The sequence below is a fragment of the Perca flavescens genome, chromosome 13 (genome assembly GCF_004354835.1).
Source record: "Perca flavescens isolate YP-PL-M2 chromosome 13, PFLA_1.0, whole genome shotgun sequence".
Taxonomy (NCBI): Eukaryota; Metazoa; Chordata; class Actinopteri; order Perciformes; family Percidae; genus Perca; species Perca flavescens.
Genome location: NC_041343.1, coordinates 34,654,659 through 34,726,747, shown reverse-complemented (window position 1 = coordinate 34,726,747; position 72,089 = coordinate 34,654,659). Strand labels below are relative to the sequence as shown.

The 72,089-nt window shown below is 40.9% G+C and overlaps 1 protein-coding gene across 1 annotated transcript; it reads left to right on the top strand.

Moving 5' to 3' along the window:
* The first annotated feature begins 19,622 nt into the window (after nucleotides 1–19,622).
* Nucleotides 19,623–34,878, top strand: LOC114566302 (complement C1q-like protein 4). Its single transcript, XM_028594627.1, has 3 exons — nucleotides 19,623–19,707; nucleotides 32,572–32,706; nucleotides 34,592–34,878. Exons 1-3 carry the CDS (start codon nucleotides 19,623–19,625, stop codon nucleotides 34,876–34,878), a joined length of 507 nt encoding a protein of 168 aa, XP_028450428.1.
* The last annotated feature ends 37,211 nt before the right edge of the window (nucleotides 34,879–72,089 follow it).

The window sequence follows — 72,089 nt, the reverse complement described above, 5'->3', positions numbered from 1 at the left end:
TGACCACTGACTGTATATATGTATATATGTATATTGAAGTGATACTAGCCACTGACTGTATATATGTATATATGTATATTGAAGTAATACTGACCACTGACTGTATATATGTATATTGAAGTGATACTGACCACTGACTGTATATATGTATATTGTAGTGATACTGACCACTGACTGTATATATGTAAATTGAAGTGATACTGACCACTGACTGTATATATGTATATTGAAGCGATACTGACCACTGACTGTATATATGTATATTGAAGCGATACTGACCACTGACTGTATATATGTATATTGAAGTGATACTGACCACTGACTGTATATATGTATATTGAAGTGATACTGACCACTGACTGTATATATGTATATTGTAGTGATACTGACCACTGACTGTATATATGTATATTGAAGTGATACTGACCACTGACTGTATATATGTATATTGAAGTAATACTGATCACTGACTGTATATATGTATATTGAAGTGATCCTGGCGTTAAAGACCAGCTGATCGCTGCCTGATTCTTTGAAATGAATGGCCGCATTGCATTGTGGGATAGGCCTATCGGCTTTGAATGCTTCCTGCTCGGATCATATCGTAATGTTCTGTATTACAGCATATACTGTAATATTTCACCGGTAATAAGACCGAAATAATATTATTAAAGTAAAGAAATGAATACCATGATAACATCTAAATAAATGTTGATAGATGTAGCATTATAGTTTAAAAAATATAAATCAACAAAAAAGCAATCCAGCTTCCCTGGCCAAAATATACCAAAATAATAACATAAAAAGAAATACATATAAACCATGATACTATCTCGTGGATAATGTTGATTAAAACAGCGATTATTGGGCTAAAAATACCAATAATAACTGTCACAGATTTCGAAAGTTAAGGGGCGGGGGCGTTTTTTTTTTCTTCGTCGATATCCGACGGTGAGGGAATAACATGAATGTCTATCTGACGGACCCCCTCGTCGAAAAATAACGTCAAGGGTACCCCTATTTGGTTGAAACTTGACGCCAGGGTCCTTGACCATGCGTCATACATTTGACGAGTAGGGAATGAGACTGTGTTCTGAGATAGATCAAAATAAAGATAAAGCCTCCGCTCTAACAGAGGTATTTAAAGCTGCTTCTCCATTCCTCCTGGCCCTGTCTCTCCCACACTCATAAAAGAGCAGGTAACTTCCTCTTCGATGTCGAAGAGAGTAAATACATTTTCCCCACAACGCAGCGAAGACAGCGTCTGGGTAAAAACTAAGAGAGTGGAGCACTTTTTGGCCTCTGTATAACAGAGGTATTCAAAGCCGCTTCTCAGAGATAGTCTTTTTTTTCTTTTTCTTTTCCTCCCTTACACTCGCAAGGGAACCCCTCTACAGCTGGGAGAGGCATAATGAATCTTCCCCAAAACAACAGAAAGTGCAAGGGTAGATGGAGAAGGCTTCATGGTATCCCGATGCCACGTAAAGCACTCGGTAAAAGAGCCCGAAAGAAGCCCAAAAGGGACCCAAAAGGGTAAAAGGGCCCAAAAGGCACCCAAAAAGGGGCTGCTACTCACCAAAAACACTCATATTTATACACGAAAAACATTTCACTCCTCCCAAAGTTATCAAAAGGGATGTACTATATGTACTTCCCTATCCTTGTAAGGTAATGTAGGAAACACTTCACAAATAACATTACAGTAATGAACTTCATGAACTCTACAGCTCGTGTGCTGTGTATGGCCACACATGTGCCTTCAATACACACACACACACACAGCTGCATGCACCCATCAAGGCTGCAGCTCCTGCCTGTGCTCCTCTTATCTGTCTAGGTGCTTTCCTACACCTTACAGTTTCTCAAAGAAAGCTCTTTCTGTCCTAAAATGCAAAAACAGATCAGTATGTAAGCAAAAGACAGATTAATATATGAGCAAGACATATGTTATTTTTTGGGGATTTTCAACACACACACTCTAAGCAATGATATAGTTTGCTTTTCAAAACACATCTATCTAAGTGATTGTATGGTTATCTTGTTAATACTGACAACGCTATATATGTTGTAAAGCAAGAAATGACATGGATTCTGATATTTCTTCGTTTTTGAGTTTTCATCTGGCCTTGCGGACAACAAGTGTAAGGATATCGTTTAGGCAAAGGATGACTTATTATCACTGAAAGATTTCTTTGATTTGAAGTAAACAAAAGTCTCAATAAATGTAGTTACACTGTAAAACATTTCCTGTATATTTACAGGAAGATGAAGAACTGGATAAAGTAGAAAGTACAATATTTCTCTCTGAAACGTAACTGAGTAGAAGTACAAGGTAGCATGGAAAGAGAAGACTAAAGTAAAGTACAAGTACCTCAAAATCTTTAATCACTCTCACACACACGCACACAAACAACACACACACACACACACACACGCACACGCACACACACACGCACACACATACGCACACACACACATACACACACGCACACACACACACACGCACACACACACGCACACACACACACACACACACACACACACACACACACACACACACACATAAACAAAAGAAGTATGTTTTATTACTTTAGTAGCTAAATTTGATGATTTATGGTTGTATTTTTCTTTATTTCTGTAAGAATGTTTGTTTCCTGTAAAAACTGTTGTCTGATTACTGCAGAAATTCTACTTTAGAGTTTTCCAGAAGACTGAGTCTGAGAAAATGACAATAATAAAAGTAGAACCACAAAGACTGCAGTGTTTTCCCAGATGCTACGTTCGAGAGAAGCTGTAAATCATACAATGTCACAGAAAGACTTATAACCATAATACTGTTTTCTGCCACACGGCATCATTTTGTGAATTATTACATGTCACTTTATAACACAGTAATACAGCAAAGACCTTGTTTATTGATACATTTCAATACTGATTGATCAAGCTTAACGTTACTGCAATGTGCTGGTTGACAAGTAGCTAATGCTAATGTTTGGTGGGTAACATAAGGTACGCAAACAGACACACACACACACACACTTACACGCACACACGTACACACACACACACACACACACACACACACACACACAAACAAAGTAGAGTAGATATATGTGAATATTGTAGTTAAGTAGAGTACCAAAGTGTTTGTACTGTGTTCCACCACTGGTAGTTTCCTGTATATCTGAGTGTGTGTACAAGTTTGATCCTTTAGCTCACATTCATCTCATCTTCACTGAAATCACACTGACCACTAACTCACATTAAGACTAAGAGTTTGAAGATTGTTGGAAACATTTGGGATAGTGTAAGTACACAACTCAACAAAGTACAGGTATAGTCGTGTTTAGACATTTTAATGAAGAAATGTTACATGTTACTTTTAAATGACGCCAAATGGCTCGGGACCCAGAGTGACTTTACAACCAAGTGGTGTAAAGCCTAATTTAACCATTAATACGACAAAAACCAAAGACAGGGAAGAGATTTAGCTCAGGAGAAATGAAGAAACATTTTGAGTGCATTAAAAAGCTTGAAACTAGTTAGACTTGTTGGGAGGAGGACCCCGCCTCTTCATGTCATGTTTACTTGTTCTACCCTGCTGGCCTGAATCCATCTTGGCAGCTAATGGCTATCAATCAATCAGGGACGGATGATCTGTTTCTTCATACTTCTGACTCTGTGCCTGCTTCCCTGTACAGACACTTAATACACAGTTCTTTTGTGTTCTTAGGAATGAGGGGGAAAAAAACTGTTGACTGTTGCCAATTTATGGTTCTGTAGGAAATCAACACCGTGGGTACGTACGTAGATATGTGGAGATACCGACCCTACACCGTAGCCTGATGTCACCTCTCAAAACATGTAAGTACATGTCGCAGAGACGCACGTTGCTCGTCCTTGGCTTGGTAGGGTTTCCCACCGTGGTCAGAAAGAACAGGAGAGACACACACACACACACACACACACACACACACACCTATTGTCCTAAAGAAATTGATGCAGACACCAACAAACAAATATAAACTTCAGGCCTGCTTTGAAAAACCTGAATCCTTCCCATGGGGAACACCAATGTCTTTACAAAATGTTCTGACAACATTCAGTCTGGACCAAAAGGGCTTCACCAACACTGACAGTTAGGTTGACTACTCGTAACATACATAAAGACTGAAAGGGTTAATATTCTGACTTGTAGTCATCTTTATTAAAAGACTTTGTTAAATGTTTCTTAACTAAAGTGTAACTTTTCTCCTTAACTTCTTCCGGGACATGAACAGCCTCTCTTCAGGTGTCAGGAGAGAAACTGAGTCATCCTCAACATGTGTTGGGTTCTGGTTTCAGAACTCGCTAATAGCCAATAACCCCCCCTCGTGGTTAATAAAAAGTACTGAATGGAATAATATTCATTGTTACATTTCACCTACAGCCTTGACTTCCACACTTCTGCTCTGTCCGTGTGAGTGTGTGTGTGTGTGTGTGTGTGTGTGTTAATATGTGTGAAGTGTAGTTACATTTTTTGAGAGGTGACGTCAGGCTACGGCGTAGTCGGTGTCTCCAGTGGTGTAGTCTACGTGATACGCAGGTATACGCAATATACCCACTAAGAAAGCTCTAGGATTTCCATATACCCACTTAAAATGCCCAATGACACGCTTACTTTCTATTATGTTTTTGATATATTTTGAAATGTTATATGTGTTTTTCTTCTTCACATAGGCTATATAAAGGTATTTCCACCGTAAATACAGGAAATTAAGTTGTTGATGCTTAAAACTTCCCTGGGGGAGGACACCCAGACCCCCCCACTATGATATACCCCTCCCCCCCCAAAAAAAGGCAGATTCTGGCCAAAATATATATATACAGTACAGTACACCCACTACAATACAGTAGACTACACCACTGGGTATCTCCATGTATTTTAGTACATACCTACGGTGTTGATTTAACACATAAAATATAAACTGGCAACCGTCAACAGTTTTTTTTACCCTCATTCCTAACAACACAAAAGAACTGTGTATTAAGTGTCTGTACAGGGAAGCAGGCCCAGAGTCAGAAATATGAGGAAACAGATCATCAGTCCCTGACCTGCTGGCTGCCAAGATGGACAAGTTTCAGGCCAGCAGGGTGGAACAAGTAAACATGACATGAAGAGGTGGGGTCCTGTAGTGGAAGTTTCCTTTGCAGCAGGGGGAGAGTTTTCAGAGTTTAGTATAATGAAACAAATAAGACAGTCTGAGACTAGAACCAAGTTGGGTTTTTGTATTTTATTAAAAACATATATATATTTGCAGATATAGGAGCAACATGATTTCACAAAAGGCCGCAGCCCAGTGTGGAGTCAGTTTCTCAAATGAGTGAACAGAACCACCAGGCTTTTATGCATCTTCAGAGTGACAGCACACACGCACTTGGATTATTATGACGCTACAATTCTTACAGGCAATCTGATACACATGCAGACATCTCGGAGCCATTTTGCCTCCTCCTCCCTGTACGACTTTCACCCCCCCGAAGTTACATCTTAACTGGCATGAGAAAACTAGAGATAGTTTTAGGGTGACCTTGTAGCCCCTTTCTGTTCAGACAAACAGTGCTCACATTTTGTTCCAGACTGGACACCTCAGCAGTTTTAGCAGAAACTGAGATAAACTGTCTTTCAATAATGTGAGAGAATTAAAGTAGAAATAAAACATAAAAATATAAGGCGTTATGCTTAAATGTAATTTTTCCCATTACAGTCCTCTTCCCAACTATTCTATTTTCAAGCTTTTATATGCACTCAAAATGTTTGGTCAATTCTCCTGAGCTAAATCTATTTCCATCTCTTTGGTTTTTGTCGTATTAATGGTTAAAAATGAGGCTTTAAACCACTTGGTTGTAAAGTCCCTCTGGGTCCCGAGCCATTTGGCGTCAATTAAAGGTACAATATGTAACATTTCGTCATTGAAATGTCTAAAAACGACTATACCTATACTTTGTTGAGTTGTGTACATACCTTATCCCAAATGTTTCCAACAATTTTCAAACCCAGAGAAATTTCTAAATTTATTTCTATTACACGGGACGTTTAGTCAAGTCGCCTGTCAGTTGCTTCATATAACCTTTGACCCTTCTAGTTACTCTAACTTCCATCACAACATGGGAACCAAGATGATATATTCAAGAGTAATTGTAAACTAGACAGTGTGTCTACTACTTGGTGCACATCCACATAACACACTGCCCAAAGAAGAGAGGAAATCACGGCCTACAGTAAAGAGTCTCCATGATAGGAGAAGTTTGTGTTTGGTTATTCAGAATTGTTCGAGAAACTCTATTCAAACTTTAAAATGTTAGTGTAGTATTCAACTTTCAAATCACATTAATACTTTTGGAAATTTGGATAGAATGTTCAGACTCAGAGTTGGGGATCCAACTGACTGAGTGAGGAGCAGCAGATGCAAATTTATTTTTACTTTACTATACCATCCACAGTTTTAACTCTCAAACATTTATTTTAAATCAAAATGTAGGGAATGTTGTGTCCTTTCTAACGATACAAACAGAGCCAAAAATGTAAGTCCTGTCTGTGACCAGCACAACAGTTCCTACATTTTGGTCAAGAAAATGTAGGGAGACAAATTTACATTGTGGTGCCCTTTCTTACAATTGGCCTCATTCACCAATATCTTCCTAAGTTTTCGCTTAAATATGTTCTTAAGAAAGTCCCTAAGAAAAGTCTACGTCTGATTCATGACGTGTTCTTAAACAGCAAGTTGTTCGCAGGTGTGTTCTTAGAATGATGAATCCCAGTGTCTTCGTAAATTGAAAGCTTGTGCCCGTTGCTCCTATTTAGCATAGGTAAGCGCCCCGTTAATTCCCATAAAAGGGCATGAGATGTCCAAATGTCCAAAACACGTGGCAAAGACGGTCGAGGCCTTAACTCCAAAAGAAAGATAAACTTTAGTATTTCTGAAGTGGAGGTACTGCTGCAAGAAGTTAATGAAAAACGAGACATCTTATTTAGTAGCGTCAGCAGTGGATACAAAGCAGCAAATAAAACCGATGCATGGAATGCAGTTACTCATGCAGTGAACGCTGTATCCGGAGAAGGGAGCAGAACCGATGAAGTAGAAAAGAAATGGTTTGATCTGAAATCTGAGGCAAAAAACTATTTCAAAACATGGACGATACTCTTGGTGTATAAATAGCATGATCAATCACTTGTTATTGGATGGCAGGGTTCCCCGTTAACATAACTGATATAAATCAAAGTTTATTCATGTTTATGTTTGTTTATTTATATTGGCTTAGCACAATTCATACACAATGGCAATTCAAAATGCCTTACAAATGAGCAGTAGTGTGTATTTATTAAAGGGTAGCTATGCAGTTTCTTTAGCTTAATTTACCTTAACTGAACAGCTTCGGAGTCATTGGAATGGTTTTATGACTTTTGTTTCGTTGAATGGTGGTCGTCTCACTTCCCCCGCCTGTGAGCGGAAAAAAAAACCTTGCAACTTTCAGCCGGCGAGCCGCTGGCCTCAGCGTCAGGAAGTATCGCGTGATATCAGGTCTTGCGATGTAACAAATTGCTTCACAGCACTACACTTTCACATGAGGCACAATGAGCTTCCAAGTGAAGCCATGTCCACCAACTGCAACTACGCTACACCAATAAGTGGCATTTGAATACCTCAATATGGCACAATATACATGTACTGTCTGATAACAAACCATTTGCTTGTAAGCAGTGGAATGACAGAGGTATTTACATTTTAGACCAGCGATTCAATGAGAAAGGTATGTTGAGTTTTGAAGACCTGAGAGCTAGTTTTGAGGTCCCCAGGACTTCCTTCTACTTTTATCTGCACTTAAGATCAGCACTAAAATGTTATGGAGGCCATGGGGAAACAGTCTTGAGGTGCACCCAATCAATAAATGGTTTGTAGATTTTCCTGTGAGAGGATTAGTGTCCACTGATGCAAATATGCATAGGAGAACTCCCAATAGTAAATAAATGGGAACAAGAGCTGTGCCCTGAGGGGAACACAATTACTTGGGAGACAGTTTAGGACATTTTCCACTGTTCCAAGAACCCAAATTACCAGTATATCCACTTCAACATATGCCATAGGACATACTGGACTCGCCAAAAGAGATACCTCTCGAAAGCCATTCCCACTCTCTACTGCACGTTCTGTCAACCTGAACAAATTGGAACTTTCCTGCACATGGACTGGGAGTGTGAACAGGTTCATGAGTTCTGGAATAAAACAACATCAATACTATCTGATTTGATAGGATATCTAATCCCTACTGACATGATTGTTTTGTTACTTGATGACTCTAAATTACACCTGCTTGGGAGCAGCCAGGTCTCACGGCAGGTCGTTATATAGTTACGTTATTTTAATCTATTAAGTCGTGGACAGGTTACGTAAAAGCCTTTTTTTTCGTGTGCCGATTACGAAATAGAAAGCAATGCATTTTAATGGGAAGCATATTTCGTGATCGCAGAACGCTGACGGTAGCGAATAATATTGATAAGGCGAAAGTCCGCGTAGGGAGGTTGGTCGGGGTGGTGGATGGGTCAGAAAACACAGGACTTTCACCCCGGAGACCGGGGATCGCGTCCCGCGTGTGACGGTTCCTTTCCCCATTCTTTTTTTTTCCTAACCATAACCGTCCAGTTATTGTGGCGTTTGATTTCCCAGTTGTGGCGTTTGATTTGCCCGTTGTTGTGTGCCCCTGCGCCCGCGAGTGGCGGCCCGTTCCGTTGTTATGGCTGGCGTGTGGCGCCTCATTTCCCCGTTGTCACGTCGGCCCGCGAGTGGCGGCGCGTCCCGTTGTTTTGGCCGGCGTGTGGCGCTTCATTTCCCCGTTGTTGCGTCCCCCAGAGCAGGTTTGAAAGTCGTTGCATATACACGAAAAAAACGTCAAAATCGTAACCTGTACACAAATTTAAGAATCAAAATAACGTGACTATTACACGACCTGGCGTGAGACCGGGTTGTTGGGAGACAGTGGGGTATTTGGCGAGCTGGCTCAACCCAGAAAATGATAGCTCAACGCTTGCTCCCCCCCCCCCTCACTCGCTTTGTATAAAACAGTGGTTGGCGTATTTACTAGACATAGTTATGTTTGAGCTTCCAACAGCAAGGATTAACAAGTAGCAGCACAAATATCAGACATAATGACCTCAACGCCACAACAACTAGAGGAGAGCGACTAGGCAAGGTGTGATTTCTGTTTGTTTCTTTTGTTTTCCTTGAGACCACAGAGGGTGGGGGGTGGGAGAGGGTTTTTGTTCTTGTTCAATTTGTGTTTATCTGTTCTATGCACCACTTGACATTACCTGGCACGTATTCTGTATGCCTGTATGATAAATAGTGCTAAAAAATAATTAAAAATGTATCCCCAAAAAAAAAAGAAGCCCTTCTGACATTTTTACATTAGTGTGTTTTGTATAGAATGTACAGACTCAGAGTGGGGTATCCAACGCAGCAGATGCAAATTTATTTTACTTTGCTATACCATCCACACTTTTAACTTGCATACATTCATTTTAAATCAAAATGTAGGCAATGTTGTGTCCTTTCTAGATACGAGCAGATCCAAAAGTTTAAGACCAGTGAAATCCATGATTACATGTCTGCGACCGATTACAAATATTCCTACATTTTGGTCAAAAAAATGTAGGGAGAATGTACAATGTTGTGTTCTTTCTAACAATGTACTTAGGGAGGCAAACAGACTTTCACATCCAGCTTCTTTTGTGTGCATGTGTTGGCAACGATACGTGACTAGTGGGACAAAAATGTGGCAGAATAATAGGTATGGGGGATAATGGTCATTGTGCTTATTGCTGGCTTCGGCATACTGAATAAACAGTAAATACAAGAAAAACAAATAAATACATACAAATTAACAGTTGCATTAGAAAAAAGGTTGAATGGATTGAGGCCACATTCCATTCAATAACTTTAACAAATAAGGTCATCACCCTCCCAAACCGGTCGTCCCCTCATTTCCTGAAATCGAACAGCCTGACTCAATAACAGGAAAGACTTTCGACATAATAAGATTATATAAAGCTGCATCCTGACGGGAAAAAAAGTCATAATACAACAGAATGAAGATCTCTATGAGTTTTTTGTTGTTGCTGCTGCTCGGCTCTGTCTCCGCTAAAGAAAGTGTTGAATGCCAGCAGACTTTTCCGCAAGACATCTACGCTGCGCTGAGAGAGATGACTGCCTCGTTGGTTCAACTGAAGGCTGACATGAGATTACTGCAGACTCAAGGTACAATAAAGTTGTCTCTATGAAATACTGTTGTTTTACATTGTGTCACAACAGTTCAAAGATATGCAAAAGGAGAGAAATATGTATTTTCTATGTATTGGAGCAAAGTAGTGTGATGGAAGTTTTCCTATGAAGCAGCAGCGTTTAGAAATATCAATGATCAAATGAAAACGAATAACGACTGTTTGAGAATTAAACCAAAGTTTGGTCTTTGAGTATTTATTTACATTTGCAAATGGAGAAAACACAGTTTCAAAGGTACACGCAGCACAACTGAAAATGTCTTTCCTAACTAGAAACCTAAAAATCAAAACATCTTATAGTGAAGAAACTCTCGTTAAGCCACCCCTCTTCAAATATCTTTAGCATGTTGCCACTTTTCTAAAATATACCATAGACAGTCAGATGATTTTACAACCTTCCATTCTGCTCCTGTGTCTCCTACATTAGACTAAACACCTGCTTATCTCAGGAGACAGAAAGAGATACGGTTCACACAGTCTTATAGCCTTCTTCACTTTATCTGAGAGAAATAAACAAATGAGGAGCTGCAATTCTTTAGCGAAAATAACTTCTGCTATTGCTCACAGTCTACAAGGCCAGCTCTCTCACTGGTGCCTTTAAGTCTACAGGAAGGAACAGGATTATGTGGAGGTTTAAAACAATCTTTAGATAAATGGTCAATATCATTAAACAAATGGTTAAAATAAAATTTGCCACCACAGTTCACTCTTTTGAAATAATGACAAAAATAAATTTTTCTTTTAAAGATTCAACCCTTATTATAGAATTAATCACATAACCAAACTTTACTTCTTAATAGTCAACCTTATTATAGAATTAATCACATAACCAAACTTTACTTCTTAATATTCAACCTTATGGATATTCATGTTTGTTTCTTACATGTTAAATGGAAAGGTGCAAAAAAACCTCTTTTAACTAGTAGCAAGCATTCACGTCAAAGAATAAAACAAAATGAATCAATCTCCCACAGTATCAGAGACGGTGTCCAAACATTATTATCATATTCAGAAAGACGGAATATGTCAGAAGGCTCAATTGTATTTACCATAAGAATGAAGAACTCTTTTTCTTGTTTAGGGTAACGACATAGCAAACAAAACAAAAACAAATCCGAAGACCAAACATAATCTGCTAAAAACCCTCCTATTTGTCACTGGTTAATGTCACATCAGACTACTGCCTTATAATTTGTGTAAAGAATGTGTTATGTATTTAACCATTAAAATAACCTGGTGTGAAGTTTGAACATTTACTAATTTCATATCTACCCATGCGTATGTCCATTGACAACCCATGGTTAAACCCCAAGTACTCCAAACCCATACGGTGAAGTCAAATTTTCCATAAAGCTGATAATTTAATTATCCAATGCCATCAAATGCTTCCCTCCTTTGGTTATTTTAATATAAATCAATTGAAACACGCTCAGCGCAATTTACAAAGCTCTCACAGAGTGAAAGTTGAGAAGAATCAGAATAAGACTGACCCCTCCTTGTCTCTAACATCATTAAGTGCTATCAGAGCACAAATAAAATTCAGTTATTCTATGTGTGTGGTTTCACTGGAAATAGCTTATTTCTGTGAGCAAAGAAATAGTGAACAAAAATTATTATAACCTACATCACGCATACATTTCCTAACTAAAATCCAAGTATTCCTTAGTGGAAAATATATCTATTAGATAATATTTCAAAAGTCTTAGTCCAATGTGGTGTTTATATGTGTCGTCAAAATGTGGAAGGTGAAATTACTTCAATGTAATAAAAGATCCACGAGGAACTTTTCCTAAGTTCTAAAGCACACAACAAAATGGCCTAGATCTTTATACTTTGCTTTGTTCAATATTAACAATATTGCTGTTTAGGAATAATTTACTTTCTTTATCAATAATCTATCAGTTGAGTTTGTGTGGTCATGAGGAACCACATAAAATACAAAACCCCAATTAGCCCCAATTTAGTAGCATTCGTATACCAACCATCCTAATGCCTGTTATTGGAACATAAGAGTGGACGTGAGTTAATCATTACAGTAATATTAGCTCTGTACTAGTACTTATTTTATTCCAACCACCATTTTCTCATTGATATGGAAAGCAGTGAACGCATCAATCGTCATTCTTTCCATGTTCTTCACTAGTGTTCCTTGAGTGTTTTTGTATGCAAATGTTGGGAGGAATGGTTACACCTGATTTATCATATTTTTCTCTGATCAAAAATAAAATGCAAAAACCATAAATGCAATAGAAAATCATAACAATCACACTACAAATGTGGAAAACCCCCCATGTTCTTCTTGAAGGGTCCCTTTTCCAGTCCTTTCTGTCCACTCTGCACTCTGCTCTGAAAGTGTGTGTCTTTATCTCAGAGGAATGTCAACAGTTATTCAAAAGAATGTGCAGTGAGTGTGTGTGTGTTCAGAGAGAGAGAGGTGGTGTGTCCTCTACAATTGTGAAGTATATTCTGCTGTCACTGTCAGAGAATGTGCTGTGGTTGTCAGAGAAGAGATCAGTATCACTGCTGTCTTCTGAAATGATTTGAAACAGCAGCTACAATACCAATATGTAGCTTCTGGTTTTTCCTCCTTGGAAAAACTTCTCGTTTTTCTCCTCTCTCAATGTGTTGCAAACAGTGAGAAAAACTCCAGTTTTCCCCGATTGATTTCAGAGATAGCACAGAAACGCCGTCTGTCAGGCTGATCTCTGAATCGATTTCCCTCGTAGGTGACTCAGCAGAAGATCTGCTCGTCACTTGTTGCAGGTTGTAGAAAACCCTGTCCTCCTCTTCTCCTCCGGAACCTTTTGTAGTGATGCGTGTATCCAGGTGACTCTCCCTGGAACCTTTCACTGCCCTGTGTCACTGGAACGATCGCGATGGTCTCTTTCACCGTCTATCTGCCAATCCTTCCTCCTGAAGTTGTTATCACCACAGAATCCCCAGGCTTGACACCTGGATTCTCATGGCCAAAAGAGCAGAAGAAAATTCTCACGCAATAACCTAACCTATCCTATCATTTCCCTTATACTGCTGTGGAAGAAATAGGTGTTTTTGTTTATGGGCCTCTCCCTACCTATGTATAAATAAAGAAAAAAATTCTTTAGAGCAAAATTCTTTGGAGCAAATCGGAACCAATAAAACAAAAACAATTACTATTGCAACCCCTTACACTACTGTGTCAATCAGGGGGTAGCTGAGCCTTTTGTTTACAGTTGAACTGTCAATTTTGTCAATTTTGTTCTCAGCTAAGCAGATTTTTTCTTTAAATGTACAATTGTTAACTATTCTATCACTTTGGTTATTCAAGGTATTTTAAACTGGAGGTACAGTGATGTCACAACAAGTGTTTCAAACGTCTTTAGAAAAATTATTTAACACTATTTATTTCCCTTGCTACTTTATTAAACCCCTTATTTATCATTACTACTATATCCCTCCTTTTTGAGATATGACAAAGCTCATGACTCAAAAGCAATATAAATAATATTTTTAATATTCTAATCCTTAACATTGTTCTAGGTTTTAGAGCAAATCCTGTTTATCAGTAACCAAAGTTCAATGAATAATTTCTTTAGGGGAATTTTCACCTCAGTAAAGTTTTCAACGTCAACATCAACTAATTTAGTTAAAACAATTTGGGATATAGCAACTCAAAAACTCATTAGAGTACGACATGAAACGTACCGCTTTTAGGATTAAATCTCATTTAAACCTTCATTTATTCAATATCACCATTAAACTAAGACGAATTACCCAAAATACATTGTTTATGTCATTTTTTATCTCCAGTTTACAAACCAAAGTAACACTAATTACTATCTGCTAGTTCCAAGAATCATTACAAATTAAAATTTTTAGCCTTCTAAAGCACACCTAATCACGTTTACTTTGAACATCTATTTATCCAAATCGTTACCTGTTACGGGAAACATATCACATATTTTTTCATTAAACCAAAATTTCACTTGTACTACTCATGTTTGGTTTTAGCTTGTGCCTTATCTGTGTGGTGTGTGTGTGTGTGTGTGTGTGTGTGTGTCTCCTCCTCTGGCTGTCCTCTGTCAAAGAAAGAAGGATCTCTCCAGGGTACATATAAACACACTGTTATTCTTTCTGTAATTTATGGCATCATTAATTAACAACTCAATGTATTCCTGAAAGGTGTGTCAAGGTGTACAGCTTACCATCACCCAGAACTATAAAACGATATTTACTGTCTTTTCTACTGGAACACTGAGGAAAGAAAAACGTTATACAAAACAACAGAGAATCAAAACCTTTAACATTCCCTGCAGAATGTTATGTTTAGCTGTGGGAGACATTAGGTGCTCGAGTATAGACCCACTGCATTTACTGCTCGAAGGTCCTGAATGAAACAAACTTTAACATTTGTAATAAAAATGGTTCTTCTTATTTATGTTACTTGAGAGAATAAGTGTACGTGTTGGAGAATCTAAACATGGAACTATAAACCCCATCCGTCAATAAAGAGTTAAAAACATGGTCGAATTTCTGTCGATTACTTCCTGTTTTAGCGTGTACTGATGTTTCTGGGGCCTGTAGTCCGAACGCAGCTTGATGACTACAGGTTGACAATTTGTCTATCAATCCACGTCACATTTGTGTGTTTTGCCCAGAGATAACGCTGTACCTGAGACAAAAGGTGGTGAAACATCAGTAGATATTATGTCGTTTTTACCGTGTGAATATGCATCTATTGTAGTCACAGGTTCAATGAATATGTAAAACACTGTGAATACAAGGCCTACGCTGTCGTATAGGTTTTCTATAGTCTCCTGTCGATGGAGACAAATAAAAACATTATCAGTAATGTCAGTCCAGTCAGTCAATTTTACAAATAGTCACAAGCTGTCCTGGGTCTGTCTCCTCTTCTGTTGGAGACAAAGAAACATGAATGTGAGCTTTTGAGTTAGAATTTCTGAAAAACTTCTGTAGTTTATCAGTCAAGGTGACAGCCACTGGACATGCGTATATGGCCATGGACAAAAGAAAACTCGTCCTTTGATTTGTTAAAAAAACTTTTCAACGTAGTCTTCATCAGGGTCAAAAGGTGACAAAAGGAATGCATGTCATATTTGTGATTCCTTAAACTTAACTACAGGTGTCCCAATTTGTTACCGTAATCAGGAGATTAACAGACTGACATGGTACGTGTTACATTAAAATTTGTAAACAAATGTGTACTTTTAGGCTGCAACAAAAATATGTCAGCCAAAGAGTGATTTTTATCAAACCGCACAACTTTAAAGCCAATGGCTTCAATCTCAAATAGACATTTTCAAATGTCTGCCTGCCAAATTTACAGGACACTCAGATGAAAGTGAGAAAGAAACAATATACATTTTCCTTTCTTATCTAGTTCAGGATCCTAAGGATCTGAATACAACCAAATCATAAGAATGGTGAACTTTTCTGGGATCACCATTCTATTAATCACTTTTCTAAAGAAAAACTAGTTTACCAGAGAGCTTCTGATTGAAGAACAAAGATCTTTACTAAACCCAAATTGTTGCTCCTGAATCAACTAAAGATTAAATTGTCTTCCCTTATATAATTAACACCATGCTAGGCAATTTGTATACACACCAGACAAACTACTTGAATACTTGGACATATTTTCTAAAAGTTATTTCTGTTTGTCGTGCTGTTTTTGAGTCTAATTTGATCTGTCTATCGTGTGGGGAGTGTTTGTAGCGTGCAAAAAGCATGTCTTCATTGCAAGCATGTGTATGTACGTGTATGTCTGTATGAACTGTTTTTAGGGATCTGGCAGTCCCAGCATCGGGGAAGACTGCAGAGCCAGTTTCATATTCACGAACGCTTCAATAGCTTTGGCAGCAAAAGTCTTACAGTGACATCAGGAACGTGTACAGACATTCTAGGTGACCGGCTCAAGTAAAAATCTAATTGTTAACACTAAACTGAACAAGCTGCTATTCTGTTCATTTTACATGAACACAGCACTGCACCAAAAAACTTTTCATGAGGGATAAAAAGCAGATGCAGCCTTGAGTGATGTATTGGTTGTCAGGTTTCATGCAGTCAGAGGCAGGGCTGATTACAGACGCCGCCTCAGTGAGGTCATTTTAGCCACACTGTGATTAACGTGGTTACGTCAGTTGAACATTAGGAGAAATTCTTAATCCGTCAGGTGTGGAGGTTAAACCAATGTTAAAAGTGCACATTAAATCACTACCTAAACCAAATAAGTGGAACCTTCATACACCAAGAATTGTTTTCCCATGTACAGGAGAGAGGAACAGAGAATTGTTACTGTTTGATCTGCAGCCCCAATTGACCAAATAGAATGACCAAATAATCTTCAGTGTCAAATCTTTAGCTCTGATAATCAAGTTATGTGAGTGGAACCTCTTTAACTTTACATTCAGTAGTAGGCATCTTCTTCTAGGTTTCAGAAGATAACATACTATAATGGTTTAACTGAATAGATTATTTTTCAGAACTTTCTAACCTATCAATTGTCCCTAATAGCAAAAACAAAAACAGTGTATCAGTGCAAAGCATTTCTTCATTGCATGAAGCGAGTGTGTGTGTGTCAGCACTACCTTCTTCATCAGCTGTTGGACTCAGTCAAACAGAGGGACAAGTGTTGTTCTCTGTCGGAGGTGTTATTTGCTTTTTCTTCGGGCAGTTACATACCCAATGTCCAAAGTCCTTGCAGTACAAACACTGGTCTCGGTTGTAGGGCTCACCATTTTGCCCACGGTACCCGCCTCGGCCTCTCTCTGGCTCAACCACATCCTTTGTGGGAGCAGCCTTTTTTTCTTCGGGTCCGCGCTCCATATGTTGCCCACCAGCCTGTTGTAACATGCAGACAAACGCTTCAAACATGGTTTTCTCACGTACTCGTTGGTCTTTCCACCCGATGCAGGTGTGACTGATGCTGTTGGTCCTGTCCGATTGTTGAGTCCGTGTCCTCTTCGTCCCTCCGTTTCTCCAGCTTGTCTTCCTGATTTTTAGAGAAAGCTCAGAAATAAGCTTTGGTTAGAACGGATGAGGTTATTGGTGCATGTGTGTTTGCATTTTTTCCCTAGATCACTGTTTTCTTAAAAGATTCTTTGTTTTTCCTGTAGGCTACTCAGTAGCTTTAAATCCTGTGTCTTAATTATTAATTTTCCCATTAATTTTCTTTCTACTTCTTCTAAAATCTTGCTTTAACATTCTCAGTGTCTTTGTACACAAAGATCCGTTTCTCGGAAAGCCAAAGCTTTATGACCAGTTATGACAGACATCGCAAACAATCCGGTCCATATTTATGAGTCATTTCTCCCACTATGGGTCCAGTTGCATCACTGGAACGGGAAATTTCATTTCCCATAATTGATTCTTGGACTTTATAGTATACTATGTCTTGGTCGATGTGATCGTCACCACACTGCGAGGTTATTTGTTCGGGAAACTTACGTGAAAACCCGTGTACAGCCCTGCGGACGAAATCAACTTAATAGTCAAATAACTCGACCTATTTAGTATGTTTTGCCTTGTTGCAGTCTGTCTCTAAATAATCAAGAGGCTCTCTTAGAGTAATGTTACAACCCAGACCATCCTGCAGGTTGTCCTTAAAGGGTCCAGAACTCGTTTTGAGTTTAGACTATTTGTTTTTTGTTCGGGAAACTTGTATGAAAAACCCGGTGCGACCCTGCAGTCAAAAATCTCTTAAATAGTTAACTATTTTTTGTTTTGTTTTACTCTGCAGTCCGCCTTTTAATCAAGAAACGTGCTATCAGTTTCGTAGATTAATTCTTTAGGCCTTGCCTACTGTTCTGCCAGTTCTCTTACTGGTCTTGTCCGTCAATCAATTGTCTTATCACCATATGAGAATTCAATCATAAATATGTCCGACGTTGTCCGTGTTTGCCAAAAGATGTCATTCATAACCTCAGTTATCTTTGTCCTATCTAATGACCCAAAAAAATACCCAGTTACTCACTTCCCAAAAGTCAGAATTAGTTTAATTTATTCTCTTTAGTTAAGAGAATGATTTCGCTAATTATTCATTACTTAATTCGTTTAGCAACGGTTGCTTGTTTAGAATGTTTTTAACAAACCTTGAATTCCCAATCCAATTGTAATTAATCAATTTGATCTTACCGTGCTGCTTGAAATCTCTTCCTGTTCGTTTTTAACGGAGTGGAAAACAGTCAAGAGCTCTCCGCGGTCCTAACCCTCTTCTCTCTGAAAAACCTTTTTAAGGTTAGAGGTATGAGGCAGGTGATTCTTGATCCCTGGATAGCCAGTCATCAGCGACCCAACGGAGCTCTTTTCTCTGTTAACTCAACCATCCTGCCGACAACGCCAAATTGTGATGGAAGTTTTCCTATGAAGCAGCAGCGTTTAGAAATATCAATGATCAAATGAAAATGAATAACGACTGTTTGAGAATTAAACCAAAGTTTGGTCTTTGAGTATTTATTTACATTTGCAAATGGAGAAAACACAGTTTCAAAGGTACACGCAGCACAACTGAAAATGTCTTTCCTAACTAGAAACCTAAAAATCAAAACATCTTATAGTGAAGAAACTCTCGTTAAGCCACCCCTCTTCAAATATCTTTAGCATGCTGCCACTTTTCTAAAAAATACCATAGACAGTCAGATGATTTTACAACCTTCCATTCTGCTCCTGTGTCTCCTACATTAGACTAAACACCTGCTTATCTCAGGAGACAGAAAGAGATACGCTTCACACAGTGTTATAGCCTTCTTCACTTTATCTGAGAGAAATAAACAAATGAGGAGCTGCAATTCTTTAGCGAAAATAACTTATGCTATTGCTCACAGTCTACAAGGCCAGCTCTCTCACTGGTGCCTTTAAGTCTACAGGAAGGAACAGGATTATGTGGAGGTTTAAAACAATCTTTAGATAAATGGTCAATATCATTAAACAAATGGTTAAAATAAAATTTGCCACCACAGTAGGGCTGCACATAGCTACCGGTTATTTTCATTGTGGATTGTGTGGATTATCATCTAGATAAAAGTATTATTTGTTTAGTCTCTAAAAGGGGAAAAATGTGGATCAGAGTTTCCCAAAAAGCCCAAGATGATGTCCTCAAATGTCTTGTTTTGTTCACAACTCAAAGATATTCAGTTTCCTGTCAGAGGAGAGAAGAAACTAGAAAATATTCATATTTAACAAGCTGACATCACACGAGTTTCACTGTTTTTACATAAAAAAATGACTCAAACCATTTTCATCAATTATCAAAATAGTTGGAGGTTAATTTTATAATAACTAATCCATTAATCTTTGCAGCTCTATAGCAATGTCTAAAGAAACTGTCTCTGATTTTGCAGAACAAGCAGCACACCTGAAGACTGAAGTGGACATTCTGAAGCAACAACTTCAAGGTATTGTTCTCTGATCATTTTTCTTGCTGCTGGCTGCTTCTGCAGCTGAGAGATTGACAGCGAGACATTTAATTTTTACTAAATAAAATCATGGTGGCCAAACACTTTCAACTTCTGGTAAATTTAGAAGAAATCTACACACACAAATAGAAGTTTAATGAAACTACAGGTGGTCTTCTCCTACTCATCTCTGGGTCTGGTTGACCATTCTCCCATGTTCTGTGGCAGTTTTTGTATCGGCTGGGACGCCAACAGGCACTACTAACCACTCTGAATGAAACAATAACTTCAAAATACACCTTTCTTGCAGGAATTAATCCACTTCTTTTTCAAACTGCCAGAGACAACATACATTGGACTGCGGACACGGCCAAGATGTTGTTCAAGTACTTTAAACAACAATTAAACAACTAGGGGGACAAACTTTCATAATACAACCTCCATTCACTCAAACATAACCAATCTCTCTGCTGTTTTCTCCCTTACACCCACACAGCTGGAGATACTGGAAAAGGGACTCACTTTCATCCCAACACCAAAACCTCCCAACTGGTCGGAGCTCAGGGGGGACCTACATACCTTTCACAGGAGGCTTAAACTTTTGGACCATTTTCAGGGTGGCCTGTGGTCTTTACCGGACCGTCCTACTGGGAACCACACACAGACACATTAACACCACAAATTGCACAATTAATCAATAAAAAAAACCAAGCACTCACACATTGGCGCCCCTTTCCACACAGAATACCCAACATTAGTCAGGAACACAAAGACATTATTAAATCATTAGGTAATAACAAATACATAGTCATAAAACCAGCAGACAAAGGGGGCCAAATAGTCATACAGGATAAAAACAATTACATGTTAGAAGCCAACAGACAATTAAATAACAACACATATTACAGACCACTCACCCATTACCATTAGAAACACAAACACTTATCAGGGACATTGCAGACAACCTTTATCAAAACAAATACATTAACTTAAAACAGAAAAAATACCTGGACAGTCCAGATGAGTCCAGGCCTCGCCTCTTCTATCTCCTCCCAAAGATCCACAAGCCTCCTGTGACTTGGATGGTCCCCTTTGTTGTTCCGGCCGGCAGACCAATAGTAAGTGACTGCAGATCAGAATCATACAACATCACAGAATACATAGACCATTTCATTAACCCACTTTCTAAACTTCACCCTAGCTATATCCAAGACACATGAATTTGTTAATAAAATAAAAAAAACCTTCAGTTACCCGGTCACACACTCCTTTTTTCAATATAGACTCATTACACACAAATATAGAAACACCACTTGGCCTCTCTGCAATAAAACACATTTTTGATAAACACCCAGACCCATCCAGACCTGACAGACAGACCTGACCAATTTTACAGTTATTCCATATCACACTCACCAGAAATGACTTCACTTTTAACAATAAACATTATGTCCAGCTTTGTGGGTGTCCAATGGGCTGGAAGTATTCCCCATCATACGCAGACATCTACCTGGCCCATTGGGAGGAAACAGCTTTCCATAAACTCACCGTCAAACCTCTTATTTCCGGTACTTGGACGACATCTTCGGCCTCTGGGACAACGCCGAACAGACTTTTTTGACCTTTCAGCTTACAGCCCGTTACAGTGGAGTTCCTGGACACACGGGTCTTCTTCCGCACCTCCGGCGACCAGACAAGAACACTAGCCACCATAGTGTACAGAGGCCTCATTACGCTTCCACAGGATTTGCACCTTCCCAGAGCATGTGGTGGAGGCCACTAGTACACTTTTTAGTGCGATGAGGTTGAGGGGTTACTCGAGGCGCTTCCTTAGAGGTATAAAGGCGGAGGTCATCTGCAAGTTTAAAAACAAAGAAGAAACCATCATCCAGCTGTCCAATTCTGCCCTCTTTCCCCTGGTTATTACCTACTCAGAAAATCTTAGGAATTTTATACCTACCATAAAAAGGAATAAAAAGGGGCTGATTGTGACGTGCTAAGGGACTGCCGTATGATCTCCGCCTACAGGAGGAATAAAAATCTAAAAGATATTTTAATTCACACAAACTTAAATAAGAATACTGACACTAGGGAAGCACTTCGAGGCTCGGATGATGGTTTTATGAGTCTCCCCCACACTTTTTTAACCTCCACAGCAGAGTTGGTTTTAACCCAGGGCAGGTCCTGCAGCACACAACCATCAATGAGGTTTATGCAATTAGGTGCAGGGCCTGCCACGAATTGTATGTGGGGGAGACAAGAAATGCACTATATTTAAGAATCAAGCAACACCAGTATATTTTAAATAAGGGCGAAGGCACAACTATTTTATATGCACATTTTAAAAATTCCAGGGCTCTCAAAATGTTCAGAGCATGGGCCTGGAGAACCACAGAGCCTGGACCACGGCTCTGCGTTGGGCAGCGGTGAGGAAGTGGGTCCATCTTTTAAAAACCATAGACCCTACGGGTCTAAATGAAAAATACTAAAATGGATCCACTTCTCTTTTTAATCTAAGTTTTACAGGGTATTTTTAGAAAAAACTTCCTCCCACTGCTCTGGTCTCCTCTCTCCTTAGGTTTTATCTGGACCTCCTCTGCAGTGCATCATACCCAACCTTTTAACCCCCCTGCATGCTTACTTTTCTTTTCCTTGTTTTTTCCTTCTTTTTTATTTTAAATTACTTTTTATTGTTTTAATCTATATTTATGAATAATAATTATACTTATTGTAATATTTCTATATTTACGTCTTTTATAGCATGTTTCTCCGATTTTACTATTCCTCTCGGGAGTTAATCTCTACCTGCAGAGGAGGTCCTACCTAATATTTTAATGTTTTTATCTTTAATAAATATTTTAAAGATGCCTTCGTTGTCCTTTATAACTTTTATTCTGCCTTACCTATATTTTAATAAATTGATTGTGCTTTTGTTTTTATTGCTAATATTTATTATTATTATTATTATTATTATTATTATTATTACAAATTGAATTATTTGCCTCAAGATTTTGACATAATGATACACATGCCATTGGTTTCATGCATTTTTACTAACAGTGTGGTTTTATTCTATGGTGTAATTTAAATTATTTATGGTTATTTATTGCGTGGCACTTTATACCTCTTAAATCACTTTTAAACATAGCACTTATTACTAACTTTTAATGGTATGTTTATATATTTTTTTAACCTCAAGGGCAAGTAACTCAGACAGTATTCATGACCCCTTTAAAATGTTTTAATTTTTGAGTTTGAATAAGATGTTTTTAATATTGGGATGGAATTTATTTTGTATTGGGACGCCGGGCTATTCATTTATTTATTACATAACTCTCTCTCTCTCTCTCTCTCTCTCTCTCTTTATATATATATATATATATATATATATATACACAGTACAGGCCAAAAGTTTGGACACATCTTCTCATTCAATGCGTTTTCTTTATTTTCATGACTATTTACATTGTAGATTCTCACTGAAGGCATCAAGACTATGAATGAACACATATGGAATTATGTACTTAACAAAAAAGTGTGAAATAACTGAAAACATGTCTTATATTTTAGATTCCTCAAAGTAGCCACCCTTTTGCTTTTTTGATAGCTCTGCAAACCCTTGGTGTTCTCTCAATGAGCTTTATGAGGTAGTCCCCTGGAATGGTTTTCACTTCACAGGTGTGGCTTGTCAGGGTTAATTAGTGGAATTATTTCCCTTATTAATGGGGTCGGGACCATCAGTAATGTTGTGTAGAAGTCAAGTTGATACACAGCCGCCAGCCCTATTGGACAACTGTTAGAATTCATATTATGGCAAGAACCAATCAGCTAAGTAAAGAGAAACGAGTGGCCATCATTACTTTAACAAATGAAGGTCAGTCAGTCCGGAAAATTGCAGTCGCAAAAACCATCAAGCGCTACAATGAAACTGGCTCACATGAGGACCGCCCCAGGAAAGGAAGACCAAGAGTCATCTCTGCTGCTGAGGATAAGTTCATCCGAGTCACCAGCCTCAGAAATCGCAAGTTATAATATCGCAAGTTATAATATCACGAGCGCTATAGGAGACGGCCGGATTTTAGCTGTTTTAACTTATTTTATCCTCTTTCTTTCTACTTTTTTTTTACTCTTCTTGCGAAGAGATTGTTTGTTTCATATATATCCTATGGATATTTCAAACTTTAAAATGCAACCAAGAGCCAGCTTTCTCACTTACTTAAGAGAGGAATTGCTGACTCTGCGCACAAAGGGATGAGCCGGGATACGGCACCCTTTCCCGGCGGAGCTGAGGAGGAGACCCAGGGGCTGCAAGGCTGGGGCTAAACTGAAGGACAACCTAGCGGAGAATCGGAGGCGCTACAAGCCATCGATTCCATCCGTAATAATGGGGAATGTGAACTCGCTGCCGAACAAGATCGATGAGTTGTTGGCGCTAAACAACCAGCGGCTCTACCGTGAGAGCAGCTTGTTTATCTTTATGGAGACATGGCTAAACCACCTTGTACCGGATGCTAACGTGGACCTGCTGGGATTCACTGCCGTGAGAGCTGACTGAGACACAAAAGCAAGCGGAAAAAGCAAAGGTGGGGGACTCATCATGTATGTCAACAACCGCTGGTGTAACCCAGGACATATCTCCGTAAAGACAGCCTCATGTTGCCAGGACCTCGAGCTGTTAGCTGTTAGCCTGCGGCCATAATATCTGCCGAGGGAGTTCAGTCACGTAATTGCCGTTTGTGTTTACATCCCTACGAGAGCGGACGCAGCCACTGCCTGTGAGAAGATTCACTCCATCACAGCAAGGATCCAGACACAGCACCCGGAGGCTTTTATGATCATTTCTGGGGACTTTAATCATGCAACTTTGGATTCTACTTTGGCTGTTTTTCACCAGGTTGTAGACTGTCCTACGAGAAACAACAGGACTGGAATTGATCTCCTGTATGCTAATGTGAAGGATGCATACAGAGCGACTCCCCTTTGTTGGATCACAACCTGGTTCACCTACAGCCACTGTACACTCCCCTGGTCAAAAAACAGCCAGTGACAACTCGCACCATCAGGAGGTGGTCCCCTGACATGGAAAGTGCCATGAGAGACTGTTACAACACCACAGTCTGGGATGTGCTGCTCAACCCGCATGGTGAGGACATAGAGGGGATGACACATTGTCTGACGGACTACCTGAACTTCTGCGCAGACGTGGTCTCCCCCATCAAGACTGTCCGTTGTTACCCTAATAACAAGCCATGGGTAACGCGGGTAGTCAAGGCTGTCCTCAACAAGAAGAAGGCTGCCTTCAGGAGCAGAGACAGGGAGGCCATGAAGGCAGCACAGCAGGAGGTGAAACACTGTGTGAGGGAAGCTAAGGACAGCTACAGGAGAAAGGTGGAGCAGAAGTTGAGGGAGAACAACATGAGGGAGGTCTGGGAAGGTGTGAGGACCATCACAGGTCACAACACAAAGACCAGAGCTACAGAAGGGACAATGGAGAGGGCGAATGAGCTGAATGACTTCTTCAACAGGTTTAACCAGCCCTCGTCCTTGTCCCCCCCCCCCCACCCTCACCGCAGCCATCTCTCCTTCTTCCCTCTACACACCTCCCCCCTGACACCACAATCCCCCCCTCCTCCCCCCCCCCACCTCAACACAATCCCTGCCTCACATCACCACAGACCAGGTCAGAGGACAGCCGAAGAAGCTTCAGCCCAGGAAAGCAGCAGGCCCGGATAAAGTGTGTCTGAGACTACTAAAGACCTGCGCTGCAGAACTGGCTGAACCACTACAACAGATCTTCAACCTTAGCCTACAGCTAGGGAGAGTGCCCACCCTCTGGTAGACATCCTGCATCATTCCGGACAGAGAGGAGTATCGGAGTCTGGTGGGGGATTTTGCTCTCTGGTGTCACACTAACTGCCTACAGCTCAACACTTCTAAGATGAAGGAGCTGGTCATTGACTTTGGGAGGTCCAGACCAAGACAGTGACCAGTCCTGCTAGAGGGAGCTGAGGTGGAGGCTATGCTATCCTACAAATACCTCGGGCTGTGGATGGATAATAAACTGGACTGAACAACACACACCAGCCACCTGTACAGAAAGACACAAAGCAGGTTGTACTTCCTGAGGAGACTGCGGTCTTTCAACATCTGCAGCAAACTGCTGTTGATATTTTACCAATCTGTGGTTACACTACACAGTGGTGTGCTGGGGGGGGGGCAGTATATCCAAGAAGGACACCTCCAGACTGGATAAACTGATCAGGCGGGCCGGCTCTGTGGTCGGCATGAAGCTGGACTCACTGGTGACGGTGGCAGAGAGGAGGACACTGGACAAACTGCTGGACATTACTGACGATGCCAGCCACCCCCCCCTGCACACCGTCATCACCAACCAGAGGAGCCTGTTCAGTGGAAGGCTGCTCCTTCCCAAGTGGAGGACCAACAGACTCAAGAACTCCTTTGTCCCTCATGCCATCATACTCTACAACTCCTCACTCAGGGGGAGGAGGAAATAGGGTAAAGAGGACAGAACAGAACACTGTGCAATACATTATTAATAATCTACTCACATACATACCTGGACACTCAAACTGCTCTTAACTGCTAATTTATGCTAAATGTCATTTATTTATTAACTATATAATAACACAATACCATACACAGTCCTATATATCTATATAGCTATCTTTATGTATCTGTAGTTTATTGTTGTTTGTTTATTTTTTGTACAGATGTTTAGCTAAATGTTTATTGTTATTCTCATATCTTTTTTCTATTTAAAGAGTGTTTTGTAAGATGCTAAAATCTGCTGCTGGAAATCTAATTTCCTTGCGGTAGTCATCCCAAAAGGATCAATAAAGAGAAGTCTAAGTCTAAGTCCAAGTTAACAGCAGCTCAGATTAGAGACCAGATGAATGTCACACAGAGTTCTAGCAGCAGACACATCTCTAGAACAACTGTTAAGAGATTGGCCTTCATGGTCAAGTAGAGGCAACAAGCAGAAGAGATTTGTTTGGGCCAAGAAACACAAGGAATGGATATTAGACCAGTGGAAATCTGTGCTTTGATCTGATGAGTCCAAATTTGAGATCTTTGGTTCCAACTGCCGTGTCTTTGTGCGACACAGAAAAGGTGAACGGATGGATTCTACATGCCTGGTTCCCACCGTGAAGCACGGAGGAGGAGGTGTGATGGTGTGGGGGTGCTTTGCTGGTGACACTGTTGGGGATTTATTCAACATTGAAGGCATACTGAACCAGCATGGCTACCACAGCATCCTGCAGCGACATGCCATCCCATCCGGTTTGTGTTTAGTTGGACCAACATTTATTTTTCAATGACCCCAAACACACCTCCAGGCTGTGTACGGGCTATTTGACCAAGAAGGAGAGTGATGGAGTGCTGCGCCAGATGACCTGGCCTCCACAGTCACCGGACCTGAACCCAATCGAGATGGTTTGGGGTGAGCTGGACCTCAGAGTGAAGGCAAAAGGGCCGACAAGTGCTAACATCTCTGGGAACTCCTTCAACACTGTTGGAAAACCATTTCAGGTGACTACCTCTTGAAGCTCATCAAGAGAATGCCAAGAGTGTGCAAAGCAGCAATCAGAGCAAAGGGTGGCTACTTTGAAGAAACTAGAATATAAGACATGTTTTCAGTTATTTCACACTTTTTTGTTAAGTACATAATTCCACGTGTTCATTCATAGTTTTGATGCCTTCAGTCTGAATCTACAATGTAAATAGTCATGAAAATAAAGGAAACACATTGAATGAGAAGGTGTGTCCAAACTTTTGGCCTGTACTGTATGCATATATATATATATTATTTATTTTTTGTATTTATTTTGTTATGTCTCTAGGAGAGACACCGGGGTAGTTGTGGAGGTGACCTTTTATTTAAAGTTTTAAATTTCCCGCTGTCCGTCCTGTCCAGTGGTTCTTTTAACCTTCTTTTAATATCTGGCCGTCTTTTAAACAGCCCCCTCTTTTTTATATAACCAAACACGTTTTTTTAAGGAGTTCTTTAAAGTGTTTTATTCACACCAGTGGTCCCCTTGTGCCCGTGCCCCTCGCAGCACCCATCCTGCGTTTTAACCCAAACCTAACCCTGAATGAACAGAGGCACTGAAGGACAAAACACAACATTTCACAAATATTGTGTTTTGTAAAATGTTGTTTTGTCCTTAAGGGCCTCCATAGAAAGAAGACATTTTAGGGAAGATAAAAAACTATAAACTGAAAAATGTTTCTGCCTGTAGTGTCTCCTCTTAATTTAAATGTTTGCAACCCGTGCTGTTTTCAGCTTCTGTAACAATGAAATGCTTTTAACTATCAAGCTCCATTAGATATCATTTTAATAAGGGCCCAAGCGCAGACAGTGGTGAAGGCATCATGCCTGGTGAAAACTTTGATATTTTAAGGCTTTCGTAGATAGGCGTGAAAAAATGTCTTGCTTGCGCCCCTTACAAAGCTTAAAAAATTGAGCCCCTGCAGTACGTTTCACTTAGACTAACAATAATTGGTACACATATCAATCATGTCAAGTCGTACAAAAAAGGTCATTGGAACAATGCCCTAAACCCAACAGGAAGTCTTTTGGGATTCAATCCAACCCTGATGACATCTAAAGGCCGATATTGACTCAAAGTCACAGCGCCCTCTAGTGGCACCAGGAAGTAGGCCTAAAAGTCAAGGGGCTATACTTTAAAGGTGCAATATGTAATACTGACAGCTAGTGTTAAAAAAGTTACGGCAGTACAAATTCAAAATACTGGAGAGAGTTGTCTCCCCCGCCCCCTCCTCCCCAGACTCCAAATTCACGTTGGTTGCCAGGCTGAGACCGCAGCATCCACAACAATGTTGCTAGACGATTGTCTCACATAGCCAGACATTACTTCACAGCACAGCTGAGTAGCTAACGTTAGATGCTGGCTATATTGACAGTCATAAAAGCCCGTGCTCACGCAGAGCTCTGTACCCAACTGACAGACACACTTTTTCGGCTTAGAATTACAGTAGGAACCGCCAAACACCCAACAACCTCACTGTCCTCTCCACATGCCAGACAGGCACACTTCCTCGGCTTAGAATTACAATAGGAACCGCTAAAAATACCACTACTTTGCTGACTGAACACACTTCATTGGCTTAGAATTACGGCAACAATCGCAAACTCACAGTCCTCTCTTCCCGATTTACAGCCCCCCTCTCGTGACTTAAAATAACTCACCATTGTCGGCTCCGGCCACTGATCTACACTTTGTAAACAAAATCTCTTTACGTTTTTACAGGTATATCTGGCAACCTGGCCTGGCTGTCAAACTGGGCCGTTGATAACAATACACAGGCCAAAACACAAACAGAAATTCTGTCACGGAATGGAAATTTCAAAAGGAGAAAATACTGGCGTTTGCACTGTTGTCAGAAAATATAGTATCTCAACTTAGCATGTTTTCTTAATATTTGGTGACGCATTGGGGTCATTTTTTGATTTATTACAGTAAATATATTACATATTGGACCTTTATCAAACTCCTCCTAGAGATTTCATCCGATCAACTTCAAATTCGTTCTTTACCATCTCAAGACCTTGAAGGGGTGATAGAATGCAAAATCGATTTTACCTTGTCATACTTGAATAACAACAGTTTGAAGGGTAAATAGGACATATATAGAACATCAAAGTCCCATTGCCTTGCAAACACTTGGGCCAACCAATGTTACATACCCCATTAGGAGACCTTAAGGAACATTGTGTATATAATCATTCTATCACCCCTTTAACAATGAAAATCAGCCTTATATGACAAACATCGTCTGATTTACATGAAACTCATAATATGTTGTCTACGGCCAGCCGCTATACTTTAACCACGCCTATGTACTCAGGCCACGCCCCCTTTTATGGCTTTTGAACCATTTAAAGTAGACTCTTGTATGAGGCATCATTGAACTCAGTAAAGAGTTCCCTTTTCATTGGTGATGGTCTGCCCCGCCCCCTATACTTGGTAAAACATTTAAAATACATTTCCAACGCCACACACTCCACCGTGCGCAAAAATGTATGGCCGCATGGAGCGGAAAATCCAAACCCTCCAACGCTGCTTGCAGCTTTAATTTTTTATGGTTTTAAAGCCCCTGCCCTCCATGAACTAATCCTCGACTAAACACTCTGGACTTCCTTCTGCTCACCGAAACCTGGCAACAACACAACGACTTCTTCTCCCTCAACCAAGCATCCCCCCCTGGCTACAACTACATCTGCAAACCCCGCCCCTCCCGCCGTGGAGGTGGCCTTGCCGTTATTTTCAATCAGAACTTTCGGATCACAGAACTCCCCCTCCCCCCAGTATCATCGTTTGAATATCTCGCCTTCAAAGCCCTTTCCTCCATGACAGTCATCCTCATTTACCGGCCACCTAAACCAAATCCCTCCTTCCTCTCTGATTTTTCTGAACTCCTCACACTAACGTCATCTCTCTCTCCACGTCTGCTGCTACTCCGTGACTTAAACATAGACTCCCTCACCTGCAAGCTGTCATCAGAATTCACCATTTTACTGGACAACTTCTCTCTTACCCAACATGTCACATTCCCCACCCATGAAAAAGGACACATCCTCGACCTGGCTGCTCCACTAACCAACCGGTGCTCGACCTCCATCCATGCCTCTTTCCCCTCTCTGACCGGTGCTCGACCTCCATCCATGCCTCTTTCCCCTCTCTGACCAGTGCTCGACCTCCATCCATGACTCTTTCCCCTCTCTGACCACAAACTGATACGGTTCACCATCCCTTCTCCAACCCCACGCCCCCGCCTCCTCGGAGAAATCACCTTCCGCAACCTCAAATCTATTCAACATCATTTACCAATCTCTATCCCCTGTATCTGACCTCCCTGTATCTACTCCAGCACCCACCACGACCCCTCCTCCTCACTGCCTCCTCTCCCAGTTTGACCCGGTCACTCCTCCTGAAATCTCTAAACTCATCAGCTCTTCCAAACTCACTACCTGCTCCCTTGACCCCCTCCCTACTCCACTCCTGAAGTCCTGCCTCCCCGTCCTATGGCCCTACCTCATTAACCTCTTCAACTCCTCACTGTCCCTTGAAACTGTCCCCTCTGCCTTCAAAACTTCGGATGTCACCCCAATCCTTAAAAGACCTGGTCTGGATCCCTCCTCCCTCAACAACTACCACCCAATATCCAACCTCCCCTTTCTGTCTAAAACCCTGGAAAGTATAGTCGTCTCACAACTCCAAACCCATCTTCACGCCTATAACCAATTTGAACCTCTCCAATTTTTTCACCCCCTCCACAGCACAGAAACCGCTCTCCTCAAAGTCCTCAACAACCTCCTCACCTCTGCTGACACCGGTTCCCATAACATCCTTATCCTCCTCGACCTGAGTGCAGCCTTCGATACCATGAGCTATAACATCCTGCTCACCAGACGAAAAGACCTCGGTATCGAAGGTACTGCACTCAGCTGGCTACCTTTCCTACCTTTCCAACAGATCCCACTTCATCTCTCTCCACAACCACACCTCTGCCACAGCCACAGTCACTCAAGGTGTTCCCCAAGGCACCGTACTCGGCCCCCTCCTCTTCATCATCTACATCCTCCCCCTTGGTCAGATACTCCGCCACTTCAACTTCCACTTCCACTGTTACGCCGATGACAGCCAGATCTACCTCAGCACCAAATCCCCCCACAATCCTCCACTCTCCCACATCAACTCCTGTCTGTCAGCTATTAAAACCTGGATGCAACACAGCTTCCTCAAACTCAACAGCAATAAAACAGAATTCCTTCTGATCGGCTCCAAATCCACACTCAGCAAAACCAATATCCCCACTCTCACTATCGACAGCACCATTATCTCCCCATCTCCACAGGCCCCCAACCTTGGCGTTATCTTTGACTCCACCCTCTCCCTTGAGCCCCACATCCGTCATATCATTAAAACCTCCTTTCACCTCCGCAACATTGCAAAAATCAGACCCTCTCTCACACCCCCCGCTGCTGAAAGACTCATTCATGCCTTCATCTCCTCCCGACTGGATTACTGTAACTCACTTCTCCTTGGCATCAGCTCTACCAACATCAACTGGCTCCAACTGGTCCAGAACGCAGCCGCCCGACTCATCACCACATCACTCCAGTCCTAAAACAACTTCACTGGCTTCCTATCTCCCACCAGATCACCTACAAAATCCTGGTGCTCACCTACAAAGCCCTCTACCATCTGGCCCCCTCATACCTCACTGACCTCCTCTCCCCGTACCAACCCTCACGGTCCCTCAGATCCACCTCAGCCGGTCTCCTCTGCATCCACAAGTCCAACCTCCGCAGTTTTGGGGACAGAGCATTCTCCAGGGCAGCTCCTAGGCTCTGGAACTCCCTCCCCCAAGAGATTATCTACCTGCCCTGTAAAGCGACTTTGAGTCTGTGAAAAGCGCTATATGAATTACATTTTATTATTATTACATATGAACATTGTATCTTCTGAAATTGAGTCTTAAAGACGTGAAGATGACGTGTGAATAAACTGAAACTGAACTGAATATATTTACAGAGAAGGGTCAAAATCTTGACACCTATACATGAAAATATCCTGATTCAAAGCAACCACATCTATTAATTTTGACTTAATTCTGATTATGTATGATCCCATAACTATAACATTCTCAAAAGCCAATTAAATATTCTGTTTCTATTTTAAACACGTCCTGCTTTCTAAATACTTTGATTACATAGGACTCAAAATGATTAGTTTAATATTTGATGATTTTTAAAATAACATTGCTCTCTCTCTTTCTCTCTCTCTTGCTGTCTCTCTCTCTCTCTATCTCTATCAGTCCGACAGGTTGCGTTCTCAGCCTCTCTGCTGGCTGGTGGAGGTGAAACAACTACTGGACCCTTTCCCAAGGACACTATCCTTATCTTCAAACACGTCCCCACCAATATCGGAAATGCTTACAACCCAAACACAGGTAGCTCTGATATTCTAACAATACATTTTAGGGATGCACACAGGGCTTTAGTACTCAAGTCCGGTCTTGGACTCAAGACATTTTTTCTATGGTCTCGGACTTGTCTCGGACTCGCTGGTATTTGGACTTGGACTTGTCTCTGTCTCTTCCACTGTCCTTGCCAAATATGGCTTTTGGTCTCGACCGAGTCCTGGGCTCCATTTTAGAAAGCAGGTTTAGTGAAAACTCTGAGTTTGTAAACCATGAGATGAGGGAAACTCTGGGTTTTCAGTTTCATAAAGAGAGGTAACTTAACCTCAGACTCAAACTGAGTCTGTGAACCTATCCTGGTCGGAAGCAGGTTTTCTTCTCTCAGTCTCCTCCCTCTGACACAGCGTGCTTCCATTTCCTCAATCATTCATTCAGTCTGTATCAGGCGCATTTTAGCACAGTTTGTTATCGGAATAAAAAAAAACATTGTTGGTTTATTAACTATTTTAGGCAGACTATAAAACTTTTTTTTTCTCAAAACATGGCATTTCCTTTTGTCGACGATCCTGTTGATGAAGAAGCTGTATGACTTTGCAGGGAGTTAAACATACGTCGGCAGATGATATTGAGGACCAAACGCATTTTAATGTCCAGATAACTTCCTATTTGAGCGGTATTGTTTTTCTTCCCAGTCTATCAGTTATGTACATAACCTTATCTGTCCTCATATCACTAACGTCACCCATCGTGGACATGCTCTACATCCCAGCACATTCTTTGTGTCAAATTAAAATTTTTTGCAAACAGCAGTTTTCTTTACATTGGTGATGCAGAGCATTTTAGTAAAGCCACCATATAGCAAAGCGCCGTCAGAAGAGTGTGATTCGCTCTAATATTGCTTTTAAATGTTTTTGTAGTGTTCCCATGACACAAACTAGTAAGAACCATTAAAAAAGGAGTTCCACAGTATTGCAGGTTAATGATGTAAACCCTTATAAAAGTAAAAAATAAAAACAAATAAAGATTATGAATTATAAATCTGTAAATGATGGTGCTGCAGCCTCAGTACCTATTACTTTTTCGCTCGCAGGATTGCAGCTAAATTAAATAGATTATAGGTTCACAAACGTCGGCAGTGGAGTTTCTGCGAGCTAACCACGACAGTATTGTCACCCACAATCAACCTCTGCTGCTAAAAGCAGTCAACTTGCAGTGATGTTTGAAATGAAGACACACATATCATGCCTTTTCCTGGAGATCCTGGCCATTATGACAAAATATATTTTGTACGTACTTAAACACATGTAAACACTGTGAATTTGTAAAAGTAATGTCATTCTTTTTAAGCAAAACATTTGGAAAAGCCTATAAATCATAGATTATTATTCTAAGTGTGTGACAACATTATGGAAAGGATCCCTACAGAGATAGACCTTTTTGTTAAAGAGTAAGATCCTTGTTTAACATGAAACAGCCCCGAAATCACCATCACCAAACCCACCAGACTCCATGTAAATAATCAGGACGTTTAGTGTGTATAGAGCCAGCATATCTCCACCAGACTCCATGTAAATAATCAGGACTTTTAGCGTGTATAGAGCCAGCATATCTCCACCAGACTCCATGTAAATAATCAGGACTTTTAGTGTGTATAGAGCCAGCATATTTCCACCAGACTCCATGTAAATAATCACTACTTTTAGCGTGTATAGAGACAGCATATCTCCATATGTAAATGGGTGAATTAAGGGTTTATTTCAACCAAACCAGAGTGGTGATATTTGGAACAGTGGAAAGATGAACCAAGAGAGCTTTTGATAGATGTGATTGTTGATATAGTGTGCATCCCTAATAATATATTCAAACAGTTTTTTTTTGTTTTCCATTTAAAATGACAAAAACAAATGTCCAACAGGTGTGTTCACTGCCCCAGTGAGAGGAGCGTACCACTTTGAGTGGTGGGTCGGTGCACATGGAGACAACGGCGCCCACGCTTCAGCTGCTGTGTTGGTCAAGAACTCCGAGAATATTTTCTTGGCATGGGAGCATCAGAAGGATTATTTCGGAACTGCTTCGAATGGTGTTACTCTGTTGCTAGAGGTTGGAGACGTCGTGTTTGTGCGTCTGTGGGTTAACACTAGGGCGTTTGACAATGAAAATCACCACACCACTTTCAGTGGACATCTGCTGTTCCCCATGTGAGACAGAAACAGCAGCTCTGTGATAGTCACACAGGTTTGTGTTGTCTTAAACAAGTCTTCATAGCACGTCATAGATTTTCTCTGATTTCATCTGCATCCAAGTAATAATTGTCGTGAGGAATCTATTTTTCCTTCAAATATAAAGTGATTAATGTCTCTGATTCTCTCTCATTTCTGTCATTTTAGTTAAAGAATAAACATATATCATTGCAATTATATCTGTTTATTTATTCTTCTTCTTTCATATTCAACTTATTAAAAGCAGATTATCAAATTCAACATCATAGAAGTATAAAGAAACAATGAATGGTAAGCCATTTTCACATATAAACTCTAGGGCTGGGACAATATGCTTTTGTCCCGTTTTGATTCTTTCACCATTCATGGGTGCCGATTGGATATGTTTTGCGGTTTTAATTTATTGCAAAAATCATTCCCCGTCAACACATGTACATACCAGCCCCTAATAGTGCCACTAAGAGTCTAGAACGCTGCCTGGCTCTGGATGTCAGGATGACTAAAGGTTGAGGGTGGAGCCTGGCTGTCATTAAGATGTCTTGTGCAGTAAACAAGTGACAAGTCTAGTACTATGTCTGCAAGTGCTTGCTAATACATAACTAACATTAGCTTACTAACAGCTAACTTGTCCTCTCTGTTAGACAAAGGGTGCTAAAATAATCATGCTTAAAACTCATGTTTTTAGCTAGCTACAGGCACTTTGTTGGCGTTTCAGGCAAGTTAACTGTTAGTAAGTTCTAGTAATGTGTTGAATGAATTGTATTCCATGCAGTACTTTTTATTCACCACAAGGGGGGACTGTTGGCCTTTAGCGGGTTCTGAAAACAGAACACAACACATGTTGAGGATGACTCGGTTTCGTGCCAGTTTGTGATATTGTCACGTTATTTTTATTTATTGATTTGTGTACAGATTACGATTTTCACGTTTCTTTCATGTACAGCTCACGATTTTCGAACGTTAGCATTTCACGAAATGATCCGCGGTCTCTGTAGCGCGCAACAAAAAAATGGGGAATGAAACGGCACATGCCGGCCACAACAACAGGACAGTTGTGGTTAGTAAAAAAAGAACGGGGAAAGGAACAGGACACGCCGACAACAATGCAACGCTTGTAGTTAGGAAGAGAAAAACAGGAAGAAAGTCCTATGTTGTTTGACACATCCACCCCCCCCCGACCAACCTCCCTGCACGGATATTCACCTTATCAATACTACTCACTGCAGTAATTGTTCTGTGATCACGACATATGCTTTCCATTGAAATACATTACTTTAAAATTTGTTATAATAACACGAAAGTTATTATAGTTTGCTGGCAGGCAGGGGGAGCACTAAGTAATTGAGTAATTGCATTTTTTCTAAAAAAATGAGTGGAATAATTAATTGTATTGTTTAAAAAAAAAAGAATTATTTTAAATAACACACAACAAATAAATGGTGGTAGGTAATACATCTGATTTCATATACTATGGGTCAATATGGGTCATGTTACAAGCAAGATTCTCAGCTAGCATGTAATAACGTAGTTATCTGTCGGACTCCTTACACAAAAATATGGACATAGGAGATTTTTAAAACGGCAATCTACAAATGACACAAATAGTTAGCCATCAGAATCTAACAAGGATACAACACAAACAACAACAATAACCGATGATGATGATAGGCAAACAGAATTTGGAGGTAACTTCGAGCAGCTCTGGATCAGCAGCAACCGCTATCAGTCCTGACGTTCACCCCACAGCACTAGCCGCACTAGGTAACAACACAGATGATCATGGAGAAAACACGGCTGTCCTAAGCAACCTGCTCTGCCCCAATTCCCCTCAAAAAGTTTTGGAAGTACAAAGCGATCGTTTTCCACTTACTTCTACAAGAATTACCCTTGGCTTGAGTATTCCCTGTTAGAAAGGATGCATTCTACTGTTTTGCCATTTCCAGATTGATAGAGGACACATTTAGAAAGGGAATGAGTGACTGGAAAAACTGAGCAGTAAACTAGAGAAACATGGAAAAAGCCAGGCCCATCTGAACTGTATGATTAAATGGAATAACTTCCAAGCCAGCTCATCCTCAAATGGATCTTTTGCAGCTAAACTGTCTGAAAGCCATAAAGCTACAGTCGAAAACAACAGAGCTTATCTATGCAAAGTAGTTGATGTTGTGAGGCTACTGTCTAAACTTGGATTGCCCTTTCGTGGGCACAAGGAGGGAGAAGATATTTTAATGCCACAAGTTTTCATGTTTTCAAAATGAAATAATTGACATCTGTGCACACATGCTTAACAACAACATTGCTGAAAAGGTGCAGGAAACTGGATTTTTCAATATAATTGTGGACGAGGCTAGGTCCTCCAAAACTGAGCAGCTGTCAGTGTGCATACAATATATAGAGGAATTGGAAATCAAGGAGCGTTTTTTGTGTTTTGTGGACTGCTCTGCATCTCGCAACATGGCTATGATTGTGGAGGCCATCTACAAAGGGCTTGATATGTGTGGTCTTAAAAACATCCCAATTGTGGCACAGAGTTATGGCGATGTGTCTGTGATGTCAGGTCATGTGTCTGGTGTGCAGCAACGCATCAAAGAGACTCACCCCTATGCAGCCTATATACACTGCTTGGCGCATAAATTAAATGTAGTGCTTGTGGAGTGCTGTTCCCTTAACCGATGTGTGAAATCATTCCTGAACTTTACTGACAATGTGTATTCACTGTTTTTGGAACCGTCAAACCACCAGAGATTTATTGAACTCCAAAAATCCTTGAACGTGAAAGTAACTGAAGTCGTTCAGCCCAGTGAGACGAGATGGGCATGCAAGTGGAGATGTGTGAAATCAGTGAAAAGTCACTACTCTGCGATTACGGAGTGTTTGAGAGAAATTAGTGAAGAGGGAGAGAAGTGATCGGCGCAAGCCAGTGGTATCCATGACTTCATGTGTGTTTGAGGAGATACTGCGTGTGATCCACGTTACGCACAAGGCCCTACAGTCATCCAACCGCACACTGTCTGAAGCTACGGCCCTTACTGACAGCCTAAAAGCACACTTTGTGTCTAAAAGGCAGCTAGACTCCTGGAGTGATGTGTGGAAGGGTTAGGGTTAAGCCTATATTAAAGGAGTTGTTTCAGATACCTCCCTATGGTTAATACCGTAGGTATTGAAACATTATAGGTTAAAATACTATAAATATTGTATTATAAATATTAATAGGTTCAAAGGAATTAATTGAAATACTCCCCTGTGGTTTAGATTATTTTTAGAGAGACACACACACCCCCGCATTCACGGGTTCTCGCTACAGTGGAAACCCGATGACGAGACAAGAGGCTTTTGATTGACAACCTGTGTGTGCTGTGTGAAATACACAGCACACAGAAGACCTTTACAACCAAACAATTACAATTGATTACTCACACTCGGACAGCCACTTCTGCCGTGGTCACAGAAGCTTCCGATCAGCTGGAGGATCAAAGGTCTGCTGGTCAGGTCGGTCCCCGGGGTGGCTGCAAACCGCTCGGTTAAAGAGGAGGCCCCCACTTCCCCTTTCGGGGGGTCCCCGCTCACATGGGTAAAGTGGCAAAAAAGGAGAAAAAGGAAAAAAGGAAAAAAGTCTTTTAAAAGAGCAAAAAAAGACTCACAAGGTTTTTTGGGTCAACTTGCTCAAGACGAACACAGGCGGTTTTATAAAAAAAAGCAAAAAGTTAACAAGCAAACAAAATAAATGAAAAAATGAACAGAGTTCAATCACTCAAAAATGCTCTAAGACACAGGAGGTCCCTACAGCAAGGGTATCGGTCAAGAGAGCAGAAAACGAGCCCAAGGGAGCCGCTTTTTGGCAAAGCACCCATTTTTATATGTACATTTCTTGGGGTTCAACCCCCCATCATAGCGACGTGTTTTTTTTCACATTTGTTTCACCTTACATGGTAATACAATCTTAAAGCAAGCATCAGGTTGGATATACGTAGAAACATCTCATATGACGATATTTCCTATATGCATATGCATTTTGCTATCTAACAGAATCTAATGGCTCAGTTCATCAATAGGTCAAAGCAGTAACCTTTTTCTCCCCTCTGTGCACCCAGAGCCTAACCCCCCAAGTGCATGTATACAGGGCCCCAACAGCACTTCCTATTTCCAGCTGTGCAGGTTCAGACAGACAGTTACACAAAGCAACTTATGCATCTGAAGCCTCTTGCAGACACTTCCTCTTCAAGACTGCGGGGTCAAATAGGCAGCTTCACACAGTAACTCACACTAAAATGTCTCTAAGCATGTTTATAGTAATATCAGTAACACAAAAACTTAGCATGATTATATTTCTAAAGGCACATTAGCACTCATAAACCAAAATCAAAGGCAGTATTATATTTTCAAGAGCAGAAATATATTTTAGCTCTTTTTGGGTTAACTCATGTCAAAAGCAGAAGCACAGTCTCCACTGTTGTTGAGCTGAGCATTCTTCATCAGGCCCTGTAGTAAGATGAGCTATGTAGTGCAGGTTGTCAGGTTTCATGCAGTCAGAGGCAGGGCTGATTACAGACGCCGCCTCAGTGAGCTCATTTTAGCCACACTGTGATTAACAAATGTGGTTTTGTTAGATGCATCATTACGAGAAATTCTCAATCCATCAGGTGTTGAGGTTAAGCCAATGTTAAAAGTGCACATTAAATCACTACCTGAGCAAAATAAGTGGACATAAATCAAACACCAACATTTTCTTCGGGCATTTACATACCCAATGTCCAAAGTCCTTGCAGTACAAACACTGGTCTCGGTTGTAGGGCTCACCATTTTGCCCACGGTACCCGCCTCGGCACCTTCTGGCTCGACCACGTCCTTTGTGGGAGCGGCCTTTTTCGGGTCCGCGCACCATATGTTGCCCACCAGCCTGTTGTAACATGCAGACAAACGCTTCAAACATGGTTTTCTCACGTACTCGTTGGTCTTTCCACCCGATGCAGTGGTGACTGATGTTGTCGGTCCTGTCCGATAGTTGAGTCCGTGTCCTCTTCGTCCCTCCATTTCTCCAACTTGTCTTCCTGGTTTTTAGAGAAAGCTTCAGAACATGGGCTTTGGTTAGAACTGATGAGGAGGTTATTGGCCCAGTGTGGAGTCAGTTTCTCTAATGAGTGAACAGAACACTAGGCTTAATGCATCTTCAGAGTGACAGCACACACGCACTTAGATTATTATGACGCTACACTTCTTACAGGCAATCTGATACACATGAAGACAATCAGAGAAATACAAGAGACATCTTGGAGTCATCTCACCTCCTCCTCCCTGTATGACTTTCACCCCCCCGTTACATCTTAACTGGCATGGGAAAACTAGAGATAGTTTCAGGGTGACGGGGGGTCCACTGATGTAAAAATCAAAAGTGGGGAGTGTTGTGCGAGTGTGTGACTGTCTTGTCAGACTTATAAAATCTGAATGCATACTGTAGCCTCTCACATGGCCTCTTTTTTTCTTTTTTCCCCGTGTCTCACAAAATGTTTTAAATGTTTCATTAAGTACAACAAAATGCAAAATATATCTTGTTTTTTTAATCGCTGTCATTGCCACAAAATGTGTTTTGAAAAATTGAAAGAAAAACTTTTAAAATCTTTTCGTTTTGGTGGAAGATAATATTTTAACAGTGCAAAAGTCGTCCACATTTCACTGCCTTGATCCTAATTGTGTCCGAAGATGCGACAAAAAGTTACATGGCTTCTACCGGTTTACAAATAGAATATGATTGTATTGTTGTACTGTTTTTTTCTTCTTTGGGTTAAAAATAAACAGTATGTTTATTGAGCATGTTTGTTTTGTCCATATGTGCTCGTGCTGTGTTCCTCAGCTGCTACAATGAGGTTATTTTTATTTTTATTTTATTTTTTTGCCCCCCGTCGCTCGAATGTCAAACTCCGCCTATGAACGTGACCATTTCACGAAATGCCATGAGACTGGGCCTCCTGACACCTGAAGAGACGCTGTTCATGTCCCGGAAGAAGTTAAGGAGAAAAGTTACACTTTAGTTAAGAAACATTTAAGAAAGTCTTTTAATAAAGATGACTACAAGTCAAAATATTAACACTTTCAGTCTTTATATATGTTAAGAGTAGTCAACCTAACTGGAAGCAACATTTTAGCATCACTAGAGTAGTGAAGCTAAATGTAAAGACTTAACTTTTCTACATCTTATATTTAGTTTCAAAGTACTCAAAGAGTAGTAGGCTAACGGTACGTTTTGAGTGGATGGCGAGCACGAGATGCCGAAATGGATGCCAATAAGATTCTGAATGGAAAGTTTACTTTTAAAAAGGTGCCAAATGGTTCCATTGACAAGTCCAAAGTGATGTGTGTGTTTTGTCATTGTGAACTGAGCTATCATCGCAGCACGTCCAGTCTGAACACTGCATGAAAAGTGGGATTTTCGTCAGTATGCGGCACTGTAGATTGTCAGGTTTTCGACTGCGCAAGGGAATTTACAGTTAACACTGAAAACTGCCGTGAATTGTCGGAAATTGACGTGGACCTTGCATGGCAGTTGTCCCCCCATAACCCCCCCTCCCTCTAATTCTAGGGGAGGCTTTAACATGTAAATGAAAATGCTGTGAGCTATACAAATGCAAATCAGGGTAGCAGCAGGGGGAGTTTTACCCCAGGTGACATTTTTCTAAAAGGTATTAACTTAATTTTAAGAAAATCTCTTAAAATAGATCAGACTCAGTATTGTAAACTCTTCAATTTTGTATGTCATTAGCAATGACCAATGTTATGTCAAAAAGATACACAAAATAACAATTAGTTTTAATCAGGCTTTATCACAAAAGTAGAATGTGCATTCCATGCAAACAACATCACAGTCTCCTAGAGCTCAACCACTGTACATAGTGACATGTGTTGGGGACCAAGAGTCTGGTTAAACCTGATTTTAACCAAAAGGCCTCAGATTAAACTGACCTCTGGATACAGGACACACATGTGCTCAGAGACAAAGTTACATTTGGCCAAGACAAAGGAATCTTGGCCTGCATGTAAACCCCAAAGCCGGGATAATTCACACCTCTATGCCAAAGTGCCAGCCAGAAGGGAAACTCCTCACAACTGGCAGGAAGTCAAAGAACTACAAGATTGTAGTCTTCACCCTTTCAAGAGTTTCGAGTCTTCCTATTGGTTCAGCGGGACCATAAACACAGCCGGGGGGTCTTAACCTATAAAAAGCCTGATCCTAGGAAACTCCTCGTCTTCCATTGCAACTCCGTTGCTGAGGGGAGCAACAGAGCACAAGCGCTTGTGCTGAACTTCCATTTTCTGGAGAAAGTGGATTTTATTTCGGTGGATCCTTGAAAACGCACCAGTGTTTTCATATCTGCAGGAGAAGGACAAACAACGTTTTTCTTCTCAAAGTCGACTAAACTTCCCCTTTTCTGCCTTTTTGGAGGAAGTTTCTCCGTGGCTGCTGACGAGCGCCAGGGGATTCGTCTGTTTCATTTCTGTGGAAATCTCTGGACAGAAACAAACGGACTGAACACACCGTAAGGAGGCTTACGTCTGGGCAGAGATAAGTAGTGTGTTTATTAATGAGCAAAGGGTCCGCTACCACTTGTTGCCATTAATGTGATCTGATTTAATCATGTACTGGTCCATATGTGATTATTAATCTGTTCTGTGAATGTATAACTGATCCCTATACTGTTTGATTTATGTTGTGTTAAGTAGCTGGTTAAAACCATAAGCGCTACCTGCTTAAATCACTCCTTTCATGGAGTTTAGTTACTGTCTGCGATAGAATCGCGAAAATCAGCTGTTAGTCACTGAATTAGTTATAGTGACGTTCTCCTCAGCAAAACAAAAGTCTCAGTCTGTCTTAAACCACACGTTAGCCCAGACCTGAGTGGCTGAGGGGAACTGGGTCATTATCGATAACTAAGATCAAAGTGCCTCTTTTCTTTACTCTTCTTCTCTTTCTTCTCTCTCTCTAACACACACACACACATGACACAAGCTAGCCGCATAGCTCCCGAGCTAACGCTGTAGGCTAGCTTCACAAGTGGAATCGGCTTAGCTAACACAGGAACTAGCAACCATACCGGCTAAGCGTGCACGTTGCCTAGCAACCCCCCCGGCTTCTTCAGCCCGGCCCGTGCACCCAGCTCCACTACCGCCCTCTTGAGGCTAAATAGTTTTGTGCAGCTCACAGGAGTAGCCATTTTTGGAGTTGTTTTTGCATTAGAACTACACTCTGACACCGCCTCCCCCCCTTTTCACTCACTCTCTCTCACACACACTCACACACACACAGACACAGACGTGTCCATGCTGCTTTGTTTTTGCTTTGTTTTTGGTTGTGATATTGTAAAAGATATATAAGTTTATTATTGAAGGATTATTGATTAGCTACTGATAATTGTGACGTTAATAAATCTTATTATACTTAATTAGCAGTTGCTTGTGATTATTTGTGTACTTGTTGTAATAATTGCTGGTCGATCAGGTCAGTGCTTGGATTCACCCCTTCCTTTGTTTCCTGTTAAAGGATTACCACAGAAATGAGACTGTTCCACAGTTTGATTATTGGTCCCTGACTTGCAGGGTGGTGCCCCGTTTTGTTTGTCAATTTGATAAAGTTATTAATAACCATATTCATAACTTTATTAATATTGATAAAACATCTTTGATAATTTGCCAATGATCGAATCTGTACCCTACGAGAATCCTACACATGACTACAGTCTTTGGTCTTGCTCATCCAACATTGTCTGGTGGAATGGAGACAGAGGCTCCACTGTACAGTTTTCTAAGAGAAGTCTTTCTGCTGACACCAAAACACTGGGCTTCACATAAAGCATATCAGCTTTGTCATTGCATGAAAAAGTCCCAACCATTTATCTTCTTAAAATACTGGCAAATTCAGCACCATATTCACATGTCCATGGCATATGAAGCTGTTCTCTCTGCTGAAATGGCCTCATAATCTAGACTTCAATTGTCCTATTGTTATTAAACTTTCCCAGTATTCCATTAAAACTCACTGTAATTCACCTCCACACCAGTGTGTGCGCTGTTCGCGCCCTGCTGGTTAATCTGCTGCTCTTTTTCTCTCTCTATCACTCTGCCCCCCCCTACCCCCGCCTTCACTACATCGATTTGAAAAAATAGTGGAGGGAGATGAGTCTGAGAGTTAGAGCAAAGCTTTCAAAGTATGGGAATATTTCAGGCCAACTGGTAAAAGAGTTGTCTGTACACTCTGTCAAACTTCACTTGGAAACACACAGGAGTTGTTCAAGATGTACGGAGCTCCAGGGCTCCATAAAGATGCGCCCACAGAAAAGGTAAATACATGTATATACATGTAAGTATATGATTATTAATGAAACTGCGAGCTTAAATTTTTTTTTAAAATCTCAATGATGAAATATATGAATGGAAAATAGTTTTTATTCAACTGAAAAATCACAAAATGCAAAACAATTTAGGTGCCTTTTGAAATCAACTATTAATGATGAATGTTATTTAACTTTTTTTACTATTTTAATGAATCATATGCAGTAAAGGACATGCAAACACTGCAAAATGTTTTGTATAAAATCTACCAACTGGCTTCTGCCCTGTGAAATCTAACTCCTTTCCACAAATCGAACATAAAAAAATAAACAGTATAAATAAAATAAATGTGTAAACAACAGAAAATGTTTAAATGCAAACAGTAAGTGTATCAATAACCAAAGTACTGCTCTCTCAAAACTAGAAGTGCAAACAGAAACAATTTTTTTTTCTATAAGATAAACTACACAGAACAGCCTAAGATATGGTCATGTTATTTTTCAAGAATATAAGCATGTCGACTATTTCTGGCAGCAGTTGAGACCTTTGGGCAGTAACTATGTCTCCTGCAGTAGAAAAAACACACTCACTTGGAACTGAGGTAGCAGGGATGGAAAGGTATGCTTTGGCAAGTGGAGACAGCAAAGGATATTTAGGAGTTGCCGAAATCCGACATTTTCCACCACAGAAAATGGCCTCATATCAGCTGCAATGAAAACGCCTATGTCCCTCGTTATTGCCGTGGCTCTTACACTTACCGGTGGCAGAGATGCAAAGGCTTCTAGAGTTGTTTGGCCTTTTAATGTTTTCGTCGCGGGTGCAGTATTTAGTAGAGAGCTGTGGTGGTGCTGGAAGTGTTTTTGCATAGTGCTCGTGTTAGCCGCGGTATACGGCATTTTTTTCTTACAATATTTACATATTGTGTTCGTCTTGTCTGTCACTCTTTCGCCGTTTATTATTTCCGCAGGAAAACCAAAATGTTTGCACACAAATGATTTAAAAGTGGCAGGGGGATCTTCAATAGTAATTTCATGCTCCATCACGCTGACATCACATCGCCTCACGAGACAACTTTTCACCTCGACGAGAAGTCTCGTCACGTTTTAATCTCGCGATCTCGTCACACCCTTAATACAAAGTGGTGAAGCCCCTAAGTAATAAGAAGTTGACTGCAAACATAGTCAACTTAGCATCCAGTTCACGTCAGCCACAGCCTGTCCCAAAAGAAAATGAGACGGTGTCTGTTCCTCGACTAAGATCAGTTAAATCAAAGGTAACCAAGAGAGGGGCAATACTTAAAAACCTAATTGGAATTAAAACTACCACTCCGTGAACCATCACCTTATCGTGGTGGAGAGGTTTGTGTGTCTCTGTGAACCTGAGGGCTGTGTTGTCTGGAGCTTTGTGCTCCTGGTAGGGTCTCCCAAGGCAAAGTGGTCTCAGGTGAGGGGCCAGACAAAGAATGGTTCAAAAACCCCAATGAAGAAGCAAGGTAGAGATGGAGTGACCCTGCCCGGAGGAAGCCCGGGGCCCCGCCTGGAGCCAGGCCCAGACGGGCGGGCTCGATAGGCGAAAATGCCTGGTGGCCGGGTTTGCCACGGAGCCCGGTCGGGCACAGCCCGAACAAGCTGCTCCCATCTCTCCAGCCCATGGGCCCACCACCTGTGGGAGGAACCGTTGGGGTCGGGTGCGCTGCCACATGGGTGGCAGTGAAGGTCAGGGGCCTCGACGGACCAGACCCGGGCGGCAGACGCTGGCTCTGGGGACGGGAACGTCACCTCTCTGTGGGGAAGGAGCCGGAACTGGTGCGGGAGGTGGAGCGCTTTTTTTAGATCTGGTGGGGCTTACCTCTACGCACAGTCTCGGTTCTGGAACCATACTCCTGGATAGGGGTTGGACTCTTTTCTTCTCCGGAGTTGCCCAGGGTGAGGCGCCGGGGCGGGTGTGGGGATACTCACAAGCCCCGGCTGAGCGCCGCTGTGTTGGAGTTTACCCGGTGGACCCAAAGGGTCGCCTCCCCACGCCTGCGGGTTGTGGGGGAAAACTCTGACTGTTGTTTGTGCATATGCACCAAACAGGAGTTCGGAGTATTCGGCCTTCTTGGAGACCTTGACTGGAGTCCTGCATGGGGCTCCAGTGGGGGACTCCATTGTTCTGCTGGGGGACTTCAACGCACACGTGGGCAATGATGGAGGACACCTGGAGAGGCGTGATTGGGAGGAACGGCCTCCCTGATCTAAACCAGAGTGGTTGTTTGTTGTTGGACTTCTGTGCTAGTCATGGATTGTCTATAACGAACACCATGTTCGAACATAGGGATGCTCATAAGTGTACCTGGTACCAGAGCACCCTAGGCCGAAGGTCAATGATCGATTTCATAATCGTTTCATCTGATCTGAGGCCGTATGTTTTGGACACTGGGTGAAGAGAGGGGCAGAGCTGTCAACCGATCACCATCTGGTGGTGAGTTGGGTCAGAGGGTGGGGAAGACTCTGGACAGACCTGGTAAGCCCAAACGTGTTGCTTTTCAAAACACATGCGGGTAAATTGGGAACGTCTGGAGGAGGCCCCTGTCCGACAGACTTTCCACTCACACCTCCGGGCGGAGCTTTTCGTGCATCCCTGTGGAGGCTGGGGGGAATTGAACCCGAGTGGACAATGTTCAAAGTTTCCATTGCTGAAGCTTTGGCGAGGAGCTGTGGTCTTAGGGTCTTAGGTACCTCAAGGGGCGGTAACCCACGAACACCGTGGTGGACACCGGTGGTCAGGAAGCCGTCCGATTGAAGAAGGAGTCTTTCCGGGATATGTTATCCCGGAGGACTCGGAGGCAGTTGCAGGGTACCGGCGGGCCCGAAGGGCTGCAGCCTCTGCCGTGAAAGAGGCAAAGCAGCGGGTGTGGTAGAAGTTTGGAGAAGACATGGAGAAGGACTTTCGGTCGGCACCAAAGTGCTTCTGGAAAACTGTTCGCCACCTCAGGAGGGGGAAGGGGAACCATCCAAGCTGTGTACAGTAAGGATGGGACACTGTTGACCTCAACTGAGGAGGTAATAGGGCGGTGGAAGGAGCACTTTGAGAACTCCTGAATCCGACTAATACGCCCTCTATGTTAGAGAGGCAGAGCTGGAGGATAACGGGGATTGTCGTCGATTTCCCAGGCGGAAGTCACTGATGTAGTCAAACAACTACACAGTGGCAAAGCCCCGGGATTGATGAGATCCGTCCAGAAATGCTCAAGGCTCTGGGTGTGGAGGGGCTGTCCTGGTTGACACGCCTCTTCAACATTAACCATAAGTCTGGGACGGTGCCAAAGGAGTGGCAGACTGGGGTGGTGGTTCCCCTTTTAAAAGGGGGACAGAGGGTTGTGCCAATTATAGGGGTATCACACTTTCAGCCTCCCTGGTAAAGTCTACTCCAAGGTGCTGGAAAGGAGGGTTCGGCCGATAGTCGAACCTCGGGTTGAGGAGGAACAATGCGGATTCCGTCCTGGTCGTGGAACAACGGACCAGCTCTTCACTCCAAGGATCCTGGAGGGAGCCTGGGAGTATGCCCAACCGGTCTACATGTGTTTTGTGGATTTGGAGAAGGCGTATGACCGGGTCCCCCGGGAGATACTGTGGGAGGTGCTGCGGGAGTATGGGGTGAGGGGGTTCTACTCAGGGCCATCCAATCTCTGTATGACCAAAGTGAGAGCTGTGTCCGGGTTCTCGGTAGTAAGTCGGACTCGTTTTCAGGTGAGGGTTGGCCTCCGCCAGGGCTGCAAGTTTGTCACCAATCCTGTTTGTAGTATTTATGGACAGGATATCGAGGCGTAGTCGGGGTGGGGGGGTTGCAGTTTGGTGGGCTGGGGATCTCATCGCTGCTCTTTGCAGATGATGTGGTCCTGATGGCATCATCGGCCTGCGACCTTCAGCACTCACTGGATCGGTTCGCAACCCCAGGTGAAGCGGTTGGGATGAGGATCAGCACCTCTAAATCGGAGGCCATGGTTCTCAGCAGGAAACCGATGGAATGCCTTCTCCAGGTAGGGAATGAGTCCTTACCCCAAGTGAAGGAGTTCAAGTACCTTGGGGTTTTGTTCGCACCAGGGACAATGGAGCGGGAGATTGGTCGGAGAATCGGGATCAGCATCTCTGCGGTATTGCATTCAATCTATCGCACCGTTGTGACGAAAAGAGAGCTGAGCATGAAGGCAAAGCTCTCGATCTACCGGTCAGTTTTTGTTCCTACCCTCACCTATGGTCATGAAGGCTGGGTCATGACCGAAAGAACGAGATCCAGGGTACAAGCGTTCTGGGAAATGGGTTTCCTCAGGAGGGTGGCTGGCGTCTCCCTTAGAGATAGGGTGAGAAGCTCAGTCATCCGTGAGGAGCTCGGAGTAGCCGCTGCTCATTATGTTGAAAATAGCCAGTTGAGGTGGTTCGGGCATCTGGTAAGGATGCCCCTGGGCACCTCCCTACAAGGAGGTGTTCCAGGCAATGTCCAGCTGGGAGGAGGCCTAAAGACCCAGGACTAGGTGGAGGGATTATATCTCCAACCTGGCCTGGGAACGCCGATCCCCAGTCGGAGCTGGTTAATGTTGCTCGGGAAAGGGAAGTTTGGGGTCCCCTGTTGGAGCTGCCCCCCGCAAAGTGGTGAATAGATAAGCGGACGAAGATGGATGGATGGATGGAACTACCACTGCAATGATAGAAAAGGATAGGAAAATTAGATGTGGATTACTAAATATCAGATCTTTGTCTTCTAAAGCAGTACTAGTAAATGAATTGATATCTGATAATCAAATTGATCTATTCTGTCTTACTGAAATCTGGCTGGGCCATGAAGAATATGTTAGTCTAAATGAAGCCACTCCTCCCAGTCATATTAATACTCAAATTCCTAGAGGCTCAGGCCGAGGAGGGGGAGTTGCAGCCATATTTGATTCAAGCCTGTTAATTAATCCTAAACCTAAACTAAATTATAACTCTTTTGAAAGTCTTGTTCTTAATCTTCAACATCCAACACGGAAATCAGTACAGCCAATTATATTTGTTGTTGTCTACCGAGCTCCAGGTCCGTATTCTGAATTTTTATCTGAATTCTCAGAGTTTTTATTATGTGTAGTCCTTAAATCAGACAAAGTACTTATTGTAGGTGATTTTAATATCCATGTGGACATTGACAATGATAGCCTTAGTACTGCTTTCAACTCACTACTAGATTCTATTGGCTTCAGTCAGAGTGTGCATGAGGCCACGCACTGTTTTAACCACACCCTCGACCTCGTACTGGCATATGGTATCAAAATTGAAGATGTATTAGTATTCCCGCAAAATCCTTTATTGTCAGACCACTTCTTAATTACTTTCGAATTCTTCATACCCGATTATACGACATTAGATAAAAGCTACTATACTAGATGCCTATCTGACAGTGCTATAGCTAAATTTAAGGAAGACATTCCAACAGCACTAAACTCATTACCTTGTTTTAATACAACAGAGAACCTTTATGTAAACTTTAGTCCCTCTCAAATCGACAATTGTGTAGATGGTGTTACGGCCTGCCTACGAACTACTTTAGACTCTGTTGCTCCACTCAAAAAAAAAGAAGATGAAGCAAAGGAAACTAGCACCTTGATATAAGTCCCAAACTCGTAAATTAAAGCAAAACTCTGAACTACTTTAGACTCTGTTGCTCCATCTCAAAAAGAAGAAGATGAAGCAAAGGAAAAATTCTAGCACCTTGGTATAACTCCCAAACTCATTTACTTAGCAAATTATAGGTAAAACTATCTTCAAAAAAGCCAATGGCTACCTGTCTCACCAACCCCACCTGAAAGTAAACTATTCATTACTAGATATGATCAATATGTCCTTATTAACAGGTTATGTACCGCACATTTAAAGTAGCATAAAACCTCTTCTGAAAAAAAACCCCTCGATCCTGAGGTCTTAGCAAACTATAGACCTATATCTAACCTTCCCTTTCTATCCAAGATCCTTGAGAAGGTGGTTGCTAATCAGTTATGTGATTTTCTACATAGCAACAGTCTATTTGATGACTTTCAATCAGGATTTAGAAAGAATCATAGCACAGAGACGGCACTGGTGAAAATTACTAACGACCTTCTAACTGCTGCAGACAAAGGACTGTTTTATTAGATCTTAGTGCTGCATTCAACACTATTCACCATACAATCCTGTTGCAGAGATTGGAACACTTAGTTGGCATTAAAGGAATTGCACTAAGTTGGTTTAAGTCCTATTTCTCTGATTGATCTCAATTTGTTAATGTTAATGATAAATCCTCTAAGTACGCTAAAGTTAGCCATGGGGTTCCTCAAGGCTCAGTGCTTGGACCAATTCTATTCTCCTTATATATGCTTCCTCTAGGTAATATTATTAGGAAACACTCAATTAACTTTCACTGCTATGCGGACGACACCCAATTATACTTGTCAATCAAACCAGAAGAAACCAGTCAGTTAGGTAAACTTCAAGCATGTATTAAAGATTTAAAATCCTGGATGACCTATAATTTTCTGATGTTAAACTGTAACAAAACTGAAGTTATTGTACTTATTGTAACACACATCGAGAACAGTCTTTTTTACATCTATGTAACATTGCCAAAATTAGGAATATCCTGTCTCAAAACGATGCTGAAAAACTAGTCCATGCATTTGTTACTTCCAGGCTGGACTATTGTAATTCCCTACTGTCAGGTTGCTCAAATAAGTCCCTTAAGACTCTCCAGCTGATCCAGAATGCTGCAGCACGTGTTCTGACGAGAACTAAGAAAAGAGATCATATTTCTCCTGTTTTAGCTTCTCTGCACTGGCTTCCTGTTGAATCCAGGATTGACTTTAAAGTCCTTCTCCTGACCTACAAAGCCCTAAATGGTCGAGCACCATCATATCTAGAACAGCTCTTAATACCTTATTGTCCCACTAGAGCACTGCTCTCCCAGAATGCAGAGCTACTTGTGGTTCCTAGAGTCTCTAAAAGTAGACTGGGAGCCAGGGCCTTCAGCTACCAGGCTCCTCTCCTGTGGAACCAGCTCCCAGTCTGGGTTCGGGGGGCAGACACCATCACTTCATTTAAGAGTAAACTGAAAACTCTCCTCTTTGATAAAGCTTATAGTTAAGAAGTGAGGAGTTGCAGCTTCCGCTTAACTGGGCCCACCTGCTTCTCTTTGTAGTCATCAGATTTATTGATCATATAATCAATAATATAGTGTGAGTAGAGGGAGGCAGGTCAGTACAGCCTCTCATCAATGTTGTTTCCTTTTGTATGCATCCTGTCCCAGAACTGCTTATTACTAACCTAGCTCTGGGGAGTTTACTCCCCGGAGTCCTTATGTTTCTTCTTCGAGAGCGATGCTGCACCCACCCGTGCTCTGCAGCGCCTACTCAGTTCATCCCGCAACCTCCTGCTGTGACATGAACTACAACGACTACCTTCAAAATCACTGTTCCACTATCTTCAATGCGACTATTATCACCACTTTCACACCCCTAACCGGCCCGTCAGACACCGCCACCAAGAGTCTGGGTCTGCCGAGGTTTCTTCCCAAGAGGGAGTTTTTCCTCGCCACTGTCGCAATAGCCATTTATAATGCTTGCTCTTGAGGGAATTACTGTAATTGTTGGGGCTTTGTAAATTATAGAGTGTGGTCTAGACCTACTCTATCTGTAAAATATCTCGAGATAACTCTGCTATGATTTGATACTATAAATAAAATTGAATTGAATTGATTTCATTTATATATAATGTATTATTTTTATTACTGCAAAATTATACATTCAAATGATCATAACTCTGTGTTTACAACAAGGTAACAAGATACCGCTACTGGTATCGGTATCGGAACATCTCTACCGGTTACACACCGGAAGCGTCCCGCGAGCGTGTCAGCCGCGTGGCGTGTCCGTTTATATTTGGGCTTCCATGGTAACAGGTCAGAGCGTACACACTGCCGGCGTGAGACGCGTGCCTGCTAGCAAACAGGACCCACGCCTATTTTTCATGCGAGACGCGAGCGTGTTGGAAGTGTTTCCAGGCAAAATAGAATAGGAAAAGATGTTTATCATTTAGACAAGAATGCATATTAATAAATGACATGTTGATGTTTGAAAGCCTCTAGGTTTTGATATAAATGCAGATATATGAATGTAATTTATTGCACCTGTCAATACAGAATTAATTTTTTTTGCCATCGATACATCGAGACATTGTCTTTGCTTTAATCAAATGAGTATATATTTATGTTTAACATGGTATTTCATTTTATCAATGGGAAACATCCATGTGTCCAGACAAGGCTAGCAGCAGCAGCGATGCGTCAGACACCTTTCTGGTGGGGAAAGACACAGAAAAATCCACACAGCTGACACGCAACAGAAACGCCACGCTCACGCCACGTCGGCAGTGTGTGACCATGAACACGGCTCCTTAACTCAAAATCTGTGGCAGTTTCACGGAACTGCAGAAATTCTGTGACGGGCCCAATTGATGCCTATGTGAGTCCATGACAGGCATCATCCATGGTCTACGTACAGATTCCCTGATTTAATTGTAACTGCATCCAACCCACTCACAGCAATTCGTGAAATGTTCACGTAATTTAATTACGATTCTTTCTGCCAGTCAGGCTGCAGTAGAGGAGCTGTATATAGCTTTGCTATTATTGGTATTTTTAGCCCAATAACAGCTGTTTTAATCAACATTTATTCACCAGATCTTATCATGGTTTATATTTAAGTCTTATTGCCAGGGAAGCTGGATTGCATTGTTGTTTATTGATATTTTTAAAACTATAATGCTACATCTATCAACATTTATTTAGATGTTATCATGGTATTCATTTCTTTATTTAAATAATATTATTTTGGTTTTATTACTGGTGAAATATTAGGCTACAGTATGCTGTAAGACAGAACACTACGATATGAGCTGAGCTGGACACATTCAAAGCCAATATCCCACAATGCAATGCAGGTCCTTCATTCATTCAGGCAGTCTTTAACACCAGTATCGCTTCAATGTACATATTTAATCAGTGTTTTGGTCACCAGCAACTAGACGTTGCTCAGCTTTGTTCCAGTAAGTTATGCACGTTTAAAAACATCTGCTGGATAACTTCATACAAGCTCGTTCATGAATACGTTGTTCTGTTACACGGTTTAAAAACTGATGAAAACTCTAACTGCTAAAACAATTAACATGATTCAACATGAAATATGACTCATATGTGTTTCCTCAGAATGTTTACAACACTGGTAGACAGTTCCTCAGTGATGCCAATATTGGCTACGTTGAGATTTCTTTTGATAAGAGAGGAAGCTGGTAATTTTAGTTTCCCAAGAAGTTTGATGAGTCACTTTCTTAGTTAATACACAACGTTCCCCTGGGCAGGGCTTTGAAGAAGAAGTAAGGATCAAGAAAGTAAAAACAAACACACACACACACACACACACACACACACACACACACACACACTCACACGCACACACACACACACACACACACACACACACACACACACACACACTCTCTCTCACACACACACACACACACACACACACACACACACACACACACACACACATATATATATATAATAATTGTGTTAATATCAGTAAGCAGCTCTGATATTTGTTAGTTTTGAAGTGCAGCAGAAACTTTTCTCTCTGTTGTGATCCAAGTTATTAGTTTGTTAAGTCCAGTTGGAGAATAGAAACCAACCAACCAAACAGAAAGAATAGTGTAATATATGAAAGATGCTGACAACATACCTTATACCTTATGGTCTGGGTGAATACTCGATTTTTTTCTGATTGGCTGCGGGGTGTCCATTAAAAAGTGTTATAGGACACCAACTAAAGGAGTTCCAGTGAAACTGACCAGGGCATGACATTAACTGCAATTAACCGCCAATCGCGGGTGAATTTTTCTAATTGGCAGGTGACACTGTCAATCTACCTGCCACTTTGGCAGGTAGCCAATGAGAATTGAGTGACTCAGATGCGTAACTATCGGTAAGCAGGTACGCGGTTGCTTACGGGCCTGGTCCAATCAGGGGCCCGCATCACTGGAAGACATTGATTGACAGCCGGGGCTCCCTATGGCATTTTCATTACAGCCTCTGACCAAGCGGGAGTGAGAACCATAACGGGTAAAATTCATTTCCTTGTTTCTGTTATGAAGACGAGACGTGTGTGACTCCAACATCTCACATTTACCAACAAAACGTAGAGCGAAAGACCGAGCAAAACCTTTCAGACCGTCCTGCCAACATGTTTTAACATCAATGTACGCTGGAACCATTTTTCACTCTAAAGTTGCCGGTGCTGCTGCTCCGTTTCCCCCGCAACTGACGCGCGCACACACACACACACACAAACAATCACACACAATCACACACGGTGGATGCAGGAAAAAACGCAGATGAGACCTACAGGATGACCTAAATTGAGGACAGCTACGCTATTTATTATAAGTATAATGATAAGTTAAAGTCCAATAAGTACTTTATTAAACTGTGAATGTGTATCCCAGGCCAGGATAGGAAATTAACTAACAATGTAAAGATCAACAAGCCACTCACAGATATGTTCATATTTGATTCATTCAATAAATTATTATTTTGTGTCTTAAATCCACCAGCTGCTTTCATATTATACCAACATCATCATCCTGATCCTTTTTGGTAAGTTTCCTAGGAAATCTCAGCCCAGAGTAATTCATTAATAGTACTAATTATTATTCTCCCCAAAACAAGTTTCCTTTTTATTTATTTTTTTTTATTTTTAAGAACTATACAAAAAAAGTTGCAACTTTTTTGCAACAACTCATGTGTTATGGTCCACATTCACCAGTGTTTTTTTGTTAAAATGGGCAGTCACTGTTGAGCTGTATTGAGGGAGAATGAAAAGACTTGAACATGTAAACTGTTGATCCTGATAATATAATGTTAGGCAGAAGTTAATCAAAATACTAAAGTAAATGGTTCAAATGAAATGAACCATCAAAAGGTTTTGTAATTAAATAACATGAGGCAGAATATTCTAATCTACTGCTAGTAAATTAATGAATGGAGTTAACGTGTTTAGTGGGATCTCAAGAGCTAGATTGAGCTCTGTCACGGCTGGCAGCCCACGGCACTCCATACCCGTGCAAAGACACCGGTTTTTGGGCTAATGGACTATTAAACGCTGGTGCTCTGACAGAGCTCCAGGGCCTGCAGCTCCCCTCTTCCTGCTAGCTAAATGCCCGGTGTGTGCGAGTGAGAGCGCAGTCAGCGAGCTTGTTACGCCAGCATTCTCTTACCACAGGTTCCAGTTAATCTTTTAATGTGCGTAATTATAATGTGTTGAGTTATTTAAACAAACGATTGGGGAAATAAACGCTGCTTGTCCGCGAGTCTCATTGATAGAGCCTGCAATGAGAGCTAGCTAGCCTCCTCTTAGAATTCCTCTGAAATTCACAAAAATTCATTAACTTGAAATCGGACACCGTGTTAGCTTTATAAGACATTTAGGTAGATGTTGTATACGTGGCGTGACGAAATTCAAACTGTAAATATACTTGAATTACGCCGAAAATGAAGCTAACTATCCGTGATTTGTAGCTACACATAGCTAGGATTGAAGGGACAGTCACAGCTAACGAAACCCCTAATCTTCACAAATATTCATTACCTTGAAATCGGACACCGTTGTTAGCTTTATAAGACCTTTAGTTAGATTTTCTATAAGTGGCGTGACATGTGTATAACATGTGGTAAGAGATTGCTGGTGTAACAAGCTCGCTGACTGCGCTCTCACTCTCACACAACGGGCCATTTAGCTAGCAGGAAGAGGGGAGCTGCAGGCCCTGGAGCTCTGTCAGGGCAGCGGTGTTAGTAGTCTGTGGGCTGCCAGCCGTGATGGAGCTCCAAGTACCTCACAGCAGGACGGGGTCTGTGAAGGAAGGCAGGCTGGGCAGCGAGGCAGCACCGGCGGGCGGCAAGGCAGCACCAGCGGCTGAACTCCGACACAGTCTTACCAAATTTACAATTAGCCATCAATTTTTGTAAAACGGCCCATATTTCAGCTTTATATAGTTGATTTCTCGCTTAAAAAAATCTCAGAAGTGAATTTAATAACGTAATAGCCCAACTTACAATGTATAACTGTGCAATGTCTGAAATATGAGACCTGCTGCCGAGTCCCCCATGTGTTTCTATGTAGTTCGCTCAAACCAATCAGCGCGCAGCTCATTCTAAATATTCATGAGCATACCATATTTGGAAGAAAAGCTCTTGTTCCAAATAGAGCCATATTCACAGGGTAGTTAAGGGCCTAATAAAATAGCATTCGGGCAATTTTCAGCCCAACCAATGTTACATACCCCATTAGGAGACCTTAAGGAACAGTGTAAAATACCCTGTATAATCATTCTATCACCCCTTTAAGTACATAATTCCATGTGTTCATTCATAGTTTTGATGCCTTCAGTGAGAATCTACAATGTAAATAGTCATGAAAATAAAGAAACACATTGAATGAGAAGGTGTGTCCAGACTTTTGGCCTGTACTGTATGTCAGAGGTAACACGCCTCTGGAGCAACTAGGGGTTAAATGTCTTGCTCAGGAACACGTTGGGTGATGTATCTCAGTGGGAATCAAACCCAGATCTCCCACACAAAAGGAATGTGTCATATCCACTGTGCCATCACTAACAATGTAGAGCAGTCAAGCATATTTAATGAAGTTGATGTACCTGAATAATTTTACAACACAGGTACCACACAGGTACTCAGTTATGCCAATATTGCCTACGTTAAGATTTCTTTTTAAAGAGATGAATCCGACTGGTAATTTTGCCGCTGAACACACAAGTGTTTTCTCAAGAAGTTTGATTTGGCACTTTATTAGTTAATAGACAACCTTCCCCTGGGCAGGGCTTGTGCACACACACACACACACACACACACACACACATACACCATGTTATCTCAGGTCACTAACTGGGAATTTTGCTGCTGTACATGTTCCCACCCTCAGAAGTGTCTTTTTCTGTGTAACCTTCTCAGTAACACACACATGCACACATGCACGCACATGCACACACACAAACACACACACACACACACACACACACACACACACACACACACACACACACATGTTATCTCAGGTCACTAACTGGGAATTTTGCTGCTGTACATGTTCCCACCCTCAGAAGTGTCTTTTTCTGTGTAACCTTCTCAGTAACACACACATGCACGCATGCATGCATATGCACACACACAAACACACACACACACACACACACACACACACACACACACCATGTTATCTCAGGTCACTAACTGGGAATTTTGCTGCTGTACATGTTCCCACCCTCAGAAGTGTCTTTTTCTGTGTAACCTTCTCAGTAACACACACATGCATGCATGCACGCACATGCACACACACAAACACACACACACACACACACACACACACACGGTTCTGTGGAAGTCACACCTTATTACTACAGTGAGGAAAGTAAGTATTTCAACACCTTGCTATTTTGCAAGTTCTCCCACTTAGAAATCATGGAGGGGTCTGAAATTGTCATCGTAGGTGCATGTCCACTGGGAGAGACATAATCTAAAAAGAAAAATCCAGAAATCACAATGTATGATTTTTTAACTATTTGTATGATACAGCTGCAAATAAGTATTTGAACACCTGTCTATCAGCTAGAATTCTGACCCTCAAAGACTGCCTTTAAAATGTCCACCTCCACTCCATTTATTATCCTAAATTAGATGCACCTGTTTGAGGTTGTTAGCTGCATAAAGACACCTGTCCACCCCATACAATCAGTAAGAATCCAACTACTAACATGGCCAAGACCAAAGAGCTGTCCAAAGACACTAGAGACAAAATTGTACTCCTCCACGAGGCTGGAAAGGGCTACGGGGAAATTGCTAAGCAGCTTGGTGAAAAAAGGTCCACTGTTGGAGCAATCATTAGAAAATGGAAGAAGCTAAACATGACTGTCAATCTCCCTCGGACTGGGGCTCCATGCAAGATCTCACCTCGTGGGGTCTCAATGATCCTGAGAAAGGTGAGAAATCAGCCCAGAACTACACGGGAGGAGCTGGTCAATGACCTGAAAAGAGCTGGGACCACCGTTTCCAAGGTTACTGTTGGTAATACACTAAGACGTCATGGTTTGAAATCATGCATGGCATGGAAGGTTCCCCTGCTTAAACCAGCACATGTCCAGGCCCGTCTTAAGTTTGCCAATGACCATTTGGATGATCCAGAGGAGTCATGGGAGAAAGTCATGTGGTCAGATGAGACCAAAATAGAACTTTTTGGTCATAATACCACTAACCGTGTTTGGAGGAAGAAGAATGATGAGTACCATCCCAAGAACACCATCCCTACTGTGAAGCATGGGGGTGGTAGCATCACGCTTTGGGGGAGTTTTTCTGCACATGGGACAGGGCGACTGCACTGTATTAAGGAGAGGATGACCGGGGCCATGTATTGCGAGATTTTGGGGAACAACCACCTTCCCTCAGTTAGAGCATTGAAGATGGGTCGAGGCTGGGTCTTCCAACATGACAATGAGCCGAAGCACACAGCCAGGATAACCAAGGAGTGGCTCTGTAAGAAGCATATCAAGGTTCCTGCGTGGCCTAGCCAGTCTCCAGACCTAAACCCAATAGAGAATCTTTGGAGGGAGCTCAAACTCCGTGTTTCTCAGCGACAGCCCAGAAACCTGACTGATCTAGAGAAGATCTGTGTGGAGGAGGGCCAAAATCCCTCCTGCAGTGTCTGCAAACCTGGTGAAAAACTACAGGAAACGTTTGACCTCTGTACTTGCAAACAAAGGCTACTGTACCAAATATTAATATTGATTTTCTCAGGTGTTCAAATACTTATTTGCAGCTGTTTCATACAAATAAATAGTTAAAAAATCATATATTGTGATTTCTGGATTTTTTTTTTTTTTGATTATGTCTCTCACAGTGGACATGCACCTACGATGACAATTTCAGACCCCTCCATGATTTCTAAGTGCGAGAACTTGCAAAATAGCAGGGTGTTCAAATACTTATTTTCCTCACTGTAACACACACACATACACACACACACACACACACACACACACACACACAGCATTGAGCTCTTATTGAGAGAAGATATGACAGGATAAGATATATCTAATATGCCGATTTAGATTTTCTAAAGCTGAGTTGTTGGATCTATGTACCGAATTGGGTCCAATAGTGAGGGCAACAGGCCAGAACCATTCCATCCCGGTCCAAATACAGGTCCTCGCCACTCTCCAGAGAGAAATATCAGACAACTAAGTGTTTTTTATAATAAATATTATATATAATCTTCAACTTCATCACTAAGGCTTGTTTGGATATAATATATAGTTCTGTTAAATCTTATTATATCGTCTGGTATATCGAAGCTGCCCCAGTGCCGTAATGCCTTCTGTTTTGTATTGTATTTGTATTTCGTATTATTAATACATGTAGTTATAGATCAGGTTTCCCTACACTGTGCAGGAACAGGCCAAAATTATAATTCAAATTGCAGCAATTCCTGAACATCTGAGTTTTTGCTTTTTCTCCGTTAGTCATCATGATTCGGTTGTAACAACTGCCAGGGTCATTCATATACTGATCAGCATTCACGAGGTGCTTTGCATTGACTATTTATGGTTAAAAATGGGCGTGTACAGGGCGGGATGAGAGGCTGATCCACGTATGCACACGTAATTAGGAAAGTGAGGACTGCGTTTAAAACGTCATACATGTAACATAATATTTGACGATGCCTAGAGCCCCGTAGAGGTCCTGTGCCTCTGGGCAAGTGACCAGTTGCCCTAATGGTTAATCCGGCCCAGACTGTTGATGACACATTTCAAAGATCCACTGGACGTCCTCATCATCGAAGCCGATGTAAGTATAAATCTGACATTGTCAGTTTGATTTTAGAACAATTATTGAAGTAGCTATGGAATGATAAATACATTTCCTCCTTCACTCCCACAATATTTATCCCTATGTTATATTATCTGAAATGTTTGATTTCTATCAAAATGCTAATGTAAGCTACAGCAGCAGCTAGCTGTGAAGTGGCGCTAGGTGAGGATAATGTTAACAAAGAAAATGAAGAGGACAGCATATCTTTAAACAGCACCCTCTTTGGGATTTCTGCCTGCATGCAGTTTCGGGTGTGCATCTGCCAGGCTAGAACAGTGATAGAGATCATGGAGAAGAAACGCAAAGGAGGTGCTGAGAAGCTGCGTGAGAAAAGGAAACGCTGCCAAATGTGTCAAATGGACAGACATGTTTTGGGCAGTAGCAGGACCTTCATCAGCTCCCGTGGCCGATGATAGTGGTGCTGGTGTCGGCTACAGTGACATGCACAGTGAGGAGGAGACTCAGGAGGAGAGGGACAGAGTTGAGGGAGTGAGGCTACAACCAGCGGTAAACACAACTCCCTTAAAAAAACGTTGCCCCTTGATAAAAAACTAAGTGGTGGACACACTGTTGATGATCCACTTGAAACCAACTGAAGTATACATACACTTCCTTAGTATTTGGTAGAATTTCCCCTGAAACTGTTTCACTTGGGCCAAACGTTTTGGGTATCCTTCCACAAGCTTTCTACAATAGTTTGCTGGAATTTTGGCCCAGTCCTCTTGACAGAACTGTGGATGCATATAAAGGCAAACCTCAAACACAGAGCCACTTTCTTTGACATCATGGGAAAATCAAGAGAAATCAACCAAGACATCAGGAAAAGAATTGTGGACCTCCACAAGTGTGGCTCATCCTTAGGTGCAATTTCCAGATGCCTGAAGGTCCCACGTTCATCTGTTCAGACAATAATACGCAAGTATTAAAAACATGGGAATGTACAACCATCATACCGCTCAGGAAGGAGACAGATTCTGAGTCCCAGAGAGGAAAGTTTTTTGGTGCGAAATGTGCAATCAATCCCAGGACAACAGCAAAAGACCTTGTGAAGATGCTAGCTGAAACTGGTAAGACAGTGTCATTATCCACAGTAAACGAGTCCTGTACCACTATGAGCTAAAAGGTTACTCTGGGAGAAGAAAGCCATTACTTCAAAACCACCATAAAAAAGACAGGGGACAAAAATCTTAATTTCTGGAGACATGTCCTGTGGTCTGACGAAACAAAAATCTAACTTTTCAGCCATAATGATAAAGGGTATATTTGGAGGAAAAAGGGCGAAGCTTTGAAGCCTCAGAACACCATCCCAACTGTGAAGTATGGGGGGGGTAGTATAATGTTGTGGGGCTGCTTTGCTGCAGAAGGGACTGGTGCACTTCACAAAATAGATGGCATCATGAGAAAAAAATGTTGTGGATATATTGAAGCAACATCTAAAGACATCAGCCAGGAAGTTAAAGCTTGGGCGCAAATAAGTCTTCCAAATGGACAATGACCCCAAGCATACCTCCAAATTAGTTACAAAGTGGCTTAAGGACAACAAAGTCAAGGTATTGGAGTGGCCATCACAAAGCCCTGATCTCAATCCCATAGAACATTTGTGGGCGGCACTGAAAAGGCGAGAGAGCAAGAAGGCCTACAAACCTGACCCAGGTACACCAGTTCTGTCAAGAGGAGGGGCCAAAACTCCAGCAAACTATTGTAGAAAGCTTGTGGAAGGATACCCAAAACGTTTGGCCCAAGTCAAACAGTTTCGGGGCAATTAAAAAAATACATAAAAATTCTCCCTCGCTCGATTCTGACATTTAACAAATGCAAAAAAATATGTTAATATGTATTGATCTAAAACAGAAAAAGTTTACTCTGATTTAATGTATGACAGTAAAGAAATAAATGTTTTTGTGTTTTTTTCTGAAGTGTATGTAAATATCTGGTTTCAACTGTAACACTACAACAAAAAAAGAAATAGGCATGCTATACTGTATCACTGCATTAGTTTGGCTAAGTGCGCGGGTATCTGTTGACTGATCATTTTCTCACCGTTTTATTATTATTAGGCTATATTAGCCAACCTTTCATTCAACAAAGTAGCCTACATCTTAATAATAAGCAAAACACCTCGTTAAGGTTCATCAAACGTTAAGCTTGTGCATTTGTGTCCTTAAAGTAGTATAAACGTTGCACATCATGCAAACTTTGCCGTATTCAGGAAGAAGATTTTTATAAGTAAATGTTCCAATTAATGATCCAGGCAGCGCATTCTCTTTTCCCTCCTTCATTTTACAGTCGAATGGTGGCTAGAACAGCTCCGGGTCAAAGTTCTATATGGAATGGATTAATCTACACTACCGGTCAAAAGTTTGGGGTCACTTAGAAATTTCCATTCCAGACAGAATACCAGCAGAGATCAGTTGCATTGTTTTTTTTTTTAATCAGGGCAGCAGTTTTCAGATTACATTATGTGCTTACATAATTGCAAAATGGCTCTCGACTGTTGTAGACAGAAGTGTCTGAAGAAATGCTTGAAATTCATGCTTTTTGGTCTAAACGTCATACCCAAATTAAAAGTGGTACAGCTCCCATATACTTTGACACTTAGGGGTGTGCCTGATATCATTGGAAAGGAAACATTCTCAAGTTTTTGTTACAGTGTCAGGGCGATTCTAGGCCTTACTGACACAGTTACAGAGGCTAGAATGGAGATTTTTTATTTCTGTCCAAGTTATAAATCTGTAAAATTATTAAAATACACTGCTGTAAACACATCTGACAGGTGACAGACAACACAGCATTAGCCACGTCTCAGCTTACTACAGAAAAAAATTCAGAAGCTAAAAGACTCAAAAATGGATTTTATATGAATTCTTTTCTACAAATATGTCTGTGCGTTTTTTTATGTCTATTTGAAAAGTGCAAATAAAAATGCCAAAAAACTACAAAATACAACACTTCTCAAATACACAAACAAACCCACATCAATCACCTTTCCAATGATATCAGGCACACCCCTGAGTGTCAAAGTATATGGGAGCTGTACCACTTTTAATTTGGGTATGACGTTTAGACCAAAAAGCATGAATTTCAAGTGTTTCTTCAGACACTTCTTTCTACAACAGTCGAGAACCCTTTTGCAATTATGTAAGCAAATAATGTAATCTGAAAACTGCTGCCCTGGTTAAAAAAAACAATACAACTGATCTCAGCAGGTATTGTGTCTGGAATGGAGTGGAATGGAAATTTCTATGTGACCCCAAACTTTTGACCGGTAGTGTATATATATATATATATATATATATATATATATATATATATATACTTTCTTAATGAGAATTGTAGCTTTTCTATCTGCACTGGCAGACAAAACCTCATGATAGATCTCTTCAAATTAAAGCACAGGGCCTCTTCAGTCTTGAAATGATCATATATATATATATATATATATATATATATATATATATATATATATATATATATTTTTCTATTTGCATATTAATATGTTATATTATTGTTGCTCTCTGCTCTTGTTAATTTTTTTATATATCTGATTGTATATATTATTGGCACATTTATATATTTACATATATATATTACTATAACAACATCAGTGAAAAAGAAAATTTCTCAATTACACAAATCCTTTATTAGAACATTTGAAAAACACACTTCACTTCCAGTTATTTAACTATTGCAAGTACAACAGGAAACACTTTTGAAGTTGCACAATCTCCACCTCGAACGTTTTCAAAAGACAATGGAAACAATTCGGCACAAAATATGACAGTATAAGTTATCACAACTTAAATAAATATACACATAATAAGGAATATACAAAATTCTGCTCAAACATGTTTGTTTTTTTGTTGGGGGGGTGGGTCATAACACAATGTAATGACAACCTTTAATCTGGAATGTATGTGGGCAGGTTTTCTTTTGAATTATTCTATTGAATCATAAATCCAAACCCTTGCTATCATAGTTATATGACGTCAATGTGCTGTGCATATGAGGACAAATCTGAATTTACTCTGAAATAGCAAGTAATGACACACACACACAATACACACAACACACACACAGACAGACACACACACCATACACACACACACACACACACAATACACACAACACACACAGACACACACACAGACACTCACACACCACACACACACGAACACACACAAACACACAAGTTCACACACACACACACACACACACGCACACACATGTTGTGTTCAATATAACATTGAATGTCTGAATTTCTGGGTTCCCAGTCAGAAACTATATATGTGTTTATATGACAGAGACTGTATAAAACAGTTCTATGGTCAGAAATGTTAACTCTGAGAGATATAACATTATTTGCTCTATGAAAGACATGGACAAAGACAAAAACTAAGGACATTTACTCAATCATTTTTTTCAAAAGAGTTTTTCAAACAGACATTACAGTTTTAGATAGTTGTCGTATTTTTTTTGTAATGCCTCGTTTTTATTTATTTATTTTTATTTCAGTTCAGTTTTTTCCCTCCAAGTTTTAATTTTTTCGTTGATTGATTGATTGATTTTATTTCTGGATAAAGACAAATAAAAAACAGTAATCCAAAGGATAACATGCTAAAGTAAAATACTTATTTCCAGCACGGTCCTTGGCGTTTCACATGTAAAACAATATACAAAAAGCAAACAAACCATTATGGAAAGACATACAGTATGGAGGAGGAAGTTAAAAAAATATAAACATCACATAAAAAAACAAACTAAATGAAAAACAAAAAAATAATAATATAAATGCTACACAAAACCACCAATTTATCAATAAATATTCACCTTATTCCATAAAAACTGCTTTACCTGCGTTTTAAAAATCCTTCGTGATGATAGGAGTTTTGTAGTAGTAGGCAAACTATTTCATCCCATGATACCAGTGTAGAAAAAAGAATTTTTAGTGGCATTAGTAGCTCTAAGATCTATGCATGAGCGAATGCTGGCCCTAGTATTATGACTATGCTGCATGTGGACCATAGTTACATTAGAGCATCAATAATTAGGGGCATGACTATTAACAATGTTAAACATATGGTTCAGCTTAAGTTGTTCTACTCTTAGATGTACAGGTAGTAGACCAGCTCTTGTAAACTCCTCCCTACCTATGTGAGTACGGTGGGGTGCTTTTAATAGGTACCGAATAACATTGTTTTGCAGCACTTGGAATTTGTTTTTAAGTTTTACAGTCAACCCAGAAAACCATGCAGAACAAGCAAAATCTACCTGGCATTGAATCAAAGTTAATACCAATAATTTCTTTACAGAGAAATCAAAAAGTTTTGTCTTCACGATATGAAAACTTCAACTTACAGGCACATTTAGCTAAAACCTTGGCTGCAATGGATTCACCTGTAAGTGATTGATCCAATGCTAAACCCAGATATGTGACACTGGATTTGGATACAATATTAGACCCATTACACATCACCTTTAAAGTATTTAATTTTGCCAACTTCCTTTTTGTACCAAACAGGATTGATTCAGTCTTGCCCAGATGCATAGAGAGCTTATTGTCTACCAGCCACTGGTTGACAGACTCTAGCTCTATACCAAGATTATTTTCAATGTATTTTGCATTATACCCTGGGACGAGTAAAGCAGAATCATCAGCATACAATAGCAACTTGCACCGAACCACAGCTGATAAGTCATTTATATATACTAAAAATAACAGGGGCCCCAGGATCGAACCTTGGGGCACCCCGCACGTTATGCTCTGTGAATCAGAGAGGGTTCCCCTCAACATCACAGACGTGAGTCCTATCTGTTAGGTAAGAAGTGAACCATGTGAGTGCAGAGTTACTAAAACCCATGCACTGTAATTTAGAAATCAAAATCTTGTGGTTCACAGTATCGAATGCTTTCTGCAGGTCAAGTAATAACATGCAAACATAATTCCCTTGTTCAAAGTTCTGACGCACATAGTCGAAAAGGTGGATGAGACATGTGTCTGTCGAATATGCAGCTCGAAAGCCAGAATGGAGCTCATATAATAGATCAAGCCTGATGAGATACTCCTCCACCTGTTCGTACACCAAACGCTCAAAAATCTTTGATATAGTTGACAAGATTGATACTGGCCTATAATTTCCAACGTCAGCTCTACTATTTTTCTTAAAAACCGGAACCACCCTGGCATTCTTCATATCAATTGGAAAAACACCCTGTCTTATGGAAAGATTTATGATATGGGTAAGAATCGTATATGTAACCCCAGCACTATCTCTTAAAAACCTGGAGGGGATAAGGTCCAAGCCAGAGGCCTTATTCACTGACCGGGTCAAGAGACTCGCTCTTACTTTATCCTCTGAGACAGGACTAACTGCAAATGCATCTACAGAGACCTTTTTCTTCTATAAAATGAATGAACAAAATCTATGCCAAATTTGTCAGAAGCACCAGGCAATTTACTGACCAAACTGGCAGCAATAGTTGTAAAATAATGGTTAAAATCGCAGGCAATCCGCCGCTTATCAAAACACATATCATCTTCAATAATAAGCCCCGCTTTCCCAGACTTAGATTTTGAAAATCTAAATCTAAAATACAGACCTTGCTTGCTGTACCTTGTAACTTACTTGATTTCTAAGATAAGCATAAGAGTTATAGTCCGCTGGGAGTTTAGACTTTTTAAACTTTATGAACCATCTATTACGTTGTCTGATCATATCAACAATTTCAGATGTCATCCAACATGCACTTCCATGCTTAATTCTTGATTCCCTCATTGGAGCAACTTCATCAAGAGCTGCTATAAAACGCTGCTTAAACAAATCCCAAGCCCTATCAACATCAATACATTCAAGCACATCAGACCACTCTCAGACAGCCTTTGATTAAACACTTCAGCAGAGTACTGTTTGGTACATCTGTATTTGATAGAACAGTGCTTATTTATTGGCTGAGATTTCATTTTCTTGCATTTTCGTTAATGATTATAACCTTGGTCAACATACAAACACATGGGAAGATAAGACCAAGTTTAAAGGTACCCTTTAACAATGTAATCATAGATCATCAATGTGATACGGGGGAGAAGTGGTTACACCCTTGTTCATCAAACAGACGTTGGCACTTCATGTGAAATATGATTGATTTGAGTCACAATGTAAATTATTGATTTGTGTTTTGGGTAATGAGGAAATCTTATCTTTTTGCTGTAGCCTTCTATATAAAGCTCACACAGGTTTACAGAAGACACAGTTCAACAGTAAGCTGCCAGTGTGAGAATTCAAATCTCTGTGAGTTTAATGCTGTTGCTGCTGCTCGGCTCCGTCTCCCCAAGTGAAATTAATTAAATCAAGTGAAAGTGTCGATTGTCAGCCGACTTCTCCTCCAGACATCTACGCTGTGCTGAGACGACCGCCTCCTTGGTTCAACTGAAGGCAAACATGGCTACAGGTACAGTAATGATCTGTTTGCATCGTGTCATAGCAGTTGAGAAATATCATAAGGAGAGAAATAAGTCTTTTTCTATGTAGTGGAGCAAAGTAGGGCTGAAACTACAGATTATTTTCATTGTGGATTAATGTCTGGAATATCTTCTGGATGAATTGATGATTTGTTTGGTCTTTAAAATGTTGATCAGTGTTTTCCCAAAAAGCCCAAGATGACGTCCTCAAATGTCTTGTTCTGTCCACAACTCAAATATATTCAGTTTCCTGTCCCAGAGGAGAGAAGAAACTATAACATATTCATATTTAACAAGCTGATATCACACAACTTTCAGTTTTTTCATAAAAAACGACTCAAACTGATTCATCGATTATCAAAAGAAGTTGGCGATTCATTTAATAGTTGCCAACTGATTACATTTCCCGAGGCAACCTCAGTGATTTGACTGTGATTAACCAAACGCACACACGCGATTTCACCTGGCTAGTTATCCTCCAGACAGCGACGGAATATGTCTCTTATTCCTTCTCTCTTTTCCGCCGGGTGGCGCGCGAGCAGACAGATTCTGATAACTTTAGACAACATAGGGAATGGAACGGGAGCAGACAAAATGGCTACAAAGGTTCAAACAGACTCAATATAACATCTGTAAAATAGGATCATGAGGGTTTTATCAACATGTCACTGAGATAACTTCCAGAGGAAGAACAAACGTTGCTGGCCCTTTTTACATCTCAAATCTCCGTTTTATAATTAAAATTCAGCTTGTCATCAATAAAACTCCCCAGGTACTTGTAGTTCTCTACAAAGTCTACCACCTGTGTTTGTAACCTCTGCTGTTTTCTTCTGTAATGATGACATGATTTTAACTGTCAAGCTTCAATTACAGATAATAGTTTTTTATGTTTTGGCATTTTTTGGAGGAGATAGGACTAAAAATTATCAGTTTAATGTTTGATGATTTTTAAAATTACATTGTTGTCTCTCTCTGTCTGTCTGTCTCTCTCTCTCTCTGTCTGTCTGTCTGTGTGTGTCTCTCTCTCTCTCTCCGTCTCTCTCTCAGTCCTAAATGTTGCATTCTCAGCCTCTCTGCTGGCTGGTGGAGGTGAAAGAACTACTGGACCCTTTCCCTCAGACACTAACCTGATCTACAAAAACGTTATCACCAACATCGGAGATGCCTACAACTCAAACTCAGGTAGCTCTGATATTCTAATAATACATTTTAGGGATCCACTGATATGAACATTGTGGCAGAATACCAATATTTAGTGATGCCAATATTTATCTTTATGAAACACGTTTCTATGATAATTATATTTTGTACGTACTTAAACACATGTAAACACTGTATTTTTAAAAGTAATGTCTTTCTTTTCTGCAAAACATTTAGAGGATCCCATAAATAATAGATTATTCTAAGTGTCTGACAACATTATGGGATGATCCCTACAGAGATAGAGCTTTTAGTTAAAGAGTAAGATCCTTTTAGTTTAACATTAAACAGCCCCAAAATCACCATCACCAAACTCCACCAGTCTCCATTTAAATAATCAGGACTTTTAGCATGTATAGAGCCAGCATATCTCCACCAGACTCCATGTAAATAATCAGGACTTTTAGCGTGTATAGAGCCAGCATATCTCCACCAGACTCCATGTAAATAATCAGGACTTTTAGCGTGTATAGAGCCAGCATATCTCCACCAGACTCCATGTAAATAATCAGGACTTTTAAGCGTGTATAGAGCCAGCATATCTCCACCAGACTCCATGTAAATAATCAGGACTTTTAGCGTGTATAGAGCCAGCATATCTCCACCAGACTCCATGTAAATAATCAGGACTTTTAAGCGTGTATAGAGCCAGCATATCTCCACCAGACTCCATGTAAATAATCAGGACTTTTAGCGTGTATAGAGCCAGCATATCTCCACCAGACTCCATGTAAATAATCAGGACTTTTAGCGTGTATAGAACCAGCATATCTCCACCAGACTCCATGTAAATAATCAGGACTTTTAGCGTGTATAGAGCCAGCATATCTCCACCAGACTCCATGTAAATAATCAGGACTTTTAGTGTGTAAAGAGCCAGCATATCTCCACCAGACTCCATGTAAATAATCAGGACTTTTAGTGTGTATAGAGCCAGCATATCTCCACCAGACTCCATGTAAATAATTAGGACTTTTAGCATGTATAGAGCCAGCATATCTCCACCAGACTCCATGCAAATAATCCGGACTTTTAGCGTGTATAGAGCCAGCATATCTGGGTTAAAACGATTCTTTCTAAAATCAATAATTAACTCTTTGGTTTTTGTCACATTAAGGTCCAGGAAGTTATCATCACACCAGTTCACAAATTGTGATAAGGCACTTCCATGGCCCGATTGGGCCCCCCGAAGAAGTGACAGTAGGGCAGAGTCATCAGAAAATTTCACAAGGTAGCTACCCAGTTGTGAAGGCCTGCAGCTATCTGTGTATATAATAAAAAGCAAGGGAGAAAGGACACAGCCCTGCGGAGACCCTGTTTTGAAGTAAGGATACTGGACATGTGGCCATTCACAAATACCTGCTGGAGTCTGTCTGTTAAGAAATTTAAGAGCAGCAATAAAATCTGATCAGGTAGATTAAAATAAGAGGCCAGTCGCTCTATTAGAATATGAGGCTGCATCTTGTTAAAAGCTGAAGAGAAATCAGCAAATAAAAGTCTTGCATGTGATTTAGGTTTTTCGAGGTGCTTATATAATCTATCTAAAATGAAAATCTTAGCGTCATCCACACCTTTCCCAGCTTGATAGGCAAATTGTAGTGGATCTAATTTTCCATCGATTAGGGAGACAATTTCATCTTTCAGTATTTTCTCAAAAGTTTTCATCACTAGTGATGTTAGTGCCACAGGTCTGAATTCATTCATTTCGCTTGAATTATTAGATTTAGGGACAGGTATTATAATTGATGTTTTCCATATGGCAGGAATCTGACCACACTCAATACACATCTGAAAAAGAGTTGTAAACACCTCACATAGCTGGTCCGCACAATAACGCAAAACGCGTCCACAGATGGAGTCAGGGCCAGCAGCTTTACGTATGTTTACTTTCTTGAAAAGATTTGTGACATTACTTTGTGTTATCACTAGACCACTCTCTGGAACCAAAGATTCCCGCATTTTAGGGATATCATTCACAAAATCAGACCTTTCAAAACGAGAAAAGAAAGAATTAAAACCATTTGCCAAGTCTGCATTTTCCACACCATTTACATGAATGACCTGCTTGGTCCTACAGGAAGATTGATTAATTGATGCCATGGATTTTATACCTGTCTGTTAAGATGTCTTGTACAGTAAACAAGTGACAAGTCTGTAAGTTTTGTACACAGTATGCAACTTGTGTTATAGTGGATAAATCAGAAAGCTATAGTAGCCTACTATGTTTGCACGTCCCTTAGCTTGCTAATACATAACTAACATTAGCTTACTAACAGCTAACTTGTCCTCTCTGGTAGACAAAGCGTTCTACAATAATTATGCTTAAACCTCATTTTTTTACCTAGCTACAGGCACTTTGTTGACGTTTCAGACAAGTTAACTATTAGTAAACTAATGTTATTACTTTTTATTAACCACGAGGGGGGGCTATTGGCCTTTAGCGGGTTCTGAAACCAGAACCCAACACATGTTCATGATGACTCAGTTTCACTCCTGACACCTGAAGAGAGGCTGTTCATGTCCCGGAAGAAGTTAAGGAGAAAAGTTACACTTTAGTTAAGAAACATTTAACAAAGTCTTTTAATAAAGATGGCTACAAGTCAGAATATTGACCCTTTCAGTCTTTATATATGTTGAGAGTAGTCAACCTAACTGGAAGCAACATTTTAGCATCACTAGAGTAGTGAAGCTAAATTATTTATTTTTTTATTATCTGTTTATTTAACGGGGACCATACAAGCAAACATAGTTACAATACAAAGCCCGTAACTGATGCGCAGCATATAGAGTTTATAGCTAGAGCTAATTCTCAACTCTTGTCCCTGGTTGGGCATTTCTAAGAACATTATAAAACAGATACATACATAAGAAATAAAAGAAATTTAAAGGAAAAATCATATTAATCAAATGTAAAGACTTAACTTTTCTACATCTTATATTTAGTTTCTTATGAGCAGATTGAATGGTGAGACCTCTGTACCAACATTTATATGATGTGAACTTGAACGTTGTCAGTGTTGGTGAAGCCCTTTTGGTCCAGACTGAATGTTGTCAGAACATTTTGTAAAGACATTGGTGTTCCCCATGGGAATGATTCAGGTTTTTTAAAGCACGCCTGAAGTTTATACTTGTGTGTTGGTGTCTGAATCACTTTCTTTAAGAGAATAGGTGTGTGTGTGTGTGTGTGTGTGTGTGTGTGTGTGTGTGTGTGTGTGTGTGTCTCCTGTTCTTTCTGACGACGGTGGGAAACC

Excerpts from the sequence above, each read along its gene's own strand:
- LOC114566302 (XM_028594627.1), top strand. The coding sequence starts at position 19,623 with ATGTCTAAAGAAACTGTCTCTGATTTTGCAGAACAAGCAGCACACCTG. Across the intron at positions 19,708-32,571 it reads TCTGAAGCAACAACTTCAAG|TCCGACAGGTTGCGTTCTCA; the intron begins GTATTGTTCTCT and ends TATCTCTATCAG. Across the intron at positions 32,707-34,591 it reads TGCTTACAACCCAAACACAG|GTGTGTTCACTGCCCCAGTG; the intron begins GTAGCTCTGATA and ends AATGTCCAACAG.